Genomic DNA, 72,089 nt, shown 5'->3' on the forward strand with positions numbered 1-72,089 from the left:
ACAGCTATTTAATAGACCACCAGTTACACACACACACACACACACACACACACACACACACACACACACACACACACACACACACACACACACACACACACACACACACACACACACACACACACACACACACACACACACATTATAAAGCGTGCCAGACAGGAATGATAGATGGGTCCAATTTGAGCCAGTAGTGTCTTTATCCTGATGGAATGACTACAGCACAGCATTGCCTAAAGTGCCCAAAGTGAGACGACAGGGGAGTGTTTGTTTGTGTGTGTGTGTGTGTGTGTGTGTGTGTGTGTGTGTGTGTGTGTGTGTGTGTGTGTGTGTGTGTGTGTGTGTATGTGTGTGTGTGTGTGTGTGCATTGAGACGCAGAGGAGGGATACAGTAGAGTAGACAATACAGACACAGTTTACAAATAAACGCCTGGTGTACACAGTCACCTCTAGGTTACTAGTCTACCTCTAGTTTACTAGTCTACCTCTAGTTTACCAGTCTACCTCTAGTTTACTAGTCTACCTCTAGTTTACCAGTCTACCTCTAGTTTACCAGTCTACCTCTAGGTTACCAGTCTACCTCTAGTTTACTAGTCTACCTCTAGTTTACTAGTCTACCTCTAGGTTACTAGTCTACCTCTAGTTTACTAGTCTACCTCTAGTTTACCAGTCTACCTCTAGTTTACTAGTCTACCTCTAGTTTACCAGTCTACCTCTAGTTTACCAGTCTACCTCTAGGTTACCAGTCTACCTCTAGTTTACTAGTCTACCTCTAGTTTACTAGTCTACCTCTAGGTTACTAGTCTACCTCTAGGTTACTAGTCTACCTCTAGTTTACTAGTCTACCTCTAGGTTACTAGTCTACCTCTAGTTTACTAGTCTACCTCTAGGTTACTAGTCTACCTCTAGTTTACTAGTCTACCTCTAGTTTATTAGTCTACCTCTAGTTTACTAGTCTACCTCTAGGTTACCAGTCTACCTCTAGTTTACTAGTCTACCTCTAGTTTACCAGTCTACCTCTAGTTTACTAGTCTCTAGTTTACCAGTCTACCTCTAGTTTACCAGTCTACCTCTAGTTTACCAGTCTACCTCTAGGTTACTAGTCTACCTTGTTTACTAGTCTACCTCTAGTTTACTAGTCTCTAGTTTACCAGTCTACCTCTAGTTTACCAGTCTACCTCTAGTTTACCAGTCTACCTCTAGGTTACTAGTCTACCTTGTTTACTAGTCTACCTCTAGTTTACTAGTCTACCTCTAGGTTACCAGTCTACCTCTAGTTTACTAGTCTAACTCTTGTCTACTAGTCTACCTCTTGTTTTACACACAGCCCAGTGGTACCAGCAGTTTACTTTGTGGAAATAGCTTTGGAAAACTCTGTAGTTCAGAGCATTTGTATGCACATCAAACAACATCCAAAGAGTAGGTTCTAATATTGTGTGAAGGCTTAGAATATTCACTAGCTGGCAGCTGCAGAGGTGAGTTTAATCAATGTGAACACCTTGCTTATACATGAATACTCTCACATGAATATGCTAATGAACCAGTCAAGGCATTGACCATCTCACAATTACACACAGTAGCACCTTGACTTCGCTCAGACACACACACACACACACACACACACGCACGCACGCACCTGGAGGTATTCTGATCTGCAGTGGGGATGTACTCACATAAGGGATAAATTCACTCCCTGTGTCGATGAGTGTTCACATCACATCACATCGCATTACATCACATCGTCACTACTAACACAGTCTGTTGTCTGTTGAAGGAATTGTCAATCCTATACTGCTGTTCTTGTGGCTCTGTTCCAAACGGAACACTATTCCCTTTTTTCTGCACTACTTTTAACCAGATCCAATAGGGAATGGGGTGACATTTGGGATGTAACCGCAGTAAAAGCTTTGGAGCTTGAATACCGGAACCCCTGAACGGCCACATTGGTTTAATTCTGACTGACTCGTAGCTTTGCCCAGAGAGCCTCAGATCCCATACAAACCTTCTCTGCAGGACTCCCACATGCTGCCTCATAGGGACATCCATGGGCTGTAGCAAAGTGGAACTCTGACGTCTTGATCCACTAACACCACCTGTTATGTTAGAAATGATTTGGTTTAGTTATGGTCATTACATCCTATTTTTCCACTAGTAATAACCCTCATTTCACCGTCCTTTTATTTTCCCTTTTGTACTTTAACTATTTCCACATCATTTCAACACTGTATATAGACATAATATCACATTTGAAATGTCTTTATTCTTTTGCCACTTTTATGAGTGTAATATTTACTGTTCATTTTTTATTGTTTATTTCACTTTTGTTTATTATCTATTTCACTTGCTTTGCCAAGGTAAACAAGGTTTCCCATGCCAATAAAGCCCTTAAATTAACTTAAATTGAATTGATTTGAGAGAGAGAAAGGGAGAGGGAGAGGGAGAGAGCGAGGGAGAGAGAGAGGGAGAGAGAGGGAGAGAAGGAGAGGGAGAGAGAGAGGGAGAGAGAGAGGGAGAGAGAGAGGGAGAGAGCGAGGGAGAGGGAGCGAGGGAGAGGGAGCGAGGGAGAGAGGGAGAGAGAGAGGGAGAGAGAGAGGGAGAGAGATAGAGAGCGGGAGAGGGAGAGGGAGAGAGAGAGAGAGAGAGAGAATAATCACACTGGAGAGAAATGCTCTCAGTATTTTCACTAGAGCAGTGTCATCTATTTTGTGGGGTGTTTCCTATCCAGTACCCCCCAACACACACACACACACACACGCACACACACACACACACACACACACACACACACTCCTGCCCCCCTCTCTGAACAACAGTCAAGACACTACTCTTGACTCACAGCAGGACTAATGAGCTGCATGAGCTTCATCTGTGCTGCTGTAATTGAAAAATGCATAGCCTAGTACTGAACTATTAGATTTGTAGCTGTTGCCGTGGAAACAGACATGTGTTATGTGTCCCTAAATGTGCAGCTAGGCACGGTTAGGATACGCGCATACATCATACATCATACCACTGCTTTCTCGCCACAATAGCATTTACTCAAAGATACATGGAGCAGGATAGTGATACACGGAACAGGATAGTGATACACGGAACAGGATAGTGATACACGGAACAGGATAGTGATACACGGAACAGGATAGTGATACACGGAACAGGATAGTGATACACGGAACAGGATAGTGATACATGGAACAGGATAGTGATACATGGAACAGGATAGTGATACATGGAGCAGGATAGTGATACACGGAACAGGTGAGCATCAGTGAGCATCGCACTTGGAACACCCAGAACAGTGAGCATCACACCTGATCCCTGAATTAAAATATCATCCCCTAATCTGGCATCAAATTATAATCTGTAATCAAATTATTGCAAGGTATAGTATTATTCAGAAAACCTGGCTTGATCGACCAGCTCTATTTATCTCTTCCCCCCGAATCACACAAACAGGCATATGAACCCTGTGTGCTCCCTCCACACACACACACACACACACACACACACACACACACACACACACACACACACACACACACACACACACACACACACACACACACACACACACACACACACACACACACACACACACACACACACACACACACACACACACACACACACACACACACACTGCTGCAGATAGCCTAGCGGTTAGAGCGTTGGGGCTTAGCCCCGAAAGGTTGTTAGTTCTAATCCTCGAGCCTACTGGGCGAAAACAAATCTGTCAATCTGACCTTGAGCAAGGCACTTAACCTTAATTGCTCCAAGGTCGCCGTCAATAATGGCTGATCCCTGTCCGTGGCCCCCCTCTCCGAAGGTGTCTCAGGGAGAGTGGGATATGCAAAAGAGTACATTTCCATTTCACACAACAAACTTCTACAGGTTTACAAGACCTTCGACACACACATCCAATCCATAGCAAGAATAATGCATTTCACACATCCAAATGACTAATCTCCATGAATTATGGCGCTTCATTATACAGCCCCCGCACGCACAGAGAGAGTGACACTCTGACTGAACCAATATGTTGGTTGACTCTGGCGTATAATTCCCTGAGGATCAATATGAGTTGATAGCAGCTGAAGAATGATGGATTAAGAGGAATTATACCATGATGAAGAGTAATTACAACATACCGTTCTGACTAGTGAAGAGGAATTATTAAAACGTTTCTCGTTTAGCAGACTGTCTTATCCAGAACGATTACAGTTTAAGCGCTTCGCTCAAGGGTACATCGACAGATTTCTAATCTATTCGGCTCAGGGATTCAAACCAACATCCTTTCAGTTACTGGCCCAATGCTCTTATCCACTAGGCTATTTAATCTATTCGGCTAAGGGATTCAAACCAACATCCTTTCAGTTACTGGCCCAATGCTCTTATCTACTAGGCTACCAACAAGAGCTGCTAAATAGTGTATTCATTATCACACCAGTGATACATGATTCTCAACAGGATAAAGTTTTCTGATGCTTTATGAGTTAATGCATGTAAACACTACACATCTAGTTCAGGTAGGCCTCTGCGCCTCAGCAAACAACACAAAGTGCTCAAGGTAAACAGTAAACAGGCAGATAATAATAACAATAATACTAATAATACAGTTAAATACTGTGCATCCAGAAAGTATTCAGAGCCCTTGACTTTTTCCACATTTTGTTACGTTACAGCTTTATTCTAAAATGTATTAATTTAATGTTTTGCCACATCAATCTACTCACAATACCCCATAATGAAAAAGCAAAAACAGGTTTTCAGAATTTTTGCAAATGTATTAAAAATAAAAAACGGAAATACCTTATTTACATAAATATTCAGACCCTTTGCTATGAGACTCGAAATTGAGCTCAGGTGCATCCTGTTTCCATTGATCATCCTTGAGATGTTTCTACAACTTGATTGGAGTCCACCTGTGGTAAATTCAATTGATTGGACATGATTTGTGAAGGCACACACCTGTCTATATAAGGTCCCACAGTTGACAGCACATGTCAGAGCAAAAACCAAGACATGAGGTATAAGGAATTGTCCGTAGAGCTCCAAGATAGGATTGTGATCTGGGAAAGGGTACCAAAAAATGTCTGCAGCATTGAAGGATCTGCAGCGCTGTCAGGTCAGAGTTAATTAATCTGTAGTGCTGTCAGGTCAGAGTTAATTCATCTGAAGCGCTGTCAGGTCAGAGTTAATTAATCTGAAGCGCTGTCAGGTCAGAGTTAATTCATCTGAAGCGCTGTCAGGTCAGAGTTAATTAATCTGAAGCGCTGTCAGGTCAGAGTTAATTAATCTGAAGCACTGTCAGGTCAGAGTTAATTAATCTGAAGCGCTGTCAGGTCAGAGTTAATTAATCTGAAGCACTGTCAGGTCAGAGTTAATTAATCTGAAGCGCTGTCAGGTCAGAGTTAATTAATCTGCAGTGCTGTCAGGTCAGAGTGTCCATCTGGCCTGCACACCATCATAACCTTTGTCTCTGTGTTTTCTACCATCTTGTTGTTTTCGTTGCTAAACAACAAGGAAATGACAGTGATCAGAGGGGTGTACTACAGCGTAGGATCAAGGAGTAAAGCCAAATAACTTTGATAAACAACCAGAAATATAGATTTTTCTCGTTCATTAAGAACGTTCAATGTAGGTATGTGTTTTCAGACCAGGGATGGGCAACTGGCGGACCCTGTTTTTTAGGCCCGCAGATCCGTTTCCAAAGACTAGGATGGGTCGGGGTCATAACTTACAGTTGAGAGTTAGAACAGTACAATACACAAGGTGCAATTTCCTCTTGTTATGTCAGTCACTGACAGTCCCTCAATTAGTCATGTCAGCTGACATTTTTTAGATCAGTGAGTTAGTCTTGCAGACAGCTATCTAAACCTGTAGTAATCATGGTCGAATTACCAACCCAGGGGATCCCCATTGATTTTGTTAGTCACTCTCAGTAAGGTATCATATTAAAAACAGCAAACATTTCTCTTCACCCTATGGCAAACTGTGTAGAATTGCAGGAAATTAGCTGTAAAATGGAGAGAGAGAGAGAGAGAGAGAGAGAGAGAGAGAGAGAGAGAGAGAGAGAGAGAGAGAGAGAGAAGCAGATTCACAGCTGCTAAATAGGAAAAGTCCAACAGAGCACACCACTGCACAGTACCGTAATTTCCGGACTATTAAGCGCACCTGAATATAAGCCGCACCCACTGAATTTTTTTACAATTATTATTTTGAACATAAATAAGCCGCACATGTCTATAAGCCGCAGGTGCCTACCGGTAACTTTACACAGGCTTTAACGAAACACGGCTTGTAACAAAAATAAATAGGCTTTAATGAAACACGGCTTGTAACAAAAAATAAAAAATTAGCAGTAAGCTTTAGTTGTCTTTTTGCACTGAGTCAATTCCTCACGCTGCTATTTCCAACGTCTTATCATCGACTCATTAAGACCAAGCTCCCGTGCAGCAGCTCTATTTCCTTTTCCAACAGCCAGATCAATCGCCTTCAACTTGAAAGCTGCATCATATGCATTTCTCCGTGTCTTTGCCATGATGAGGGTGACAAAATGACTACCGTAATCAGAATGATGGGAAGTTTGAGAGCGCTCAATTTAATCTAAACAGTAAACAAAAAAGTTGTTTGACCTTAACCCATTCGGCAATTTCATTGGTCTAATGAAAGCTTCATGCCGCCAAAAAACTGAGCACGTCACAGAATGTGTTTTTTTGTAGAAAAAAAAATTGAAAGCGGGAAAAATCCATATATTAGCCGCGTCATTGTTTAAGCCGCGAGGTTCAAAGCCTGGGAAAAAAGTTGCGGCTTATAGTCCGGAATTTACGGTAACCAGCCAATCAATTGTACCATCTCCCTCCTCTGATCAGCCAGCCAAGTGTACCATCACCCTCCTCTGATCAGCCAATCAAGTGTACGATCTCCCTCCTCTGATCAGCCAACCAAGTGTACCATCTCCCTCCTCTGATCAGCCAATCAAGTGTACCATCTCCCTCCTCTGATCAGCCAATCAAGTGTACCATCTCCCTCCTCTGATCAGCCAATCAAGTGTACCATCTCCCTCCTCTGATCAGCCAATCAAGTGTACCATCACCCTCCTCTGATCAGCCAATCAAGTGTACCATCTCCCTCCTCTGATCAGCCAATCAAGTGTACCATCACCCTCCTCTGATCAGCCAACCAAGTGTACACATCATCACCCTCTTCATTCACACTAAAGCAAATTGAGCTTCATGGACTGTGAGCTGTTTCTGTCACATTATGTGGCATTTGACTGAGTACCAAATGCAACCCTATTACCTACGTGGTGCACTACTTTTGACTAGAGCCCATAGGGTTCCCATAGGCTACCATAGGGCTCCAATATGGTTATCATGGGGCTTCCATAGGGTTATCATAGGGTTATCATGGGGCTCCCATAGGGTTATCGTGGGGCTCCCATAGGGTTATCGTGGGGCTCCCATAGGGTTATTATGGGGCTCCCATATGGTTATCATGGGGCTCCCATATGGTTATCATGGGGCTCCCATAGGGTTATCATGGGGCTCCCATAGGGTTATCATGGGGCTCCCATAGGGTTATCATGGGGCTCCCATAGGGTTATCATGGGTCTCCCATAGGGTTATCATGGGGCTCCCATATGGTTATCATAGGACTCCCGTAAGGATCTCATAAGGCTCACATAGGGCTTTCATAGGGTTATCATAGGGCTATCATAGGGCTATCATAGGGCTCCCATAGGGCTATCATAGGGTTATCATAGGGCTATCCTATGGCTCTGTTCAAAAGTGGTGCAATAAGAAATAGGGTGCCATTTGTGATGCTGCCTGTGTTTGTTGTGTCTGTTCTGTTTGTTGTGTCTGTTCTGTTTGTTGTGTCTGTTCTGTTTGTTGTGTCTGTTCTGTTTGTTGTGTCTGTTCTGTTTGTTGTGTCTGTTCTGTTTGTTGTTGTTCTAAAAAATCTAAACAAAAAAAATAAAAACGTGCTGATGAATGCTCCTTGTAACTAAGCAACATGTCAAGCCTCTTGTCTTGTTATTTGACCCATAGAGATACAACAATATGGTGGCATAGCCTACTATAATTAGTGTCCTATTTAGTTCAGTGGCTGAACCTCTGTGAAATAATGAATCAGTCAAAGCAGGATGTGAACCTGTTCTCCAATAACGGGAACAGTTGGCTGTTGAAAATACTGATTTTCCACGTACCCCAAATCAATCAATTATTCACTGCAGCACCATACAAAATCAGGACAGCATCAATATTTCAAGGCCTGGTTTATCTTTAACATATCTCGTTTTCAAGGCCCGGTTTCCCGATAGTAATGGAACTAAGGCTTAGCAGTGTTTAAACGATGCATATTTCCTACAAAAGCCGAAGATGTAACATGGGATTCCCAAAACAACACGCAGAAAATGCGTCGTTGGAGCATTTTGTCGATACTGATAGGATCGAAAAAAAGGAAGCGCTGCTCTCGGGTTCCACTTTCTCAATTAAAATCTTACTTTAACATTATAATTATTTCACAATACTGACGACGAATCAGCTCTTACAGAGATATTATCACCTACGGCTGCAAATATTGAGGCGGCGTATTCTAACGCTTTCCCAATAAAAATGCACTAAATCACCGATGTGACACATCATTGCGAGCATGTTAGGCTACACATCATGAGATATGTTGTGACAAATTACAGGCAGTAGCCCACAAGTAGCAAAAATATAATTCCATTTATTGAACATTAAATATTTCAATATTATTGAAATAGGCCTATAGCGTACTGTATTCATATTTTAATACAGTCATTTCGATTTTCATATGAAGCATGATATATGTCGCTTGTTTGTATCAATTGCAAAGCCATTAGCAGTCAACTTTGTTCTGAAGTTATCAGTGGTCAGAGAGAGACGATAACTCATGTGATTCTATGTTTAGCGGAGATCTTCTGTGTATAAGGTGACGCGGAAGGGCAAAAAAAAAAGCCTCTAACGACGGACGCACTTAGCTGTTTTACGAGTGGTGTGAGGCATGTAGATGACGAGCAAGTGCGACGTTAATAACGATGGTTATGAGAAAGAGCTCAGAGATTTATCGATGCTCCTACCAAGGTTCTAGCTAGGAACGCCCTTCACACTGTGTCCTGTATTAAAGTAAATTAGAAGTAATTTTGCAAGCCAATAACTGGAAGTCTATGGATATCTGCTAGCATGCAATTCAACATCGCAATTAGGATATGTCTAAAAATACTTGAATCCGTTATAGAACCCATTGCCCTATATGGTTGTGAGGTGTTGGGTCCGCTCACTAACCAAGAATTCACAAAATGGGACAAACACTAAATTGAGACTCTGCATGCAGAATTCTGCAAAACCATCCCCAGTGTACAACGTAAAACACCAAATAATTAATGGAGAGCAGAATTAGGATGATGCTCACTAACTATCCAAATCCAGAAAGGAGCCTTTCAATTCTACAACCACCTAAAAGGAAGCGATTCCCAAACTTTCATAACTAAGCCATCACCTACAGAGAGATTAACCTAGTGAAGAGTCCCCTAAGCAAGCTGGTCCTGGGGCTCTGTTCACAAACACAAACACACCCCACAGAGCCCCAGGACAGCAACACAATTAGACCCAACCAAATCATGAGAAAACAAAAAGATAATTACTTGACACATTGGAAAGAATTAACAAAAATACATAGCAAACTAGAATGCTATTTGGCCCTAAACAGAGAGTACACAGTGGCAGAAAACCTGACCACTGTGACTAACCCAAACTTAAGGAAAGCTTTGACTATGTACATGTAACCGATGTGAAATGGCTAGTTAGTTAGCGGTGGTGCGCGCTAATAGCGTTTCAATCAGTGACGTCACTCGCTCTGAGACCTGAAGTGGTTGTTCCCCTTGCGTTGCAAGGGCCGCAGCTTTTGTGGCGCGATGGGTAACGATGCTTCGTGGGTGTCAGTTGTTGATGTGTGCAAGGGTCCCTGGTTCGAGCCCAGGTTGGGGCGAAGAGAGGGACAGAACCTACACTGTTACATACAGACTCAGTGAGCGTAGCCTTGCTATTGAGAAAGGTCACCGTAGGCAGACCTGGCTCTCAAGGGAAGACAGGCTATGTGCACACTGCCCACAAAATGAGGTGGAAACTGAGCTGCACTACCTAACCTCTTGCCAAATGTATGACCATATTAGAGACACATATTTCCCTCAGATTACACAAACCCACAAAGAATTTGAAAATAAATATATAATTTTGACAAACTCCCATATCTATTTAGTGACATACCACAGTGTGACATCACAGCAGCAAGATGTGTGACCTGTTACCACAAGAAAAGGGCAACCAGTGAAGAACAAACACCATTGTAAATACAACCCATATTTATGTTTATTTATTTTCCCTTTTGTACTTTAACTATTTGCACGTCATTACAACACTGTATATAGACATAATATGACATTTGAGTGTAATAATTACTGTACATTTTTTATTGTTTATTTCACTTTTGTTTATTATCTATTTCCCTTGCTTTGGCAATGTTAACATATGTTTCCATGCCAATAAATCCCCTTTAATTGAATTGAGAGAGAGAGAGAGTGCGAGAGAGAGAGAGAGAGAGCGAGAGAGAGAGCGAGAGAGAGAGAGAGAGAGAGAGAGAGAGAGTGTGAGTGAGTGAGTGAGTGAGTGAGTGAGTGAGTGAGTGAGTGAGTGAGTGAATGAGTGAGTGAGTGAGTGAGTGAGGGGTTGTCGATAGGGGAAGAGGCTATTGTTGTGTTCTCTGTTGCCATGGAACATCCATGGACCGTTTTAACACCATGATGAAACAATTTCCTTTCTTATATTACCATCTAGTGGACGATTGGAGTTAGTGGACATATTTATCATAACATTAGGGAAAGGGAAAGGGAATACCTAGTCAGTTGCACAACTGAATGCATTCAACCCGAAAAGTGTCTAATGCATTTAACCCAACCCGATGGAGTGAAAGTTTCATTACGGAACTTATTTCCCTCCTGAGAGGTTCCTCCTGTATTGTTCTCTTATTATTTCTAAAGATTTATTCTAAACTCAGAAACAACAAAAAATATTCCCTTTTTCAGGACCCTGTCTTTCAAAGATAATTCGTAAAAATCCAAATAACTTCACAGATCTTCATTGTAAAGGGTTTAAACACTGTTTCCAATGCTTGTTCAATGAACCATAAACAATTATTGAATATGCACTTGTGGAACGGTCGTTAAGACACTAACAGCTTACAGACGGTAGGCAATTAAGGTCACAGTTATGAAAACTTAGGACACTAAAGAGGCCTTTCTACTGACTCTGAAAAACACCAAAAGAAAGATGCCAAGGGTCCCTGCTCATCTGCGTGAACGTGCCTTAGGCATGCTGCAAGGAGGCATGAGGACTGCAGATGTGGCCAGGGCAATAAATTGCAATATCCGTACTGTGAGACGCCTAAGACAGCGCTACAGGGAGACAGGACGGAAAGCTGATCGTCCTCACAGTGGCAGACTACATGTAACAACACCTGCACAGGATCGGTACATCCGGATATCACACCTGCGGGACAGGTACAGGATGGCAACAACAACTGCCCGAGTTACACCAGGAATTCACAATCCCTCCATCAGTGATCAGACTGTCCGCAATAGGCTGAGAGAGACTGGACTGATGGCTTGTAGGCCTGTTGTAAGGCAGGTCCTCACCAGACATCACCGGCAACAATGTCGCCTATGGGCACAAACCCACCATCGCTGGACCAGACAGGACTAGCAAAAAGTGCTCTTCACTGACGAGTCGCGGTTTCGTCTCACCAGGGGTGATGGTTGGATTTGCGTTTATCATCGAAGGAATGAGTGTTACACCGAGGCCTGTACTCTGGAGCGGGATCGATTTGGAGGTGGAGGGTTTGGGGTGATGTGTCACAGCATCATCGGACTGAGCTTGTTGTCATTGCAGGCAATCTCAACGCTGTGCGTTACAGGGAAGACATCCTCCACCCTCATGTGGTACCCTTCCTGCAGGCTCATCCTGACATGACCCTCCAGCATGACAATGCCACCAGGCATACTGCTCGTTCTATGCGTGATTTCCTGCAAAACAGGAATGTCAATGTTCTGCCATGGCCAGCGAAGAGCCCGGATCTCAATCCCATTGAGCACGTCTGGGACCTGTTGGATCGGAGGGTGAGGGCTAGGGCCATTCCCCCCAGAAATGTCCGGAAACTTGCAGGTGCCTTTGTGGAAGAGTGGGGTAACATCTCACAGCAAGAACTGGCAAATCTGGTGCAGTCCATGAGGAGGAGATGCACTGCAGTACTTAATTAATGCAGCTGGTGGCCACACCAGATACTGACTGTTACTTTTGATTTTTAACCCCTCTTTGTTCAGGGACACATTATTACATTTCTGTTAGTCACATGTCTGTGGAACTTGTTCAGTTTAAGTCTCAGTTGTTGAATCGTGTTATGTTCATACAAATATCTAAACATGTTAAGCTGAAAATAAACGCAGTTCACAGTGAGAGGACGTTTCTTTTTTTGCTGAGTTTAGATGTTAGTTGGTGGTGTGTAATAGTGGTATATAGGTGGTGGTGTGTAATAGTGGTATATAGGTGGTGGCGTGTAATAGTGGTATATAGGTGGTGGTGTGTAATAGTGGTATATAGGTGGTGGTGTGTATTAGTGGTATATAGGTGGTGGTGTGTAATAGTGGTATATAGGTGGTGGTGTGTAATAGTGGTATATAGGTGGTGGTGTGTAATAGTGGTATAGGTGGTGGTGTGTAATAGTGGTATATAGGTGGTGGTGTGTAATAGTGGTATATAGGTGGTGGTGTGTAATAGTGGTATATAGGTGGTGGTGTGTAATAGAGGTATATAGATGTTAGTTGGTGGTGTGTAATAGTGGTATATAGGTGGTGGTGTGTAATAGAGGTATATAGGTGGTGGTGTGTAATAGTGGTATAGATGGTGGTGGTGTGTAATAGTGGTATATAGGTGGTGGTGTGTAATAGTGGTATATAGGTGGTGGTGTGTAATAGTGGTGTATAGATGGTGGTGGTGTGTAATAGTGGTATATAAATGGTGGTGTGTAATAGTGGTATATAGGTGGTGGTGTGTAATAGTGGTATATAGATGTTAGGTGGTGGTGTGTAATAGTGGTATATAGGTGGTGGTGTGTAATAGTGGTATATAGATGGTGGTGTGTAATAGTGGTATAGATGGTGGTGTGTAATAGTGGTATATAGGTGGTGGTGTGTAATAGTGGTATATAGTTGGTGGTGTGTAATAGTGGTATATAGATGGTGGTGTGTAATAGTGGTATATAGTTGGTGGTGTGTAATAGTGGTATATAGATGGTGGTGTGTAATAGTGGTATATAGGTGGTGGTGTGTAATAGTGGTATATAGGTGGTGGTGTGTAATAGAGGTATATAGATGTTAGTTGGTGGTGTGTAATAGTGGTATATAGATGGTGGTGTGTAATAGAGGTATATAGGTGGTGGTGTGTAATAGTGGTATATAGGTGGTGGTGTGTAATAGTGGTATATAGGTGGTGGTGTGTAATAGTAATAGTGGTATATAGGTGGTGGTGTGTAATAGTGGTATATAGGTGGTGGTGTGTAATAGTGGTATATAGGTGGTGGTGTGTAATAGTGGTATATAGGTGGTGGTGTGTAATAGTGGTATATAGGTGGTGGTATGTAATAGTGGTATATAGATGTTAGTTGGTGGTGTGTAATAGTAATAGTGGTATATAGGTGGTGGTGTGTAATAGTGGTATATAGGTGGTGGTGTGTAATAGTGGTGTATAGATGGTGGTGGTGTGTAATAGTGGTATATAGGTGGTGGTGTGTAATAGTGGTATATAGGTGGTGGTGTGTAATAGTGGTATATAGATGTTAGGTGTTGGTGTGTACTAGTGGTATATAGGTGGTGGTGTGTAATAGTGGTATATAGATGGTGGTGTGTAATAGTGGTATAGATGGTGGTGTGTAATAGTGGTATATAGGTGGTGGTGTGTAATAGTGGTATATAGTTGGTGGTGTGTAATAGTGGTATATAGATGGTGGTGTGTAATAGTGGTATATAGTTGGTGGTGTGTAATAGTGGTATATAGATGGTGGTGTGTAATAGTGGTATATAGGTGGTGGTGTGTAATAGTGGTATATAGGTGGTGGTGTGTAATAGAGGTATATAGATGTTAGTTGGTGGTGTGTAATAGTGGTATATAGATGGTGGTGTGTAATAGAGGTATATAGGTGGTGGTGTGTAATAGTGGTATATAGGTGGTGGTGTGTAATAGTGGTATATAGGTGGTGGTGTGTAATAGTAATAGTGGTATATAGGTGGGGGTGTGTAATACTGGTATATAGATGGTGGTGTGTAATAGTGGTATATAGGCGGTGGTGTGTAATAGTGGTATATAGTTGGTGGTGTGTAATAGTGGTATATAGGTGGTGGTGGTGTGTAATAGTGGTATATAGGTGGTGGTGTGTAATAGTGGTATATAGGTGTGGTGTGTGGTGTAATAGTGGTATATAGGTGGTGGTGTGTAATAGTGGTATATAGGTGGTGGTGTGTAATAGTGGTATATAGGTGGTGGTGTGTAATAGTGGTATATAGGTGGTGGTATGTAATAGTGGTATATAGATGTTAGTTGGTGGTGTGTAATAGTAATAGTGGTATATAGGTGGTGGTATGTAATAGTGGTATATAGGTGGTGGTATGTAATAGTGGTATATAGATGGTGGTGGTGTGTAATAGTGGTATATAGGTGGTGGTGTGTAATAGTGGTATATAGATGTTAGTTGGTGGTGTGTAATAGTGGTATATAGATGTTAGGTGTGTAATAGTGGAATATAGGTGGTGGTGTGTAATAGTGGTATATAGGTGGTGGTGTGTAATAGTGGTATATAGATGTTAGGTGGTGGTGTGTAATAGTGGTATATAGATGGTGGTGTGTAATAGTGGTATAGATGGTGGTGGTGTGTAATAGTGGTATATAGTTGGTGGTGTGTAATAGTGGTATATAGTTGGTGGTGTGTAATAGTGGTATATAGGTGGTGGTGTGTAATAGTGGTATATAGGTGGTGGTGTGTAATAGTGGTATATAGGTGGTGGTGTGTAATAGTGGTATATAGATGGTGGTGTGTAATAGTGGTATATAGGTGGTGGTGTGTAATAGTGGTATATAGGTGGTGGTGTGTAATAGAGGTATATAGATGTTAGTTGGTGGTGTGTAATAGTGGTATATAGATGGTGGTGTGTAATAGAGGTATATAGGTGGTGGTGTGTAATAGTGGTATATAGGTGGTGGTGTGTAATAGTGGTATATAGGTGGTGGTGTGTAATAGTAATAGTGGTATATAGGTGGGGGTGTGTAATAGTGGTATATAGATGGTGGTGTGTAATAGTGGTATATAGGCGGTGGTGTGTAATAGTGGTATATAGTTGGTGGTGTGTAATAGTGGTATATAGGTGGTGGTGGTGTGTAATAGTGGTATATAGGTGGTGGTGTGTAATAGTGGTATATAGGTGGTGGTGTGTAATAGTGGTATATAGGTGGTGGTGTGTAATAGTGGTATATAGGTGGTGGTGTGTAATAGTGGTATATAGGTGGTGGTGTGTAATAGTGGTATAGAGGTGGTGGTATGTAATAGTGGTATATAGATGTTAGTTGGTGGTGTGTAATAGTAATAGTGGTATATAGGTGGTGGTATGTAATAGTGGTATATAGGTGGTGGTATGTAATAGTGGTATATAGATGGTGGTGGTGTGTAATAGTGGTATATAGGTGGTGGTGTGTAATAGTGGTATATAGATGTTAGTTGGTGGTGTGTAATAGTGGTATATAGATGTTAGGTGTGTAATAGTGGAATATAGGTGGTGGTGTGTAATAGTGGTATATAGGTGGTGGTGTGTAATAGTGGTATATAGATGTTAGGTGGTGGTGTGTAATAGTGGTATATAGATGGTGGTGTGTAATAGTGGTATAGATGGTGGTGGTGTGTAATAGTGGTATATAGTTGGTGGTGTGTAATAGTGGTATATAGTTGGTGGTGGTGTGTAATAGTGGTATATAGGTGGTGGTGGTGTAATAGGGTATACAGGGTGGTGGTGTGTAATAGTGGTATATAGGTTGGTGGTGTGTAATAGTGGTATATAGGTGGTGGTGTGTAATAGTGGTATATAGGTGGTGGTGTGTAATAGTGGTATATAGGTGGTGGTGTGTAATAGTGGTATATAGGTGGTGGTGTGTAATAGTGGTATATAGTTGGTGGTGTGTATTAGTGGTATATAGGTGGTGGTGTGTAATAGTGGTATATAGGTGGTGGTGTGTAATAGTGGTATATAGGTGGTGGTGTGTAATAGTGGTATATAGGTGGGTGGTGTGTAATAGTGGTATATAGTTGGTGGTGTGTATTAGTGGTATATAGGTGGTGGTGTGTAATAGTGGTATATAGGTGGTGGTGTGTAATAGTGGTATATAGGTGGTGGTGTGTAATAGTGGTGTATAGATGGTGGTGGTGTGTAATAGTGGTATATAGGTGGTGGTGTGTAATTGTGGTATATAGGTGGTGGTGTGTAATAGTGGTATATAGATGGTGGTGGTGTGTAATAGTGGTATATAGGTGGTGGTGTGTAATAGTGGTATATAGGTGGTGGTGTGTAATAGTGGTATATAGGTGGTGGTGTGTATTAGTGGTATATAGATGTTAGTTGGTGGTGTGTAATAGTAATAGTGGTATATAGATGGTGGTGTGTAATAGTAATAGTGGTATATAGGTGGTGGTGTGTAATAGTGGTATATAGGTGGTGGTGTGTAATAGTGGTATATAGATGGTGGTGTGTAATAGTGGTATATAGATGGTGGTGTGTATTAGTGGTATATAGATGGTGGTATGTAATAGTGGTATATAGATGGTGGTATGTAATAGTGGTATATAGGTGGTGGTGTGTAATAGTGGTATATAGGTGGTGGTGGTGTGTAATAGTGGTATATAGTTGGTGGTGTGTAATAGTGGTATATAGATGGTGGTGTGTAATAGTGGTATATAGGTGGTGGTGTGTAATAGTGGTGTATAGGTGGTGGTGTGTAATAGTGGTATATAGGTGGTGGTGTGTAATAGTGGTATATAGTTGGTGGTGGTGTGTAATAGTGGTACATAGGTGGTGGTGGTGTGTAATAGTGGTGTATATAGGTGGTGGTGTGTAATAGTGGTATATAGATGGTGGTGTGTCATAGTGGTATATAGGTGGTGGTGTGTAATAGTGGTATATAGATGGCGGTGTGTAATAGTGGTATATAGGTGGTGGTGTGTAATAGTGGTATATAGGTGGTGGTGTGTCATAGTGGTATATAGGTGGTGGTGTGTAATAGTGGTATAGATGGTGGTGGTGTGTAATAGTGGTATATAGGTGGTGGTGTGTAATAGTGGTATATAGATGGTGGTGTGTCATAGTGGTATATAGGTGGTGGTGTGTAATAGTGGTATATAGGTGGTGGTGTGTAATAGTGGTATATAGGTGGTGGTGTGTAATAGTGGTATATAGGTGGTGGTGTGTAATAGTGGTATATAGATAGATGGTGGTGTGTCATAGTGGTATATAGGTGGTGGTGTGTAATAGTGGTATATAGATGGCGGTGTGTAATAGTGGTATATAGGTGGTGGTGTGTAATAGTGGTGTATAGGTGGTAGTGTGTAATAGTGGTATATAGGTGGTGGTGTGTAATAGTGGTATATAGGTGGTGGTGTGTAATAGTGGTGTATAGGTGGTGGTGTGTAATAGTGGTGTATATAGGTGGTGGTGTGTAATAGTGGTATATAGGTGGTGGTGTGTAATAGTGGTATATAGGTGGTGGTGTGTAATAGTGGTGTATAGGTGGTGGTGTGTAATAGTGGTGTATATAGGTGGTGGTGTGTAATAGTGGTATAGAGGTGGTGGTGTGTAATAGTGGTGTATAGGTGGTGGTGTGTAATAGTGGTGTATAGGTGGTGGTGTGTAATAGTGGTGTATATAGGTGGTGGTGTGTAATAGTGGTATATAGGTGGTGGTGTGTAATAGTGGTATATAGATGGTGGTGGTGTGTAATAGTGGTATATAGATGGTGGTGTGTAATAGTGGTGTATAGATGGTGGTGGTGTGTAATAGTGGTATATAGATGGTGGTGTGTAATAGTGGTGTATATAGGTGGTGGTGTGTAATAGTGGTATATAGGTGGTGGTGTGTAATGGTGGTGTATATAGGTGGTGGTGTGTAATAGTGGTATATAGGTGGGGGTGTGTAATAGTGGTGTATAGATGGTGGTGGTGTGTAATAGTGGTATATAGATGGTGGTGTGTAATAGTGGTGTATAGATGGTGGTGGTGTGTAATAGTGGTATATAGATGGTGGTGTGTAATAGTGGTATATAGGTGGTGGTGTGTAATAGTGGTATATAGATGGTGGTGGTGTGTAATAGTGGTGTATAGATGGTGGTGGTGTGTAATAGTGGTGTATAGGTGGTGGTGTGTAATAGTGGTATATAGATGGTGGTGGTGTGTAATAGTGGTATATAGGTGGTGGTGGTGTGTAATAGTGGTGTATAGGTGGTGGTGTGTAATAGTGGTATATAGGTGGTGGTGTGTAATAGTGGTATATAGATGGTGGTGGTGTGTAATAGTGGTATATAGGTGGTGGTGGTGTGTAATAGTGGTGTATAGGTGGTGGTGTGTAATAGTGGTATATAGATGTTAGTTGGTGGTGCAATTATTTCCTTTCCCCCTTCGTGGTTAGAGCATTGGGCCAGTAACCGAAAGGTTGCTGGATCGAATTCCAGAGCTGACAAGGTAAAGATCTGCCGTTCTGCCCCTGAGCAAGGCAGTTAACCCACTGTTCCCCGGTCACCAAAGACGTGGATGTCGATTATGGCAGCCACCCCCCCCCCCCGCACCTCTCTGATCCAGAGGGGTTGGGTTAAATGCGGAAGACACATTTCAGTTGAAGGCACTCAGTTTGTACAACTGACTAGGTATCCCCCCCTTTCCCTTTTTTTAAATTTTTGTATCACAAAATGTAACGTGATTGAATACAAGCAAACGCACAGTAGGTGGCGACATGCACAAACAAAATATGCAAATGCCTTGATACCAAAAAAGAACAAGAAGAAGAACCTTACCGCTCTTTTTGTTTTTTTCTAAAGGGGCGCACGGCGTGCGTCACGTTGCGTGGGACAGTCAGGAACACATTCACAACAATGTGGCAGAATCTTTGGAATTGGAACTAACAGTCCTGTGAGTCCAAGTGTTTACACTCCCGTGTTGCTAAATATAATAGAAATGCAACACACATGGCAGAATGCAGTGTTTCAGTAGCTTGCTATATAGCTAACGTTAGTTTGTCTTGATTTAGCTATTGTAGCTACCAGTAGCCCATTCGACACCTTGGTAGTTAATTGAATGCACAGGTTAGCTGTTGACTAACTAATGTATTCGTTTCTTTTGGCTGTTTTGCTTGATTTGTCCTTGTCTTGTTAACTAACTAGCTAGCTAACGTACGTAGCTGAAGTGATACCGTTTTTGTCTCGTTCTTTGTGCAACACTGTGTTACGTTCGCTGGTTAATCAACCTCAAAAATGGCTTAATATCAAAATGAGTTAGCTCTCAGTTTGTTTATCTAAATGAACAAAACAAAAAAGAGCCCTTATGCCGTGACATTGTGAAATCGCAATGCCGTGACCCGGATTCGAACCGGGGTTGCTGCGGCCACAACGCAGAGTACTAACCACTATACGATCACGGCGAGCTACCAGGGCGGTGTGTTAGGAGGGGATTTTGAAGCTACTCAAACGTGCACATATTGCCACGCAGTGATGTGTACACGCTAGTTAAGCGGGGTTTTTTTCTTCTTCAATAGCTCGTTCACGGATGTTTAGGAACCGGTATAATTTGCTCGTTTTTTGTTAATTAGCCGGTTCAAATCAATCAATGGGATTTTGAAAGATTAGGATGAACAGTTTCGGTGTCCGCAGTATGTATGTATGAGATGGGATGTATAATCATTATGACAGCAACGTTTTTTGTCGATACTATATATATAGTATATCTAAAGAATACGTGGATATAATAGTATATATAACGTTACAGCAATAGTGCAATAGGATGGCCTTGACTAGAACACAGTGTATATTCATATGAAACGGGTACAACAATATGTCAACATTACATTGACCAGGGCTGCAGTCTCTACGGTGCAGGGTTGAGTAACCGGCTAGTGACAGTGACTAAGTTTAGCTAAACAAACATTTTGTTTTTAACTAGACCTATAGTTATCGAGGAGGGGGAAAAAAATAACCCATTTGCCGTGACATTGTGTATCGCAATGCCGTGACCCGGATTCGAACCGGGGTTGCTGCGGCCACAACGCAGAGTACTAACCACTATACGATCACGGCGAGCTACCAGGGCTATGCGCTCAGGAGGAAGAATTAGGTTTTTAACTGAAGCCTGCAGTGACGTGGACAAGCGCAGCCATTTCATTTGCTTTGGCTGTGCAGGTAATCACGTTGTTGGTTGTCCAAGCCGGTGTAATATTTCACTCAATGTAATTGATTTGGTTTTGAAAAATATTTTCTGCTACTATGCAAACAGTATAGTTTATTGACATAGCTAACGTTAGCTAGTACTAGCAAAAATATATATTTACATTTTATTTTTTAGTTTAATCTCTCTTTTATCATACTGAGTCAGACTGAGAACAATATCTATTTTACAGATGAGCCCTAAATTACAGAAATACACACATCAAAATACAAAATGCAACGCAACCAGAAAGAAAAACATGGTCATAAATAAACATATTCATCAGTAATATAAGGTCCTCAATCAGCTTTCTGAATTGCCCCACCAAAACATCCAATTGAAGAACCATTAACAACTAAAAGCAGTTTTACTTAACTCAATAGAGACGGAAGGAATTTCCAATGAGCCATCCCTGAGACCAGGGTGTGGTCTTACATGCAGCCTGGTCTAGGCCCATTGAAGAAAGCCTCTGAATTACCGCTGAGGGATCAACACTATCGAAGTCTTTTGTCAGGTCAATTAGAGGGCAGAACAATGTTGCCTTTATCCATACAATTAACACACAATTTACACATTTCATAGCAACCCTAGCGAATATATGTATGTATATATGTATCTATATATATATATATACATATATTCGCTAGTGTTGCTATGAAATATATAAATTGTGTGTTAATTGTATGGATAAAGGCAATGTGTATTTTATTTATTTATTTATTACACCTTTATTTAACCAGGTAGGCTAGTTCACCTTTATTTAACCAGGTAGGCCAGTTGAGAACAAGTTCTCATTTGCAACTGCGACCTGGCCACGATAAAGCGTAGCAATTCGACACATACAACAACACAGAGTTACACATGGAATAAACAAAACATACAGTCAATAATACAGTAGAACAAAATAAAACAAAAAGTCTATATACAGTGAGTGCAAATGAGGTAAGTTAAGGCAATAAATAGGCCATGGTGGCGAAGTAATTACAATATAGCAATTAAACACTGGAATGGTAGATGTGCAGAAGATGAATGTGCAAGTAGAGATACTGGGGTGCAAAGGAGCAAGATAAATAAATACAGTATGGGGATGAGGTAGGTAGATAGATGGGCTGTTTACAGATGGGCTATGTACAGGTGCAGTGATCTGTGAGCTGCTCTGACAGCTGGTGCTTAAAGCTAGTGAGGGAGATATGAGTCTCCAGCTTCAGAGATTTTTGCAGTTCGTTCCAGTCATTGGCAGCAGAGAACTGGAAGGAAAGACGACCAAAGGAGGAATATGTATATTTATATATATATATATATATATATATATATATATATATATATATATATATATATATATATATATATACACATCTATCTATCTATCTATCTATCTATCTATCTATCTATCTATCGATAGATATGTGTGTGTGTATATACCAATGTTAGTTGTATGCCAAATAGCTGTTTTATAGTAGTTTGAATGGTTAACCGTGGCTTTTCCTCAGGAGGATACTCCAGAGCTGTGATAATGAATGGAAAACTCATCCCTCATACTCCACTGGCTGTGGACTTCTGGCAGGTCAGGAAGTGTCCGCATGTCCGCCTGTTCTTCCTGTCCCATATGCACAGTGACCATACTGTGAGCCTGACCTCGACCTGGGCAAACAGACCAATCTACTGTTCACCGGTTACTGCCACGCTGCTCAAACTCAAACTACAGGTGTGAAACACAAAGTAGCAATTATGTTCTACATTAAAAACAAAGCAACATTAGGAATGTAGATATTGGATAATTGTTTAAACTATTCTTGCTTGCCTATTACCAATTCTTGAGCTAGCTATTGAAATATGAATGACTGTATACACCATAGCATCAGTGGAGGCTAGTGAAGTGAGGACGGCTCATAGTAATAGCTGGAATGGAGCGATGGGATGGAGCTATGGGACGGAGCGATGGGACGGAGCGATGGGACGGAGCGATGGAACGGAGCGATGGAGACCATGTATTTGGTGTATTTGACCCCATTCCACCTATTTCGCTCCAGCCATTACTATGAGCCCGTCCTCCTAAATTAAGGTGCCACCAACCTCCTGTGCGTAGCATCTACTTTTTATTTGCAAAAGTGTTGATTAGCTTTTAGGTGTTCTATACTTCGGTTTGTGATAAGGCCTTCTCTCCTCTTCCCTGTGTTCAGGTCAGAGAGAGATGGATCCATCCTCTGGAGTTGGGGGAACCCAACATATTGCCTCTGGATGATATAGGCAAGGAGAGGTTGACCGTCACTCTCATGGATGCTAACCACTGTCCAGGGTCGGTCATGTTCCTGTTCCAAGGATACTTTGGCACCATACTCTACACTGGTGACTATACACACCATACTCTACACTGGTGACTATACACACCATACTCTACACTGGTGACTATCCTACACAGCATACTCTGGCACTGTACTTCACAGTCTCTCTCTCTAACTAGTCAACTTTGGCATTTAGCCAGCAAAATGAAGCAACACATGTTAACTCGAAATGACACAACAACAAGGTTCCAGTTTAACAAAGTTTACTATACTGTATGAACACACTACAAGGTAGCCATTACACTCACGGCTAGGTCCATCAACGAACTAACTTCCTGTGCAGGCGCACTCTTGACTGAGTGATAGCCCTGTAATAACAGAAATATAGGGATACTTAAAACATGAACTTAACAATCTCCCCCTTTTCTTTAAAGACAAATTAAACATCAACAACATAATTAAATGTCCAAGTATCAGTCCATGGAGCAATGGACTTCTGGAGAGACATAATCCAAATTCCAGAAAATGATGTAATGGCTTTTGAAGCTTCTGATAGGCTAATTGACATAATTTTTGTCATTTGGAGGTTTACCTGTGGATGTATTTCAAGACCTACCTTCAAACTTAGTGCCTCTTTGCTTGACATCATGGGAAAATCAAAATAAATCAGGCAAGACCTCAGAAAAAAAGTTGTTGACCTCCACAGGTCTGGTTCATCCTTGGGAGCAATTTCCAAACGCCTGAAGGTACCACATTCATCTGTACAAACAATAGTACGCAAGTATAAACACCATGGGACCACGCAGCCGTCATACCGCTCAGGAAGGAGAGGTGTTCTGCCTCCTAGAGATAAATGTACATTGGTGCGAAAAGTTCAAATCAATCCCAGAACAACAGCAAAGGACCTTGTGAAGATGCTGGAGGAAACAGGTACAAAAGTATCTATATCCACAGTAAAACAAGTCTTATATCAACATAACCTGAAAGGCCAGTCAGCAAGGAAGAAGCCACTGCTCCTAAACCGCCATAAAAAAAAGCCAGACTACAGTTTGCAACTGCACATGGGGACAAAGATCATACTTTTTGGAGAAATGTCCTCTGGTCTGATGAAACAAAAATAGAACTGTTTGGCCATAATGACCATATTTATGTTTAGAGGAAAAAGGGGGGAGGCTTGCAAGCCAAAGAATACCATCCCAACCATGAAGCGTGGGGGTGGCAGCATCATGTTGTGGTGGTGCTTTGCTGCAGGAGGGACTGGTGCACTTCACAAAATAGATGGCATCATGAGGGAGGAAAATTACGTGGATATATTGAAGCAACATCTCAAGACATCAGTCAGGAAGTTAAAGCTTGGTCGCAAATGGGTCTTCCAAATGGACAATGACCCCAAGCATACTTCCAAAGTTGTGGCAAAATGGCTTAAGGTCAACAAAGTCAAGGTATTGGAGTGGCCATCACAAAGCCCTGACCTCAAGCCTATAGAAAATGTGTGGGCAGAACTGAAAAAGCGTGTGCGAGCAAGGAGGCCTACAAACCTGACTCAGTTACACCAGCTCTGTCAGGAGGAATGGGCCAACATTCACCCAACTTATTGTGGGAAGCTTGTGGAAGGCTACCTGAAACATTTGACCCAAGTTAAACAATTTAAAGACAATGCTACCAAATACTAATTGAGTGTATGTAAACTTCTGACCCACTGGGAATGTGATGAAACAAATAAAATCTGAAATAAATCATTCTCTCTACTATTATTCTGACATTTCACATTCTTTAAATAAAGTGCTGACTCTAACTGACCTAAAACAGGGAATCTTTACTAGGATTAAATGTCAGGAATTGTGAAAAAACTAAGTTTGAATGTATTTGGCTAAGGTATGTAAACTTCTGACTTCAACTGTATATAAATATTTACCATAGGCTACAGTAGCAACTAAGTAACATTTCCAGAGGCACACTGACTCACCTAATGATGAAGATGAAGCCATAGGCTACTCACAGGGATGGCTACTCACAGGGATGGCTACTCACAGGGATGGCTACTCACAGGGATGGCTACTCACAGGGATGGCTACTCACAGGGATGGCTACTCACAGGGATGGCTACTCACAGGGATGGCTACTCACAGGGATGGCTACTCACAGGGATGGCTGATGCGCTCCTCTCAAGATGAGCTACATTGAAAAACAGTGTTGCTTTTAGCTCCAAATTGGGACTTGTTGAGAAAATATGTTTCTATTGGTTCTACAGACAGATTATCGGCAGTAGGCATTTGCTTTCCAAACTGTACGTTTTCCCCGTGATTATATTTTGAAATCTGCAAAAGGCAAACCGACAGCTGCAACCAAACATAGACATATAATCCAATAGATGGTAGTTCCCATTTAAGTCAGGACTGGCATTCATTACTAGTGTACCCATGATGTTAACATTCAAATTGTATGAGTAAGAGGTTACAAACCCCTTCTAAGGATTATATGTCTATGGCCACAACTCAACAAGCTGTAGCCCATATTTGATCCACATGCTGCCCAAACTGTGGCGTTCCCTACTGTAGATATACCTGTAACTGCCAAAATGAAGGAAACACTTTAGTAAACCAGGAATACAAAGTATATGTTATGGTGTGGGGTGCATGTTCCTGGCATGGTTTAGGTCCACTTGTAAAATCTATGCCAAGGAGCATTGAAGATGTTCTGGCACTTTATCTTGGTGTTTCCTTCATTTTGGCAGATACCTGTATGTGCTTGTGATAAAACTTAACAATTAGTGATTTTTAAAATAAATTAACTATCCTCTGTGCCTAAATTACACTCTCTGGTGTATTTTGAACATTGACAGTAGGCTCCTGTGGTTGGATAAAAAAAAAGTATTATGATTTTAAAAAACAAACATTTTATATAAATGTTTTGCGTCTTGGGCCGAGCTCCTGACTCACATAATTGACCAGTCACCTTTAATTATTATGCATTTTTATTTTATTTTTTATTAATCAGTTACCCAATCAAGGCAGGGCCCCCCCAGTTACCCACGTGGGCCCCCTACCTCCTCTTCTCCCCCATCTGATGATTAGCAGAGTGGCAGGAGGCAGTAGCAGGCTGTCCACACTCATTGAGAGCGGGTTCCTGAGTCCTCCTGTAGTTGGCGGTTGCAGTGAAAAACTCTTAAATATATTGTGTACAATATATACACTACACTGCTGCTATAACAGCCTCCACTCTTTTAGGAAGGCTTTCCACTAGATTTTGGAACATTGCTGCAGGGACTTGTTTCCATTCAGCCACAGTGAGGTCGGGCACTGATGTTGGGCGATTAGGCCTGGCTCGCAGTCGGTGTTCCAATTCATCTCAAAGGTGTTTGATGGGGTTGAGGTCAGGGCTCTGTGCAGGCCAGTCAAGTTCTTCCACACCGATCTCGACAAACCATTTCTGTTTGGCCCTCGCTTTGTACACGGGGGCATTGTCATCCTGAAACAGGAGAGGGCCTTTCCCAAACTGTTGCCAGAAAGTTGGAAGCACAGAATCATCTAGAATGTCATTGTATGCTATAGCGTTAAGATTTCCCTTCAATGGAACTAAGGGGAATAGTTCTTATGCTGACGTTTCTTCCAGGGGTAGTTCGGAACTCGGTAGTGAGTGTTGCAACCGAGTACAGACAATTTTTACGCGTTTTGTGCTTCAGCACTTGGCTGTCCTGTTCTGTGAGCTTGTGTGGTCTACCATTTCATGGCTGAGCTGTTGTTGCTCCTAGACGTTTCCAATTTACAATAACCACACTTACAGTTGACCAGGGCAGCAATAGCAGGGCATACATTTGACAAACTGACTTGTTGGAAAGCTGGCATCCTACGATGGTGGCACGTTAAAAGTGACTGAGTTCTTCAGTATAGACATTCTACTGCCAATGTGTGTCTATGGAGATAGCATGGCTGTGTGCTCGATTTTTATAGACCTGACAGCAACGGGTGTGGCTGAAATAGCCAATTCCACTCATTTTTGAAGGGGTGTCCACATACTTTTGTGTATATATAGTGTATGTAGTATCTGTGGCTGAAATGTAATAAAATATATATGTTGTTTTCTCACCTTAATTCTAAAGAGTATGTACCTTCTCTGTCTTTCCAGGAGATTTTCGCTACACCCCGTCCATGCTGCGTGAGCCGTGTCTGAGGACCAACACCACTATAGATGTCCTGTATCTGGACAACACTAACTGTGACCCCACACGCACCCTGCCCTCCAGACAACGAGCCACTCAGCAGATCAAAGAGATCATCCGTAGCCAGCCCAAGCACAATGTTGTGATTGGTGAGACAGAGGCTTTTAACTGTTAAGCTACTCATTTTTGTGTAGGTTGTCTGTGAACTGTAGTGGTGTGTGTGTGTGGGGGGGGGGTATGATACTGCTTGTCTTGCCTTGCTACAAGTCCTGGTAGCTCGTCATTTCTCGTATAGTGGTTAGTGCGCTGCGTTGTGGTCGCCGAAACTCTGAAATTGTTAGCTGGCTATAATCAAAACTGTAACCAAAAATACTGATAACTATTCATCTGTCCTTTAACTTGAACTGGCAGTGACCACATGCTTGAGTATGTCCTTATATTTCCCATCAGTCCTGGTAGCTCGCGGTGATCGTGTAGTGGTTAGTACTCTGCGTTGTGGCGCAGCAACCCCGGTTCGAATCCGGGTCACAGCATTGCCTAGTTAAATAAAGGTAAAACCTTTTTTTTTAATTGCGATGCAACAATGAGTAGTAGCTAACTAATTAACAAACTATCTGATTCTCTGTAGTGTGTGTGTGTGTTTTTCACATGCGTAAATGGTTTTTAAAAGCTTCAATGAGTTAGAAAACAAAATTTAAATCCAGTTTCTTCGTGGCCATGGGTGTCAGTTGGGTATGGCAGGGGGCATAGCCCGGCTCAAGAACAAACATGTAAAAGTAGGCTACAAAAAAGTTTCACACTTTCACATTGATGTCGTCATAGTTGGCCTGTCCAATAGGCTAGGGGAAGATTCGCCTAATGTAAATTGATTTTAAATTTACCAACTGTCTGTTTTGCGAACAGTGATCGGGTTATATTATTAGCCTAAATTCTAACTATGCAATCTACTCATCACATTAAGAATGGCATGCTATCTTACGTTATTCTAGAAATGCTATGATAGGTGCATTCCCTAAACTTGAAACTCGCGCTCCACCTACGCATGTCGGCATTTGAAGTCGGCCATGTTGTGATTTGATCATGTGTATTATGAGTCTATTTCATGTTGCACTGAATGTGCCGTTCCACAAGTAAATGAGACAGTATGCGATGAGGTTGAGTAGTGGTCGACGTTGTATATGTCGTTCCACAAGTAAATGAGACAGTATGTGATGAGGTTGACTAGTGGTCGACGTTGTATATGTCGTTCCACAAGTAAATGAGACAGTATATGATGAGGTTGAGTAGTGGTCGACGTTGTAATATTGCAGTGATAATGAATGGTTGGGGTAATTTTTGTTTGTTTTTGCTGTTCTCCAAAAAGTATTTCAGAGTTTTAAAATTGTGTAGAAATGCAGTAAATGAGCCTCAACTTACAAAAAAGTCCCCACTTTGCCATATCCTGTTTATCTGAACTGACCCCCCCATACTCTAGGTTTATCTGAACTGACCCCCCCCATACTCTAGGTTTATCTGAACTGACCCCCCCCTCATACTCTAGGTTTAGCTGAACTGACCCCCCATACTCTAGGTTTATCTGAACTGACCCCCCCCCCATACTCTAGGTTTATCTGAACTGACCCCCCCCTCATACTCTAGGTTTATCTGAACTGACCCCCCCCATACCCTAGGTTTATCTGAACTGCCCCCCCCCCCTCATACTCTAGGTTTATCTGAACTGACCACCCCATACCCTAGGTTTATCTGAACTGACCCCCCATACCCTAGGTTTATCTGAACTGACCCCCCCATACCCTAGGTTTATCTGAACTGACCCCCCCATACCCTAGGTTTATCTGAACTGACCCCCCCCCCCTCATACCCTAGGTTTATCTAAACTGACCCCCCCGTACTCTAGGTTTATCTAAACTGACCCCCCCATACTCTAGGTTTATCTGAACTGACCCCCCCATACTCTAGGCTTATCTGAACTGACCCCCCCATACCCTATGTTTATCTGAACTGACCCCCCATATCCTAGGTTTATCTGAACTGACCCCCCCCCATACTCTAGGTTTATCTGAACTGACCCCACTCCTGGTGGTATAGAGATGCAGTATATCATGTTTATTTATATAGATATATAAATATCTATATGTTTGTGTATGTTGTATGTGTATGTTGTAATTGTATTTCTGTGTGTTGTCTGCAGGCCTCTACACTCTGGGTAAGGAGTCTCTATTGGTACAGCTGGCCATGGAGTTTAAGACCTGGGTCGAAGTGTCCATCGAGAGACTAAAGACTCTCAGAGCCCTGGAGCTACCAGATGTCTTCACCACTGAGCCAGGAGCGGGTCGGATCAGGGCCGTGGACCAGTCAGAGATCCGCTCCACCAACCTCCTCCGTTGGAACAGGGAACACCCCACCTTGGCCATCCTGCCCACCAGCAGACCCCTGGTCTCCTTCCACCCTAACGTCCACGTGGTGCCTTACTCTGACCACTCCTCCTACCAGGTAGGGATAAGTTCAACATTGACCACTCCTCTTACCAGTAAAATAATAAGTAACTCTTTCACATTATAACATTTATCAATACTGTACATTTTTCGGTTTGACAACTTTTGAAAAAAGTTCTGTAGTTTTTGTATAACCTAGTTAAGGAGTCCCGACTAGTCCAGCTGGCCATGGAGTTTAACTTCTCTAGGGTAGGGGGCAGTATTTTGATGTCCGGATGAAAGGCGTGCCCAAATTAAACTGCCTGCTACTCAGGCTCAGAAGGTAGGATATGCATATTATTAGTAGATTTGGATAGAAAACACTCTGAAAACTGTTTGAATGATGTCTGTGAGTATAACAGAACTCATATGGCAGGCAAAACACTGAGAAAAATCCAACCAGGAAGTTGAAAATCTGAGGCTTGTAGTTTTTTCAATTGATTCCTTATTCAAACTACAGTGACTTAGGGTTCATTTTGCACTTCCTAAGGCTTCCACTAGATGTCAACAGTCTTTAGAACGTTGTTTCATGCTTCTACTGTGAATTTTAAGCGAACAAGAGGGCCTGGAGTCAGATGAGTGAGGAAATGACATGAGCTCAGAGGCGCGCACTCACGTGAGTGTGAGCTGTGTTCCTTTTCTTTTCTGACGACATTGGAATTGTCCGGTTGGAATATTACTGAAGATTTATGTTAAAAACATCCTAAAGATTGATGCTATACATCGTTTGACATATTTCTACGAACGTAAATATAACTTTTTTTTACTTTTCGTCGTGACATTTCGGCGCGCTTCCTGCATTTGGAGTAGTGGACTGAACGCGCAGAGTAGATGGACTTTATCGAACAAAACAAACATTTATTGTGGACCTGGGAATCCTGGGAGTGCATTCTTATTGACCACTGTTCCTAGGTTTATTTGAACAGTGAGAGACAGAATAACAACAAAAATATCCAGAAAAACGCAAGTAAAAAATGTTACAAATTGATTTGCATTTTAATGAGGGAAATAAGTATTTGACCCCCTCTCAATCAGAAAGATTTCTGGCTCCCAGGTGTCTTTTATACAGGTAACGAGCTGAGATTAGGAGCACACTCTTAAAGGGAGTGCTCCTAACCGCAGCTTGTTACCTGTAAAAAAAGACACCTGTCCACAGAAGCAATCAATCAATCAGATTCCAAACTCTCCACCATGGCCAAGACCAAAGAGCTCTCCAAGGATGTCAGGGACAAGATTGTAGACCTACACAAGGCTGGAATGGGCTACAAGACCATCGCCAAGCAGCTTGGTGAGGTGACAACATTTGGTGCGATTATTCGCAACTGTCAATATCCCTCGGCCTGGGGCTCCATGCAAGATCTCACCTCGTGGAGTTGCAATGATCATGAGAACAGTGAGGAATCAGCACAGAACTACACGGGAGGATCTTGTCAATGATCTCAAGGCAGCTGGGACCATAGTCACCAAGAAAACAATTGGTAACACACTACGCCGTGAAGGACTGAAATCCTGCAGCGCCCGCAAGGTCCCCCTGCTCAAGATTACATGCCCGTCTGAAGTTTGCCAATGAACATCTGAATGACTCAGAGGACAACTGGTGAAAGTGTTGTGGTCAGATGAGACCAAAATGGAGCTCTTTGGCATCAACTCAACTCGCCGTGTTTGGAGGAGAAGGAATGCTGCCTATGACCCCAAGAACACCATCTCCACCGTCAAACATGGAGGTGGAAACATTATGCTTTGGGGGTGTTTTTCTGCTAGGGGGACAGGACAACTTCACCGCATCAAAGGGACGATGGACGGGGCCATGTACCATCAAATCTTGGGTGAGAACCTCCTTCCCTCAGCCAGGGCATTGAAAATGGGTCGTGGATGGGTATTCCAGCATGACAATGGCCCAAAACACACGGCCAAGGCAACAAAGGAGTGGCTCAAGAAGAAGCACATTAAGGTCCTGGAGTGGCCTAGCCAGTCTCCAGACCTTAATCGCATAGAAAATCTGTGGAGGGAGCTGAAGGTTCGAGTTGATAAACGTCAGCCTCGAAACCTTAATGACTTGGAGAAGATCTGCAAAGAGGAGTGGGACAAAATCCCTCCTGAGATGTGTGCAAACCTGGTGGCCAACTACAAGAAACATCTGACCTCTGTGATTGCCAACAAGGGTTTTGCCACCAAGTACTAAGTCATGTTTTGCAGAGGGGTCAAATACTTATTTCCCTCATTAAAATGCAAATCATTTTATAAAATTTTTGACGTGTTTTTCTGGATTTTTTATTGTTATTCTGTCTCTCACTGTTCAAATAAACCTACCATTAAAATTCTAGACTGATCATTTCTTTATCAGTGGGCAAACGTACAAAATCAGCAGGGGATCAAATACTTTTTTCCCTCACTGTAGGTTCGTCTAGTGGCCAGCTATATAAACTTGTAGTGAGCATGGTTGAATTACCGACCTGGGTGGGGCCCATTTGATCATCTGTTATCATATTAAAACTGCAAATATTTGCCTCCACCCTATGGCAAAATGTGTAGAATTGCATAAAATTTGTTATAAAATTGCTAAATCTTCTCTGTGCCGCATTGAAAATGTGTAGAATTGCAGTAAATTAACTTTAAAGCAGATTTTCTCAGTCTTCGCTGTCACGAGGAGTTCTGTGTTGTTGCGGCTCCCCACCCCAATCAAAGTTGTCCATCCCTGGATTACACAGTCACGTTTCAATTCATTCAAAAATAACCCTTATGCTATGACATTGCAATGCTTTGACCCAGATTCAACTAGGGTTTCTGAGGCCACAATGCAGAGTATTAACCACTATATGATCACAACAAGCTACCAGGATTGTACACTTGTGGGAGATATTAGGTTTAATAGCTCAAGCCTGCAGTGGTTTAACCTTTGTATGGCTCTGCATGCAAGGAGCGTTCCAAGACCATTTTAAGATATTAAACTGGTTCTGTCTTGATATCCCATCGAGAAACTACAGTACAGACACCCTTGATTTAATTGAAATGTATATATGTAACTCATCCCTCCTTCCTACCAGGAACTGGAGGACTTTGTCTCGGCCCTGCAACCCACCTCCCTGGTCCCCATCGTGGGCAGGCTAACCTCTGGCATCCCCTCCTTCTCTGCCCTGCTGCCTAGGAGAAAACACCACGAAGTCCTGGTTCCCGAGTCAGTCCGGCACTACATGAAGGGCCGGCCTGAGTTGCCGGTTCAAGACCCTGGTCAGTCCAGCTTCCCGGGTTACAGTAACCTGCTGCGGAGGCCTATCCGACCCCCTCCACCCAGAGGGGTGGTGTTTGAGTCCCCCCCTAAGGCCCCCTCCAGAGACTCCATGCCTGGGTCGGTGGTGGACGAAGCCTGGGAGACAGGGTCCATGGAGCATCCTCATCAGGAGGAAGAGATGGATGCAGATAAAGATGGAGAAGATTCAGACTGTATACTGATGGATCTGAGTAAAGACCATAGCCCTACCAAAGACATAGGGCCCAGATCCAGCCCGAGCCTGACCAGAGACCCCAACCCCAGCCTGACCAGAGACCCCAACCCCAGCCTGACCAGAGACCCCAACCCCAGCCTGACCAGAGACCCTAACCCCAGCCTGACCAGAGACCCCAGCCTCAGCAGAGACCCCAGCCTCAGTAGAGACAGAGCCCCATGGAGCCTGAATCTGGTCCACAGGGTCTCAGAGAACCTGGATTTGGAGGAGAGTGTCCCTTTCAGTCAATTCACTCAGAGTAACTTCACAATCATGGAGGTCCTGAGAAACACTGCAATTTCACTGAGGCCCAGAACTGTGAGAGAGGAGACCCATCCTCAGTATTTGCCTCGTGACAATGACAATATGGCTGCCATAAACTGTAACTTAAACGCAGCATCAGTTAACATAACCAGTTCCCACAATGGACACCCAGACCAGGAGATAGAACGTCTTCCATTACCTCTTCTAAGCCTGAGCACCTGTTCAGGTGACAGTACCTGTGTGAACACTAGTGACCCCACTGAAACACATACACAACCTGAACCTACAGAAGACTGTGAGATGTCTCTTCTGCTGTCCCTCCCTTTCTCTGAGGAGGACGTGTCCGTCTCTGGCTGCTATAGGAACACTCTTCTTGACCGGAGCTTTTTGGAAAAGTTCAGCCTCTCTCCTTCACATTTAGAGTAGGGTTAAGTTGCCCAAGCCTAGACACTGATCTCAGGTCAGTTTTGCAATTTCCCCCACTAATGGCTAAGGGTATGATTGGGAGAGGGGAAACTGATACTAGATCTGTACCTAGGGGAAACTGATCCTATATCTGCACCTGGGGGAAACTGATACTAGATCTGTACCTAGGGGAAACTGATCCTGTAGCTAGGGGAAACTGATCCTATATCTGTACCTAGGGGGAAACTGATCCTATATCTGTACCTAGGGGAAACTGATCCTATATCTGTACCTAGGGGGAAACTGATCCTATATCTGTACCTAGGGGGAAACTGATACTATAGCTGTACCTAGGGGGAAACTGATCCTATATCTGTACCTAGGGGAAACTGATCCTATATCTGTACCTAGGGGGAAATTGATCCTAGATCTGTACCTAGGGGAAACTGATGCTAGATCTGTACCTAGGGGGAAACTGATACTAGATCTGTACCTAGGGGGAAACTGATCCTAGAGCTGTACCTAGGGGAAACTGATCCTATATCTGTACCTGGGGGGAAACTGATCCTAGATCTGTACCTAGGGGGAAACTGATCCTAGATCTGTACCTAGGGGGAAACTGATCCTAGAGCTGTACCTAGGGGGAAACTGATCCTAGAGCTGTACCTAGGGGAAACTGATCCTAGAGCTGTACCTAGGGGGAAAGTGATCCTAGATCTGTACCTAGGGGAAACTGATCCTAGATCTGTACCTAGGGGGAAACTGATCCTAGATCTGTACCTAGGGGGAAACTGATCCTAGATCTGTACCTAGGGGAAACTGATCCTAGATCTGTACCTAGGGGGAAACTGATCCTAGATCTGTACCTAGGGGGAAACTGATCCTAGATCTGTACCTAGGGGGAGCCTTCCAGTGAGGGAATAGCAGTCTTCAGTTCCACTCTGCTGGGGAGAGGTACCTTAGCTGCTAATGCCAGACAGAGACAGAGGACAATGTGAATACTAACGTATCAACATTCTTTCCTCCACATTCCTTAAGAAGACTTGTACTGTTTTTTTGTTTTTTTTTGTTTTTTGCTATGTCAGATGGAGATTTTCCATTTAAGTTTGTTTTTGGGGTTCAGGACTAGGCTTAATCTGTGTCTGGGGAAACTGGCCCGTTATGTTGACTTTAAGTGAAGTGCATATTTCACTGTGTCATTTAATTTCTGACATGATTGGTGTTTATACAGGTGCAGTATTTACTCAGCTCTCACCTACTCTATGTTATGGCTAGGTTGTAGGTTGCATGGATTCATTTCATTTCCTGTAATGTGCCACAGTGATTGAACCATGTTTTAAGGATTCCTTTCCTGTAATGTGCCACAGTGATTGAACCATGTTTTAAGGATTCATTTCCTGTAATGTGCCACAGTGATTGAACCATGTTTTAAATGTGACTCATTAGTGAAAGACTACATCCTGTAGCCCATGTGTTCTATGTATTTTAACGCTTCTCACAGTATGTATGTATGTATGTATGTATGTATGTATGTATGTATGTATGTATGTATGTATGTATGTATGTATGTATACCCAAACATTAGGAACACCTTCCCCCGACTGGTGTCAAGCTCCCTGCCATCCAGGACCTATATGTCAGACAGAGGAATGCCCGAAAAACTGCCAAGGACTCCAGCCACCAAAGGCCATAGACTGTTCACTCTGGTACTGTCCGGCAAATGGTCCTGGTGCATCGGCTCCCATACCAACAGGCGCTGAGACAGCTTCTACCCACAAGCCATTAAACTGTTAAATAGTTCATTAAATGGTTACCCGGACTATCTGTACTGACTCTATGCACACTCACAAGACTATACACTGAGTGTACAAAACATTAGGATCACCTTCCTAATATTGAGTTGCACCGCCCTTTGCCCTCAGAACAGCCTCAATTTGTCGGGGCGTGAACTCTACAAGGTGTTGTAAGCGTTCCACAGGGATGCTGGCCCATGTTGACTCCAATGCTTCCCACAGTTGTGTCAAGTTGGTTGGATGTCCTTTGGGTGGTGGACCATTCTTGATACACACGGAAACTGTTGAGCATGAAAATCCCAGAAGCATTGCAGTTCTTGACACAAACAGGTGTGCCTGGCACCTACTACAATACCCCGCTCAAAGGCATTTAAATGTTTTGTCTTGCCCATTCACCCTCTGAACGGCACACATACACAATCCATGTCTCAATTGTCTCAAGGCTTAGACATTTTACATTTTCATTTTAGTCATTTAGCAGACGCTCTTATCCAGAGCGACTTACAGTAGTAAATGCATACATTTCATACATTTTTCCCCCGTACTGGTCCCCCGTGGGAATCGAACCCACAACCCTGGCGTTGCAAACACCATGTCTCTACCAACTGCTCCTTCTTTATTCTCCTCCCCCTTCATCTACACTGATTGACGTGGATTTAACAGGTGACATCAATAAGGGATCATAGCTTTCACCTGGATTCACCTGGTCAGTCTATGTCATGGAAAGAGGTGGGGTTCTTAATGTTTTGTATACTCAGTGTATATTACCATAGTTTACTGTTTGATTAAAATGTGTTACCTTTCTCACAGTCACTGTTCATTTAAAAAAAAGTATTGTTACCATGGAATTGAAATATGTCAAATAAAGTTTAAAATGTTGATGTTGGCATTTAATTGCTGTTTGTGGCTGCTGTACAAAGTTACTCAGTCAAACACTGTAGTTTCCAGTGCTGATGGAAAGCTTCTCCCAGTAGCTTGTAATTGCAACATTTGGCCAGAAGGAGGCAGTAGATTGCCGATAGATTTAATATGTTCTGGTGTTTCCTATAGAGGAGCTCAAACATTGACTCTAGTGAATTGAAAATGAATAGGGTTCAGATGGAGTTTCCATGGGTGAATATATAAAGAATTTAAAGAGAATAGATTATATAGATATCAATCAATAACATAATCTAAATTCTAGTTCATACCTACTACCTACAGTATTTTTTAAAAGTATTTTTGGATTTCACCTTAATTTAACTAGGTATGTCAGTTGAGAACAAGTTCTCATTTACAACTGCGACCTGACCAAGATAAAGCAAAGCAGTGTGAAAAAAACAACACCACAGAGTTACAGAAATAAACAAACCTACCTCAGTTACACATAAACAAACCTTCTACCTCAGTTACACATAAACAAACCTACCTCAGTTACACATAAACAAACCTTCTACCTCAGTTACACATAAACAAACCTTCTACCTCAGTTACACATAAACAAACCTACCTCAGTTACACATAAACAAACCTTCTACCTCACTTACACATAAACAAACTTTCTACCTCAGTTACACAAGTATAACCTACCTCAGTTACACATAAACAAACCTTCTACCTCAGTTACACAAGTATAACCTACCTCAGTTACAAGAGCTGATGATAATCTCATCTGAGATGTGACAATAGTGGTGATGGATGTATAGGGTTATGAGACAGGGGTGGGGTTCCACCTCCATCCATATACCGATGCAAACCGGGGATCAAAATCACTTGTCTTTTTCTTTCAACTAATCTCTGTATCTGTATGTAATGTACCTGAAAGGAAACAAATACTATTTGAACCCAGGTCTGTTACACTACAGAGCTGTGGCTCTTATTTCATCCACAGCAGGTTTACCATATAGGCGGGAATCGAGTGCTAAACTATTTGGGATGCAGGCTATGCTTCTCTGTGCCCTTTCCATTGCCCCAGGGCGCCACACAGAGAGAAGCTCATCCTCCAACCGCTAATGGAACATGTGACCTTTGACTTTTACACTGTCAGCTGCACTGAGCAAAAGGGGCTGGGCTGGTAGAGGAGCCAGGAAGAGGTGGACTGGAGAATTAGAACCAGATTCAGAGAGACCGGAAAATATTAGGTATTCTGTGTGTCTCTATAGATTTTAAATGTATGATCATTATTTATTACGCGATATGTTTATTATGCTATATAAATGGTTGAGATGCTGACAAATGTTCTCCAATTGGCAGGAGGAGGCGTACTGGAGAGCAGGCACCAGAAAGGTGCCAGGGAGAAACAGGTATCTGCTCTATATCTCTCTGTGGACGTATTGGGGGAAATTATGATTCATTTATTATGGAATATTTATATTTTGGTCCTTTTAGGCACTGAGCAAGAGGACCTGGTTAGGAGGAGGAGGTGAACTGAGGAAGTGAGACCAGAGAGACCAGGAAGGAACAGTTATACTGTATGTTTCCATGGATATGTAAGGAAAACTCAGAATTTATTGTCTGATATGATATGATAGTCTTACCAAGCCGCTCTATACGTACTATATACTTTAGTTGACTTTCTGTTGGAATCTGTATGAATCATATCATTGAGAACAACAGATGGTCCTAGGCTCTCGGGAAGACTGTACCAAATACTGTGTATAGTGTCTTCCATTCATTCTGTTATCTGTGGGATTCAACTGTCAGAGAACTGACAAACTGAGGCTGGCTGAGGCCGTCTTCCTTCTGCCTTCCCAATCCCAGTTCCACTAATCCAGACAGCTTCACATCTCTACTGTATTGATTCTATACAGTCTACAGTCTTTTCAATTTTCCTTTCGTTCTGTGGGATTCAAATGTTATCAGGGAAATGACCAACTGAAGCTAGTTTGTCTTCCTCCTGCCTTCCTTCTCTCTTCCTCCTGCCTTCCTTCTCTCTTCCTCCTGCCTTCCTCCTCCTACCTTCCTCTTCTCTTCCTCCTGCCTTCCTCCTCCCTTCCTCCTGCCTTCCTCCTCCTGCCTTCCTTCTCTCTTCCTCCTGCCTTCCTTCTCTCTTCCTCCTGCCTTCCTTCTCTCTTCCTCCAACCTTCCTCCTCTCTTCCTCCTGCCTTCCTTCTCTCTTCCTCCTGCCTTCCTTCTCTCATCCTCCTGCCTTCCTTCTCTCTTCCTCCTGCCTTCCTTCTCTCTTCCTCCTGCCTTCCTCTTCTCTTCCTCCTGCCTTCCTCCTCCCTTCCTCCTGCCTTCCTCCTCCTGCCTTCCTTCTCTCTTCCTCCTGCCTTCCTTCTCTCTTCCTCCTGCCTTCCTTCTCTCTTCCTCCAACCTTCCTCCTCTCTTCCTCCTGCCTTCCTCCTCTCTTCCTCCTGCCTTCCTTCTCTCTACCTCCTGCCTTCTCCTACCTTCCTCCTCTCTTCCTCCTGCCTTCCTTCTCTCATCCTCCTGCCTTCCTCCTCCAACCTTCCTCCTCTCTTCCTCCTGCCTTCCTTCTCTCTTCCTCCTGCCTTCCTTCTCTCTTCCTCCTGCCTTCCTTCTTTCTTCCTCCTGCCTTCCTTCTCTCTACCTCCTGCCTTCCTCCTGCCTGCCTCCTCCTACCTTCCTTCTCTCTTCCTCCTGCCTTCCTTCTCTCTTCCTCCTGCCTTCCTTCTCTCTTCCTCCTGCCTTCCTTCTCTCTTCCTCCTGCCTTCCTCCTCCTACCTTCCTCCTCTCTTCCTCCTGCCTTCCTTCTCTCTTCCTCCTGCCTTCCTTCTACCTTCCTCCTGCCTTCCAAGCTCCATCTAGACAGCGTCATGCAGTGACATCACAGTATTGTCAGAACGTTGTCAGAGAGATGTTTAATTCCAGTAGAAGCCTATTTAGGAGCCTCTGAGAGGTCTCTCTTTGTCTCTGTTGTCTCCATACTGGATGAATGACTGGGCTGGCTCCACCACACTGGGGAACAGGGACAGGGTACACAGACTCTGCATGCATAACTGAGGGAGGATGTTGAGACAGGGACAGGATTAACAATCAGCCAGGGACTCAAATGGCCCTATAGGCCCTAGTCAAAAGTAGTGCACTATATAGGGATGATGTTTTAGGAAGCAGACATTGACTCTGAGGGATGAGACTGAGGGACGGGACTGAGGGATGCCTGTGGGATGAGACTGTGGGATGGGACTGTGGGATGGGACCGAGGGATGGGACTGTGGGATGGGTCTGAGAAATGCCTGAGGGATGAGTCTGAGGGATGAGTCTGAGGGATGAGACTGAGGGATGGGACTGAGGGAGGACACTGAGGGATGGGACTGAGGGATGACACTGAGGGATGAGACTGAGGGATGAGACAGGGATGAGAATGAGGGATGAAGATGAGGGATGAGAGTGAGGGATGAGAATGAGGGATGAGGATGAGGGATGAGACTGAGGGATGAGATTGAGGAATGAGACTGAGGGATGAGGATGAGGGATGAGAATGAGGGATGAGACTGAGGGATGAGAATGAGGGATGAGACTGAGGGATGAGACTGAGGGATGAGAATGAGGCAGGACTAACAACCAGCCAGGGGTTCGATGACTCCATTCCTCCAGAACCCGATGCTGATCACGTCTCCTCAGTCCTCACGACCAGATGGTTGACTGGAGTCCAAACTTCACATGATTCCACAAATGTTATTTCTCACATAATACAATATTGTGATAAAGCTGACTAATCTGTGTAAGGTAAAAGTCCATGTAGGAAAGTTAAAACAAGGTAAATCATGTGTTTTCCTGTAAATGTAGCAGCATCTGTGTTGTCACCTCTGGAGGTGTCAGTCATTGTTGTCCATCCAAACAACAGGTTCACACACTACCTTCATCCTATGCCAGGTTTAAACAGAAAACAGAAAACCGCCGACCAAGCCTTACTCAGTCCTGCTTAGTGTAGCCACTGGTGTATTAGGCTTTAGATCATGTGCCAAAGCCATAGGCTAAGTGGCTGTTAGTTCTCTAATTGACAGAATAGAATAGGCCCGAACCAATGACTGTATAAATAGAGGTCCAGACACTGGGCTGTCTCCCAAATGACACCCTATCCCTTATATAGTGCACTGCTTCCCTATGGGCTCTGGTAAAAAGTAGTGCACTAAATAGGGAATAGTATTCCAGACTGTTATTCTTTTTGTGTTGGGCCCAGTGGAGGTCTCCCATCAGTCACATTGATCCTTGCTTCTTGTTAGGGAACAGAATGATACTCCACTTGACATTCAGTTCAGTCAGCCATCCCCTATCAGTATGATGAGGTGTTATAACATGGGGCTAGCTGTCTAGCTCTGCCAGTATGATGAGGTGTTTTAACATGGGGCTAGCTGTCTAGCTCTGCCAGTATGATGAGGTGTTTTAACATGGGGCTAGCTGTCTAGCTCTGTCCGTATGATGAGGTGTTTTAACATGGGGCTAGCTGTCTAGCTCTGCCAGTATGATGAGGTGTTTTAACATGGGGCTAGCTGTCTAGCTCTGCCAGTATGATGAGGTGTTTTAACATGGGGCTAGCTGTCTAGCTCTGCCAGTATGATGAGGTGTTATAACATGGGGCTAGCTGCCAGCTCTGTCCGTATGATGAGGTGTTTTAACATGGGGCTAGCTGTCTAGCTCTGCCAGTATGATGAGGTGTTTTAACATGGGGCTAGCTGTCTAGCTCTGTCAGTATGATGAGGTGTTTTAACATGGGACTAGCTGCCAGCTCTGTCCGTATGATGAGGTGTTTTAACATGGGGCTAGTGCCTAGCTCTGTCAGTATGATGCAGTGTTTTAACATGGGGCTAGCTGTCTAGTTCTATCAGTATGATGAGGTGTTTTAACATGGGGCTAGCTGTCTAGCTCTGCCAGTATGATGAGGTGTTTTAACATGGGGCTAGCTGTCTAGCTCTGTCAGTATGATGAGGTGTTTTAACATGGGGCTTGCTGTCTAGCTCTGTCAGTATGATGAGGTGTTTTAACATGGGGCTAGCTGTCTAGCTCTGCCAGTATGATGAGGTGTTTTAACATGGGGCTAGCTGTCTAGCTCTGTCAGTATGATGAGGTGTTTTAACATGGGGCTAGCTGTCTAGCTCTGCCAGTATGATGAGGTGTTTTAACATGGGGCTAGCTGTCTAGCTCTGCCAGTATGATGAGGTGTTTTAACATGGGGCTAGCTGTCTAGCTCTGTCAGTATGATGAGGTGTTTTAACATGGGGCTAGCTGCCTAGTTATATCAGTATGATGAGGTGTTTTAACATGGGCTAGCTGCGTAGCTCTGCCAGTATGATGAGGTGTTTTAACATGGGACTGGCTGCCTAGTGCCTAGCTCTGTCACATTATAATCCACACACTCTAACCCTTATATATCCCAGGCCATTATTTCTCCTGTATAGTCGACCACCTGAGCCAAAGATCAATACAGACACTGTAATGAGCTTAACGCCTCTGCTTTAAACCAATAACCTTCAAGTTATTGGTATCTTTATTTATTATCTGTGTTTACTCCAGTTGCATTAACTTTAACGATTAATATAATAAGGACTGTGTGTTTGATTACCAAAGGCCTGGGTGAGTCCCAAAGGGCACCCTAGTTTTTTAAACGGTGGACTACTGGTCAACAGTAAGGTACTAAACGTAGTGCACTACATAGGGAATACAGTGGCATTTGGGATGCAGCCTCAGTAGTGGGTATAGCAGGCATTGGGTTTGGCTGACCAATCAGAAATAGGTAGGCAGACACTGGTATCTCATTAAAACCCCTGTGGTGTGGAGAGATTGTCTCTTCTTAGATCAATGGTCTTCTCTCTCTCTCTCTCTCCTACTATCCACCCCAGTCTTTATCTTCTCTAACCCCTGACCCCCAGAACAGGGATTTATCTCCATCATTACGGCATTACAGCTTCAAAGTCAGTCAGCATGCGGTGTGTGTGTGTGTGTGTGTGTGCGCATGTGTGTGTTTGCCCTGAGATCAATTTACTTTCATCCCATTTCTGTCTCTGTCAGGCTGTTCCTGTCTTCCAGTGAGGGAAGAGGTTTCCATTTGGGAAGCAGACCCGGACAGCAGGCACTTTCAGACTTTCCTTATTCTGGATCCAAAAAGAAAGTTGATCAGTTTTCCCTATGCAGAAACACCTAGTTGGGCCAGAAGCATCAATCACTGCAGGAGAGGGGATGAGTGGTTGAATAGTTTATTTGTCTGGGTTTGTGGGGTTTGTGTGGCAGTGTAGAGTTCGTAACCTACATTATTTGATATTTGGCAGTGAGATAGAATACGAAGGCGATTCCACAGTTTAGTCAGGGTCTAGTTTATAAGAAACACACATTTTTTTCAGTTTTTCAACACAACATCTTTTCAAACTTTTTCCATTGCATGCCCTAATGAAAATGACTGTGTTTTCTCATTCCATATGGAGAGGTGTCCTGTGAAGCGAACATGTCATGAACCATGCTTCTCCAAAAGAGGGCAGTGTGACATTGAAATGTAATGGATAGCGAGCTAGATTATTAGAAGGCCACGAAGAAGATGGATTTAGAATGTATTGCAGACATCTTAGCTCACTGAAAGAAACACTTAGCAAAGAGGTAGAATATCTATATTCATCCATAGTTGTAGTAAAAACAATTACTTCATTGGTTATTACAGTGTAACTATTAATTGACTATGTCATTTCTTAGTAAATGCCTGGTTATTTCTGTACCATGAAATGAAGTGCTACCACTCTCTCTCCTATTGATGGTGTAGTGAAGGTGTATGTTGTCTGACTGGCTGGCTGGCTGAGTCTTCTCTCTGTTGTCTGACTGGCTGGCTGAGTCTTCTCTCTGTTGTCTGACTGACTGGCTGGCTAAGTCTTCTCTCTGTTGTCTGACTGACTGGCTGGCTGAGTCTTCTCTCTGTTGTCTGACTGGCTGGCTGAGTCTTCTCTCTGTTGTCTGACTGGCTGGCTGAGTCTTCTCTCTGTTGTCTGACTGGCTGGTTGGCTGAGTCTTCTCTCTGTTGTCTGACTGACTGGCTGGCTGAGTCTTCTCTCTGTTGTCTGACTGGCTGGCTGAGTCTTCTCTCTGTTGTCTGACTGACTGGCTGGCTAAGTCTTCTCTCTGTTGTCTGACTGGCTGGTTGGCTGAGTCTTCCCTCTGTTGTCTGACTGGCTGGCTGGCTGAGTCTTCTCTCTGTTGTCTGACTGGCTGGCTGAGTCTTCTCTCTGTTGTCTGACTGACTGGCTGGCTAAGTCTTCTCTCTGTTGTCTGACTGACTGGCTGGCTGAGTCTTCTCTCTGTTGTCTGACTGGCTGGCTGAGTCTTCTCTCTGTTGTCTGACTGACTGGCTGGCTGAGTCTTCTCTCTGTTGTCTGACTGGCTGGTTGGCTGAGTCTTCTCTCTGTTGTCTGATTGGCTGGCTGAGTCTTCTCTCTGTTGTCTGACTGGCTGGCTGAGTCTTCTCTCTGTTGTCTGACTGACTGGCTGGCTAAGTCTTCTCTCTGTTGTCTGACTGGCTGGTTGGCTGAGTCTTCCCTCTGTTGTCTGACTGGCTGGCTGGCTGAGTCTTCTCTCTGTTGTCTGACTGGCTGGCTGAGTCTTCTCTCTGTTGTCTGAGTGGCTAGCTGAGTCTTCTCTCTGTTGTCTGACTGACTGGTTGGCTGAGTCTTCCCTCTGTTGTCTGACTGACTGGCTGGCTGAGTCTTCTCTCTGTTGTCTGAGTGGCTAGCTGAGTCTTCTCTCTGTTGTCTGATTGGCTGGCTGAGTCTTCTCTCTGTTGTCTGATTGGCTGGCTGAGTCTTCTCTCTGTTGTCTGATTGGCTGGCTGAGTCTTCTCTCTGTTGTCTGATTGGCTGGCTGAGTCTTCTCTCTGTTGTCTGACTGACTGGCTGGCTGAGTCTTCTCTCTGTTGTCTGAGTGGCTAGCTGAGTCTTCTCTCTGTTGTCTGACTGGCTGGTTGGCTGAGTCTTCCCTCTGTTGTCTGACTGGCTGGCTGGCTGAGTCTTCTCTCTGTTGTCTGACTGGCTGGCTGAGTCTTCTCTCTGTTGTCTGACTGACTGGCTGGCTAAGTCTTCTCTCTGTTGTCTGACTGACTGGCTGGCTGAGTCTTCTCTCTGTTGTCTGACTGGCTGGCTGAGTCTTCTCTCTGTTGTCTGACTGACTGGCTGGCTGAGTCTTCTCTCTGTTGTCTGACTGGCTGGTTGGCTGAGTCTTCTCTCTGTTGTCTGACTGACTGGCTGGCTGAGTCTTCTCTCTGTTGTCTGACTGGCTGGCTGAGTCTTCTCTCTGTTGTCTGACTGACTGGCTGGCTAAGTCTTCTCGCTGTTGTCTGACTGGCTGGTTGGCTGAGTCTTCCCTCTGTTGTCTGACTGGCTGGCTGGCTGAGTCTTCTCTCTGTTGTCTGACTGGCTGGCTGAGTCTTCTCTCTGTTGTCTGAGTGGCTAGCTGAGTCTTCTCTCTGTTGTCTGACTGACTGGTTGGCTGAGTCTTCCCTCTGTTGTCTGACTGACTGGCTGGCTGAGTCTTCTCTCTGTTGTCTGAGTGGCTAGCTGAGTCTTCTCTCTGTTGTCTGATTGGCTGGCTGAGTCTTCTCTCTGTTGTCTGATTGGCTGGCTGAGTCTTCTCTCTGTTGTCTGATTGGCTGGCTGAGTCTTCTCTCTGTTGTCTGACTGACTGGCTGGCTGAGTCTTCTCTCTGTTGTCTGAGTGGCTAGCTGAGTCTTCTCTCTGTTGTCTGAGTGGCTAGCTGAGTCTTCTCTCTGTTGTCTGATTGGCTAGCTGAGTCTTCTCTCTGTTGTCTGATTGGCTGGCTGAGTCTTCTCTCTGTTGTCTGAGTAGCTGGCTGAGTCTTCTCTCTGTTGTCTGATTGGCTGGCTGAGTCTTCTCTCTGTTGTCTGATTGGCTGGCTGAGTCTTCTCTCTGTTGTCTGAGTAGCTGGCTGAATCTTCTCTCTGTTGTCTGAGTGGCTAGCTGAGTCTTCTCTCTGTTGTCTGATTGGCTAGCTGAGTCTTCTCTCTGTTGTCTGAGTAGCTGGCTGAGTCTTCTCTCTGTTGTCTGATTGGCTAGCTGAGTCTTCTCTCTGTTGTCTGAGTAGCTGGCTGAGTCTTCTCTCTGTTGTCTGAGTGGCTAGCTGAGTCTTCTCTCTGTTGTCTGAGTGGCTAGCTGAGTCTTCCCTCTGTTGTCTGAGTGGCTAGCTGAGTCTTCTCTCTGTTGTCTGAGTGGCTAGCTGAGTCTTCCCTCTGTTGTCTGAGTGGCTAGCTGAGTCTTCTCTCTGTTGTCTGATTGGCTGGCTGAGTCTTCTCTCTGTTGTCTGATTGGCTGGCTGAGTCTTCTCTCTGTTGTCTGACTGGCTGGCTGAGTCTTCTCTCTGTTGTCTGATTGGCTGGCTGAGTCTTCTCTCTGTTGTCTGAGTGACTTTCTGGGCAGAGAGTCCAGTCTGTGATGTGCTCTCTCTCTCTCTCTCTCTCTCTCTCTCTAGTTGCTCCTAGTAACCCTAGTTAACCCAAAGGGCACTTGCGCAGCGGTCTAAGGCACTGTATCTCAGTGCAAGAGGCGTCACTACAGTCCCTGGTTCGAATCCAGGCTGTATCACATCCGGATGTGATTGGGAGCCCCAAAGGGTGGCGCACAATTGACCCAGCGTCGTCCGTGTTTGACAGAGGGTAGGCCATCATGGTAAAATAACAATTTGTTCTTAACTGACTTGCCTAGTTAAAATAAAGGTTAAATTAAAAATAAATTAAAAAAAGAGCATCTAGTAAAATGTAAATGTCTCTGCCTCTAGACACTGAAGCCTTCTAAAACAGGAGCTTCATGTCAGGGCTGCTAGGGAGCTAGCTGTCCCGTAGCATGTTAAGTTAAGCCCCGGTCCTCCAAGGTTGTGATTGCATCCTTGTGATCTAAGGTTTGATGACTTGAGATTTACATCTCATTAAAGGCATAGAGGTAAACCGAAACTGTGTGCCATTCAGTTACCTCACAGGCACAAATCCCTCTAATTATGAGGGTTCTGCACTTTTGACATGCCATTACTGTACTTTGTCCATCATCGGTTCTGCATGTACAGTAAAAGTGTATCATGACGATACTGTAGATACACTTATGGTTCTTTTATTAATCCCATTTGGACACTTTTTACAGTAAACTGTCTCCCGTGAACAATATTAGTGTGAGATATGTCTGCTCTGCGGCTGCCTGTGTGTCTGTACGGTAGATTGTTATTGCAAAGGTGTGTGGTTTTTGTTGTGTATCCTCGTCATGCAGAGGTTGGATGGTCCCCTGACAGACAAGTTATACTACAATAGGAATCTGTTAATTGGATGATGAAAGGAATATTCCTAGTCAGCCTATTCTACACACCCCCCCACCTCACTGTTGTTCACACCTATTGTAAGTCCATTGGTTCACTCCTTTGTTTAAGCCATCATACACACGCATGCACTCGTATGAACACAGACACACACACACACACACACACACACACACATGTATGCACACTTCACAAACACAGGCATGCATGCAGTGCACACACACGTACAGATGTAGCAACTTAATTTGAGCCAGATTGCTACAGGAGAAAATAATGCTGCAGCAACTGGAAATGTGAATTATTATGCAGATTATAATTAACTGACATTTTTGTAGGAGTTGACACATTTTTGAAATCGAAATTTCTAAGTGGAAATTACAAACTTCAGAAGCTTTTTTAAACATTATCCTGTAACAGGGTGATCAAATTTAGATCCTACATCTACACACACACACACACACACACACACACACACACACACACACACACACACACACACAGTTATTGTTATTATCTGTCTGTCTGTCTGTCTGTCAGTGTTATTGTCCGTCTGTCAGTGTTATTGTCTGTCAGTGTTAGTGTCTTTCAGTGTTAGTGTCTGTCAGTGTTAGTGTCTTTCAGTGTTAGTGTCTGTCAGTGTTAGTGTCTGTCAGTGTTAGGGTCTTTCAGTGTTAGTGTTTGTCAGTGTTAGTTTCTGTCTGTCTGTGTTAGTGTCTGTCAGTGTTATTGTCTGTCTGTGTTAGGGTCTTTCAGTGTTAGTGTTTGTCAGTGTTAGTTTCTGTCTGTCTGTGTTAGTGTCTGTCAGTGTTATTGTCTGTCTGTCAGTGTCAGTGTTAGTGTCTGTCAGTGTTAGTGTATGTCTGTGTTAGTGTCTGTCAGTGTTAGTGTCTGTCAGTGTTAGTGTCTGTCTGTCTGTGTTAGTGTCTGTCTGTCAGTGTTAGTGTCTGTCAGTGTTAGTGTCTGTCTGTCAGTGTTAGTGTCTGTCTGTCAGTGTTAGTGTCTGTCTGTGTTAGTGTCTGTCAGTGTTAGTGTCTGTCTGTCAGTGTTAGTGTCTGTCTGTGTTAGTGTCTGTCAGTGTTAATGTCTGTCAGTGTTAGTGTCTGTCAGTATTTGTTTATGTCAGTGTTAGTGTCTGTCAGTGTTAGTGTCTGTCAGTGTTAGTGTCTGTCTGTCTGTGTTAGTGTCTGTCTGTCTGTGTTAGTGTCTGTCTGTCTGTGTTAGTGTCTGTCTGTGTTAGTGTCTGTCAGTGTTAGTGTCTGTCTGTCTGTGTTAGTGTCTGTCTGTCAGTGTTAGTGTCTGTCTGTCAGTGTTAGTGTCTGTCTGTCTGTGTTAGTGTCTGTCAGTGTTAGTGTCTGTCAGTGTTAGTGTCTGTCTGTCTGTGTTAGTGTCTGTTTGTGTTAGTGTCTGTCTGTCAGTGTTAGTGTCTGTCAGTGTTATTGCCTGTCAGTGTTAGTGTCTGTCAGTGTTAGTGTCTGTCAGTGTTAGTGTCTGTCTGTATGTGTTAGTGTCTGTATGTGTTAGTGTCTGTCTGTCAGTGTTAGTGTCTGTCTGTCAGTGTTAGTGTCTTTCTGTGTTAGTGTCTGTCTGTGTTAGTGTCTGTCAGTGTTAGTGTCTGTCAGTGTTAGTGTCTGTCTGTGTTAGTGTCTGTCTGTCTGTGTTAGTGTCTGTCTGTCAGTGTTAGTGTCTGTCAGTGTTAGTGTCTGTCTGTATGTGTTAGTGTCTGTATGTGTTAGTGTCTGTCTGTCAGTGTTAGTGTCTGTCTGTCAGTGTTAGTGTCTTTCTGTGTTAGTGTCTGTCTGTGTTAGTGTCTGTCAGTGTTAGTGTCTGTCTGTCTGTGTTAGTGTCTGTCAGTGATGTCAAATGTCAAAAACATGTCATGAATATGCAGACATGGGTGGATGAGGTGTCTCCATTAGCGAGCAGCACCATACACTGACTGTACAAAACATTAGGAAAACCTGCTCTTTCCATGACAGACTGACCAGGTGAATCCAGGTGAAAGCTATGATCCCTTATTGATGTCACTTGTTAAATCCACTTCAATCAGTGTAGATGAAGGGGAGGAGACAGGTTAAAGAAGGATTTTTAAGCCTTGAGACAATTGAGACATGGATTGTGTATGTGTGCCATTCAGAGGGTGAACAGGAAAGACAAAAGTGCCTTTGAACGGGGTATGGTAGTAGGTGCCAGGGGCACCGGTTTGAGTGTGTCAAGAACTGCAATGCTTCTGGATTTTTCACTCTCAACAGTTTCCGTGTGTATCAAGAGTCGTCCACCCCCCAAAGGACATCCAGCCAACTTGACACAACTGTGGGAAGCATTGGAGTCAACATGGGCCAGCATCCCTGTGGAACACTTACAACACCTTGTAGAGTTCACGCCCCGACAAATTGAGGCTGTTCTGAGGGCAAAGGGCGGTGCAACTCAATATTAGGAAGGTGATCCTAATGTTTTGTACACTCAGTGTATAGTCTTGTGAGTGTGCAAGAGTCAGTACAGATAGTCCGGGTAACCATTTAATGAACTATTTAGCAGTTTAATGGCTTGGGAGTAGAAGTCTCAGCGCCTGTTGGTATGGGAGCCGATGCACCAGTACAGTTTGCCGGCCGGTACCAGAATGAACAGTCTATGGCCTTTGGTGGCTGGAATCTTTGGCAGTTTTTCAGGCCTTCCTTCCATAGATGTCCTGTATGGCAGGGAGCTCAACACCAGTGATGTACTGGGCTGTCCACACCCCCATCTGTAGCTTTGCTTTACGGTCGAAGGTGATGCATTTGCAATACAAAGCAGTGATGCAGCCAGTCATGCTCTCGATGGTGCAGCTGTAGAACTTTGAGGATCTCAGGGCCAATGCCAATGTAACATGTGGGATATGAACTCTGGTCTCCCACAGGAGCAACCAGCGTCTCAGCCTCCTTAAACGTAACCCTAACCATTCTGAATGAATGCCTAAACTTAAGTTTTAGATTCACTTTTGCAGAATTTGACTGACCACATGGCGTAATTAAAACGTCAAGCCATGGCTTAATTCTGTTGTTGCAGTTACGCCACGTTTTATTTGGAGATTGAGTTGGCCACAACACACAGTGTATATCTCCATTGCCATCAGCGGCTGGCTGTTATTCCTGGTGTGGTAATGAGGAAAGCCATAATGACATGCTGTGTGGAGTGGAGCTATAGCTCTCAGTGTGAGGAGAACTGGAGGGTATGATGATGGGTACTGTGCTGGTGGGAGGCTTCAGCTGCTGTGTTGAATAGGCCCCCACCTCACGGGCAAAACATTTTTGTGGCCCCCCTTTTGACGGTGGAGAGAGATTTTTTATTTTTTTTAGTTCCTCTTTTGTTAGTTGCCATGAGGCATAGAGAAAATGTTAAACCAAGTTTTCTGCAATTATACACATTTTGACATGGGGCGGAGAGAAGATTTTTCAATTTTAATTTCCTGCAATTGTACACATTTTGCTATAAGGTGGAGAGACATTTTTGCAGTTTTATAGCAAATTTTGTCATGACTTATGCCATGTTAATGTGATATCGTCTGAGTCGATATCCACGTAATAATAAGGAATTCCCCTCGACCACGCCCACAAATTTGGGGAAAACAAACATTCTTTCCAATGAACCTCCCATTGTAAAAGGGACAACTTCGTCGTCCATTTTTGATTATACAGATATAACAAAACATGTCGACAAGCTGCTGTGTTGTTCAATGTAACCAGGTGAGAAATCCAGACCTACGTTTGGCAATAAATCCCACGAAGGGAAATATTGGCTGCGAGAAGAGCTCTGTGGCTTCAGGCTATTCAACGTGGGAAATGTTGGGGACCCGGTGTCCAAGTAGACTACACGTAGCTATGTATGTGGACCCGGTGTCCAAGTAGACTACATGTAGCTATGTGTGTGGACCCAGTGTCCAAGTAGACTACACGTAGCTATGTGTGTGGACCCGGTGTCCAAGTAGACTACATGTAGCTATGTGTGTGGACCCGGTGTCCAAGTAGACTACATGTAGCTATGTGTGTGGACCCGGTGTCCAAGTAGACTACATGTAGCTATGTGTGGGGACCCGGTGTCCAAGTAGACTACATGTAGCTATGTGTGTGGACCCGGTGTCCAAGTAGACTACACGTAGCTATGTGTGTGGACCCGGTGTCCAAGTAGACTACATGTAGCTATGTATGTGGACCCGGTGTCCAAGTAGACTACATGTAGCTATGTATGTGGACCCGGTGTCCAAGTAGACTACATGTAGCTATGTGTGTGGACCCGGTGTCCAAGTAGACTACATGTAGCTATGTGTGTGGATCACCTTTAATCACAGATAAGACATTTAACTTGTTCAGTACTTGTAGTTGTATAGTCTGTTAGTAACTCCACTCACTACTTGTAGTTGTGAGTGTGCATAGAGTTTGTTTGTTTGTGTTTTTGGTCTTGGCTAGCTTAATGTTCCGGTAGGTAGCTAGCTAGCAGTCACTCACGTGGCTGCTAGGACCGTAATGAAAATGGGCATAAGGGAAGCGCTATTTTGTTTTTCTATGTAGTGAGAACACCCGGGGGCAGCCAATGTTGAAAAGTAATCTTTAGACATTTTGTAATTGATTAAAGAAAGCCGATAACAATAATATAGCGTTTGAAGAATATTAAGTATTTGTTGTGATCCAATGGAGTAAGCTAGGTAACTGCAGGTTATTTTCCCCACAGGCGGGCAGGGCCACGACATTCTATCAAATACCGACTGGGACTATCTGAGTAAGAGTGACTTACAAAATCAATGGGGGCCCCCTGGAGGGCCCCCTAGAGATCAGGGCCCCTGGGCACGTGCCCTGCGTGCCCAGTCGGTAATTCGACCATGATTGCTACAACGTTTGATAACTGGCTAACTGGTCAGTGACTGACATACTGTATCAAGAGAGAAACTGCTGATGCACAACCAACATTTGAAATTGCACCTTGTATATTCTATTATTTTAAGTTGAGACCCTGACTGAGTTCTTAAAAAACTAGTGGCTGCGGGGCTCTAAGCTGTCACTTATGTCGCTTAGTGGCTAGGGCCGGCCGTGAGGAGAGAGCAAGAGAAAGAGATGGGAGAGCGAGAGTTTTTGGTTTCTTTTCACTTTTGTTTATTGTTTATTTCACTTGCTTTGGCAATGTAAACATATGTTTCCCATGCCAATAAAGCCCCTTTTGATTTGAATTTAATTGAGACAGAGAGAGAAAGAAAGAGAGAGGTGAGAGATGGGATTAATATCGGTGAATAGCACTTAAGTGGTTGGACTCACATTATTAATCAACCTGTCATATATATGTACAGTCCAACTGGAAGACCAGGAGTTCACAGGATTGGATAACAGTATTCTCGAAGTCTTGTCTGTTTTGGTCCATCACCTAAAGTAGAAACTACCTAACCCAGGAGCCGTTACACAGCATGTTGACAATATCCTGGTAAGTCTATGATTATGATTACGGCTACCTATATGATTGTCTTCCTTTGCAGCTGAGCCTTGTTTTCAAACCATTCACCAACACATGAATCTTCCATGTTGAAGCTGATGGATTTGTCCTCTGTGAGCTGTAGGTTGGCTATCCCTCCTTCCTTGCCATCTGCATCACGCATACTGCAACAGGAGCTTCAATCTTCAATGTAATCATTTGCATGAATATAGCTTTGGGAGATACTGTAATGAAAGTCCCTTTCCTCTCTCCTTCCTGTCTTTCTCCCGTGATGAAACCAATCCTAGCTTCTGATCCAGTTATCAGAACGAGTGAGAGAAAGAGAATATGCATTCCAAATAACACCCTATTCCATATCCACCAACATTTTCAAACGTTTTTTAAAACACGGAAGCCAAACGCGGAAACTATTGATACAACTTCCTCTGTGCTCGTACACGATCATAATTCATATGCGTGCCACTAGAAATCCCTGCATTAGCATGTTTCTGTTAGCTGATACAGCATGATAATAAGACACCACCATGTTACTAAAGCTGGTTCTATCTGTGATATTACTGTCCTGCTAATGTGCCTGGACCTTGTAGAAGAAAAAAACCCTGAACTGATCCAAATGGCTGCCCAATCAGGCAGGCTAGATGCCGTTATTTAGAAATGATTGGAGGACCAAGACGCAACAGGGAAGTGTATACTCATCTTCTCTTTTAATATCGAAGAAGGAGAAACAAATGAAACACGTATACAATTAACGGAAACGACACTAACAGTTCTGTCAGGTGGTGAAAAGCACAAAACAGAATACAACTACCCACAATCCACAATACAAACAAACCCCTAATTATAGGACCTTCAATCAGAAGCAACGAGGAGCCGCTGCTTCCAATTGAAGGTCAAGAACAAAACTGCACATAGAAACAGAGTGACTAGTGTCACAGTTGACTTGGACTGGTGTAAGGCGGAATCAGATGCAGGAGACAGGTGCTGGAGTTGAGTGTCCTTTTAATAATTTGACACACAAAAAACAAAACCCCGAGGCACAGGGCGCTACAGACAGACTGCCTGGGAAAAACGCATTCCCGATATGGCGAACAAACTATAAATATTAGCGGCACAAAAAGGCACGGGGCGCAGCCCGGTAAATTCTCTCCCCCTTTAACTGTCAGATAACAAACCCGTAATAAAAACACGGACCACCGTCCTGAGTGGACAATCAACAATCCCGCACAAAATCCCAACTGAAAACACACCTTAAATAAATCCCCACTAATGACAACACAAAACAGGTGCGGAACAGACAGACAAAACTAAACGACAGAAACAACGATCGATGGCAGCTAATAGGCCGGCGACGACGACCACCGAGCGCCGCCCGACCGAGGAGGGGCGCCACTTTCGTTGGATCCTGTGACAACTAGAATAAACATAGAAAATGCCCTAACATAGAACATATACCAAACCTCTAGACCACTCTAATCAAACACGCCTTGTCTATACACATAGACTAACAATCCCCGAAACATATAAACAAAATACCCCCTGCCACGTCCTGACCATACTAAACACTAACAAATAACACCTTTACAGGTCAGAACGTGACTTCACTGTAGTTTTCAGCCTAGAGTTTTGTACTCAAAAACAATAACATTCTTTATTACGTTGTGTTGTTGTAGCCTACGTAGGATAAATATACTGTCCCTAAAAACGGAAGAAAAACAAATAGGGTAGCTTTTCCAACTTCATACCCAGAGATTGGGAGGGAGCGCACATAGTATTGGCTACCATTGATCAACTTTTTTTTCTTTCACTGTGTACATTGATGGGATATATTCACAGCCTAACATTGAGCTTATGAATTATGGGTTAATATGCATACGCTTCTAACATAGACATACTTGAGATGTAGCCTATAGCCTGTCTTCATTGTTCTGTAGTGTAATTACACACCTGGCCTCTCCGCTGCCACAGCTATTCCCTTTTAAATCTTGTGGAGTCCCAGGAAAAGCCAGACTACAAAAGCTTGTTGGACATTTGTTACGACATATTTACTTTAGCCTACTAATAGCCTATAGGATGATAGATGCGCGCCTGCTCTTGCTTGCTGAATGTAAAATATGCTACAGCATTAACGAGTGGAGAGGAAAGGAGAAGCCCATATTTTCTTATAGTAGGCCTATCTTAACATTAGCAGGCCTACACCATATTTTGGCCTGCTAATGTACCTTTCTGGACCTTCTAAACTGTCCAGAATAGACCCAAACTGATCCAAATGGTTGTTGCTTAACCAAGCCTAGACTACAGTAGACCTATGCAGTCATTTCATGAAACAAACCAGGACGTGTGAGCTGTTATTCAAATTAGCCTAGGCCTATACATCACTGCAGTTTACAGCCTATGGACAATACTTGTGTATTCACTTGATCACAATAATAAATGCCTCATTGCACTGTGTTGTTGTAGCCCAGGTAGATTAATGTTCTTGTCTATAAACGTAGGCCTAGGACCAATCAATAGTGGAGCTTTGCGTGCCCGGGGACCACAGAGCGCAGCCTGGAGGAATGCACCACAGAACTGCCATTTCATCATTTGTTAATACATTTTTCTTGCACTTTGACAGGTAAATATTTCGCCTATAGTCCTAATACTTAGCTAATGAATGGCCTAATATCTAGCTAACGTTGAACTTCTTACTTCGTCTACACATCACTAGCCTCTCTCTTCCAGCTGTTTCCCTGCGTATTCAGGCTATCACTCTAAAACGAAACGGTTCCTGGAGTTTCCTTTAGGGGTTCTTCAAATTGAAACTGTGGGGGAACCCCTATAAGTTATTTGAAGAACCCTTTAAAATGGTTCTTCAAAGAACTGATGTTAATGGATCCTCGAAGAACCCTTTGAATAACTTTTTGGGGTTCATTTTTGAATTACTCCCCCTGCCCCTTTTATTATTAATAGTAATACGCATAACAATAACAACAATAACACAATATTTCAGTTGTCAGTGTTTGTTATGATTTTAGTGGCAAAGCAGAATTAAAACATCGAAAGATAAGGAAAACTCCCACCCGATCCCCAAGTCTAATGGGTATATTCTCTGGCGTGTGGAGGTTAATGTGTTGTTCTCCGTATCCATAGCCAGAATGATTTTGCAGTGCATGGTGATTAAACAGGTTTCCTGTAATATTCATCGGAGGTGTAGGGAGGATGAAGACTGAATCCCCCAAAAATTGTAATTATACAGATGATTAACAAAGGAGGATCCTACATATTCTCACCTCTTTGTTGATTTCATATCCATTGAATTGTAAATGTTCTGTGTAAGAAAGGTTTACCTATCTTTCCGATTTGGTCCTGCCGTACATACCTACACGTACGCTACGGTCACAAGACGCAGGTCTCCTTACTGTCCCTAGAATTTCTAAGCAAACAGCTGGAGGCAGGGCTTTCTCCTATAGAGCTCCATTTTTATGGAATGGTCTGCCTACCCATGTGAGAGACGCAGACTCAGTCTCAACCTTTAAGTCTTTACTGAAGACTTATCTCTTCAGTAGGTCCTATGATTGAGTGTAGTCTGGCCCAGGAGTGTGAAGGTGAACGGAAAGGCTCTGGAGCAACGACACCCTTGCTGTCTCTGCCTAGCCGGTTGCCCTCTCTCCACTGGGATTCTCTGCCTCTAACCCTATTACAGGGGCCGAGTCACTGGCTTTCTGGTGCTCTTCCATGCCATCCCTAGGATGGGTGCGTCACTTGAGTGGGTTGAGTCACTGACGTGGTCTTCCTGTCTGGGTTGGCGCCCCCTCTTGGGTTGTGCTGTGGCGGAGATCTTTGTGGGCTATATTCGGCCTTGTCTCAGGATGGTAAGTTGGTGGTTGAAGATATCCCTCTAGGGGTGTGGGGGCTGTGCTTTGGCAAAGTGGGTGGGGTTATATCCTGCCTGTTTGGCCCTATCCGGGGGTATCATCGGATGGGGCCACAGTGTCTCCTGACCCCTCCTGTCTCAGCCTCCAGTATTTATGCTGCAGTAGTTTATATGTCGGGGGGCTAGGGTCAGTCTGTTATATCTGGAGTATTTCTCCAGTGTCCTGTGTGAATTTAAGTATGCTCTATCTAATTCTCTCTTTCTCTCTTTCTTTCTTTCTCTCTCTCGGAGGACCTGAGCCCTAGGACCATGCTTCAGGACTACCTGGCATGATGACTCCTTGCTGTCCCCAGTCCACCTGGCCTTGCTGCTGCTCCAGTTTCAACTGTTCTGCCTGCGGCTATGGAACCCTGACCTGTTCACCGGACGTGCTACCTGTCCCAGACCTGCTGTTTTCAACTCTCTAGAGACAGCAGGAGCGGTAGAGATACTCTCAATGATCGGCTATGAAAACCCAACTGACATTTACTCCTGAGGTGCTGACCTGTCTCACCCTCGACAACTACTGTGATTATTATTATTTGACCATGCTGGTCATTTATGAACATTTGAACATCTTGGCCATGTTCTGTTATAATCTCCACCCCGGCACAGCCAGAAGAGGACTGGCCACCCCTCATAGCCTGGTTCCTCTCTAGGTTTATTCCTAGGTTTTGGCCTTTCTAGGGAGTTTTTCCTAGCCACCGGGCTTCTACACCTGCATTGCTTGCTGTTTGGGGTTTTAGGCTGGGTTTCTGTACAGCACTTTGTGACATCAGCTGATGTAAGAAGGGCTATATAAATACATTTGATTTGATTTGATTTTGCACAAATATGAAAAGATAGATGCTATCATCATCAAACAATCTAAATGTAGATAATACAAGGGGAAAACATTACCTTAAATTGAGGCGATCTTTACATTTTTCAGTTAAGTGCCTGCACCTGCTGTCCTTTCAAATTCAAATCCAAATGTTTCAGTTGGACAGTTAGGTTCCTGCAAGAACCCCCACCAGCTAAGGAGGTTCCACGATGAACCACCCCTCCGATGGGGTTCTTGGAAGAGCCTTTTTGCGGCCCATTTTCAGTGGCAAGAACCCTAAGGTTCTTCGAAAGAACTTTGAGGATCTTAGGAGAACCCTTGTTGAACCCCTATTTTTTCTGAGTATATAGGCTACTCAAACCTCTCCACAATAGGCCATTCCTCTTCTCGTGAAATCCCATGCAAGAAAAGCTATAGGCTACAGTACAAAAGCTATAGGAAATGTATTTACATCATTTTAATACTATGCCTAACAGTATATTCGAGGAGAGAAGCAGGCTTGCTCTTGCTAATTACTTAATGTGAAACAGGTCTACGGCATAGGAAATGCATGTTGGGGAATGTTGAGGAGAGAGAGAGAGAGAGAGTGCATTGGTGCGATCACTGTAGGCCGGTTATAACATTGTTGCACTGATGCATTGCGAATAGTTGCACAGGACATACAGAAATGCGCACAGTGAAAAAAGAAGAACAAAAAGAATTGACAACCATTAGAAAAATGGAAATCACTTGCAAACCGTTTGAGCAATGACAAAATGCTTTAAAAGATGCACAGCTTAAATGGCGTTTGTTGTTGAATTGCGACGTTTAAATACGAGCTGCTCTATTATTTTTCAATCGGCCTACATGTACATTGAAGTATTATTTGCAGTTGTCACCATGACAACGAACACACCCTGAAAGCACTGAATGGTCTGAACCAGTATCTGTGCGTTAAAAGACCTCATGAATGATCTTGTGTTACCACTTTATCATTATAGGTAGCGTGCAGTAGAATGTGTTGATCGACGACAAACAATTTTACATTTTAGTCATTTAGCAGACGCTCTTATCCAGAGCGACTTATAGGAGCAATTAGGGTTAACAACAGAACTAGCCTACTAGTAGGTCTAGCTAGCGTTATTATCACAACAGAACTAGTCTACTAGTAGGTCTAGCTAGCGTTATTATCACAACATAACTAGTCTACTAGTAGGTCTAGCTAACGTTATTATCACAACAGAACTAGTCTACTAGTAGGTCTAGCTAACATTATTATCACAACAGAACTAGCCTACTAGTAGGTCTAGCTAACGTTATTATCACAACAGAACTAGCCTACTAGTAGGTTCTAGCTAACGTTATTATCACAACAGAACTAGCCTACTAGTAGGTTCTAGCTAACGTCAGAATGAAATAAAATAAAAAACACTTACACTTATACTTATTGACTTGACTTGTATACTCTATAAATTGACTCTTTCAAATAACTGACTCTGGAAAGTTTGCCACCAGCACGCTGCAGTAGGGAAGTAAAGCGGAAGTCGAATCCATCACCGCTATTGTTTGGCTGTGCCCATAGCAACGTTCGAAAATGAGGTGAAAACAGTACAACAAAGGGAAGAGGGTGCCATTTGGGACGCAAGCAGAGATGACTGAGCTATCTGACTCTGTCTTCTCTTCCCGGACAGCAAGGTCTATAGGGCATACATGCAGTTACAGACAGCTCTTGCACGTGTGTGTGTGTGTGTGTGTGTGTGTGTGTGTGTGTGTGTGTGTGTGTGTGTGTGTGTATGTGTGTGTGTGTGTGTGTGTGTGTGTGTGTGTGTGTGTGTGTGTGTGTGTGTGTGTGTGTGTGTGTGTGTGTGTGTGTAGTGTAACCGTGTATATCCTGGAGCATTGTCAGATCAGAACCTTTGCACCTGTCACGCCCTGACCTTAGAGAGACTTTTTTATTCTCTATTTTGTTAGGTCAGGGTGATAGCGTTATTATCACAACAGAACTAGTCTACTAGTAGGTCTAGCTAACGTTATCATCACAACAGAACTAGTCTACTAGTAGGTCTAGCTAACGTTATCATCACAACAGAACTAGTCTACTAGTAGGTCTAGCTAGCGTTATTATCACAACAACTAGCCTACTAGTAGGTCTAGCTAACGTTATTATCACAACAGAACTAGTCTACTAGTAACGTCAGCGAATGTTATTATCACAACAGAACTAGTCTACTAGTAGGTCAAGCTAACATTATCACAACAGAACTAGCCTGATAGTAGGTCTAGCTAATGTTATTATCACAACAGAACTAGCCTACTAGTAACGTCAGCGAATGTTATTATCACAACAGAACTAGCCTACTAGTAACGTCAGCGAACGTTATTATCACAACAGAACTAGCCTACTAGTAGGTCTAGCTAACATTATCACAACAACTAGGCTACTAGTAGGTTCTAGCTAGCGTTATTATCACAACAGAACTAGCCTACTAGTAGGTCTAGCTAGCGTTATTATCACAACAGAACTAGCCTACTAGTAGGTCTAGCTAACATTATCACAACAGAACTAGCCTACTAGTAGGTCTAGCTAACGTTATTATCACAACAGAACTAGCCTACTAGTAGGTTCTAGCTAGCGTTATTATCACAACAGAACTAGCCTACTAGTAGGTCTAGCTAACGTTATTATCACAACAGAACTAGTCTACTAGTAACGTCAGCGAATGTTATTATCACAACAGAACTAGTCTACTAGTAGGTCAAGCTAACATTATCACAACAGAACTAGCCTGATAGTAGGTCTAGCTAATGTTATTATCACAACAGAACTAGCCTACTAGTAACGTCAGCGAATGTTATTATCACAACAGAACTAGCCTACTAGTAACGTCAGCGAACGTTATTATCACAACAGAACTAGCCTACTAGTAGGTCTAGCTAACATTATCACAACAACTAGGCTACTAGTAGGTTCTAGCTAGCGTTATTATCACAACAGAACTAGCCTACTAGTAGGTCTAGCTAGCGTTATTATCACAACAGAACTAGCCTACTAGTAGGTCTAGCTAACATTATCACAACAGAACTAGCCTACTAGTAGGTCTAGCTAACGTTATTATCACAACAGAACTAGCCTACTAGTAGGTTCTAGCTAGCGTTATTATCACAACAGAACTAGACTACTAGTAGGTCTAGCTAACGTTATTATCACAACAGAACTAGCCTACTAGTAGGTTCTAGCTAGCGTTATTATCACAACAGAACTAGCCTACTAGTAGGTCTAGCTAACGTTATTATCACAACAGAACTAGCCTACTAGTAGGTTCTAGCTAGCGTTATTATCACAACAGAACTAGCCTACTAGTAGGTTCTAGCTAGCGTTATTATCACAACAGAGCTAGCCTACTAGTAGGTTCTAGCTAGCGTTATTATCACAACAGAACTAGTCTACTAGTAGGTCTAGCTAACGTTATTATCACAACAGAACTAGCCTACTAGTAGGTCTAGCTAACGTTATTATCACAACAGAGCTAGCCTACTAGTAGGTTCTAGCTAACGTCAGCGAACTTGAATGAAATAAATAAAAAAAATACACTTACACTTATACTTATTTACTTGACTTGTATACTCTATAAATTGAATAGGGTGCCATTTGGGACGTGCTCTTATGTTAGCCAGCACCGTACCGCCCTGCACCCCACTGCTGGCTTTCTTCTGACGCTAAGCAGGGTTGGTCCTGTTCACGTAACAGCACCTCCCAAAATCTTCAACTCAATAATTTAACCATGGATGTATCTCTGTGGGATATAATAGGATTTAAAACTAGGTCAGCGTCACAAATGTCTCCCTAGTCCCAATACAGTACACGGTCAAAAGTAGTGCACTATAAAGAGAATAGGGTGCCATTTGTGACACACACCTAGTTCTTGTTTCTGTTCCCTCATAAATCATTTTACTTTCCTCCCAGATGAGAAACGCTTTTTAGCTTCAGTCTATGTGGTTAGAGTCAACAATACACAATACGTTGGGTTGGTTAGCATCCTGAGGTGAAATGATTAGCTAGCTGTGTTATAGCCGTTAAACGCACTGCAACAGAGAATTAAAGGCTGTGCCTCAAATATCACTCTGTACCATAACTGTGGGCCCTGGTCAAAAGTAGTGCACTATATAGGGAATAGGGTGCCATTTGGGACGTGCTCTTATGTTAGCCAGCACCGTACCGCCCTGCACCCCACTGCTGGCTTTCTTCTGAAGCTAAGCAGGGTTGGTCCTGTTCAGTCCCTGGATGAGAGACCAGATGTTGCTGGAAGTGGTGTTGAAGGGCCAGTAAGAAGCACTCTTTCCTCTGATCCCAAAAAGTAATATCCCAATGCCCCAGGGCAATGATTGGGGATGTTTCTCTGTGTCGTCTTTCGGATGGGATGTTAAACATGTGTCCTGACTCTCTGTGGTCACTAAAGATCCCATGGTACTTATTGTAGGGGTGTTAACCCTGGTGTCATGGCTAAATTCCTCATACCATCATGGTCACCTAATCATCTTACAAATGGCTCATTCCTCTCCCCTGTAACTATTCCCCAGGTCGTTGCTGTAAATGAGAATGTGTTCTCAGTCAACTTACCTGGTAGAATAAGGGATACATTTAAATGCACTCTTAGAAAAAAAGGGTTCTTCGGCTGTCCCCATACGAGAACACTTTTGGGGTCCAGGTAGAACCCTCTGTAAAAAGGGTAGAACCAAAAGGCAACCAAAAATGGTTCTTCAAAGGGTTCTCCTATGGGAACAGCCGAAGAACCCTTTAAGGTTGTAGATAGCATTTTTTTTAAAGAGTGTATTGTTGACTGCTTGGATTGTGTGGAGGAGAAAAGTATATTACATTTGAGGGAGATTTTACTTTCCTGCCCCCATGTAATTCAACTATTTTCATGGTTTTGTAAACTGCAAATTATTATTGACTACAGTGGTGAACACAGGGGGTGTAATTTCAACATGATTAAGTTATTATCATGAACATATTAGCTTCTTTTGACGGCAATTATGTTTTTTGAAATGATAAAAAAAAATCGACTTCCCCGTGATGACAGAGAAACGAAGGCGTGGTATTATCCTCTTTGTGTGTGAGTTGTTTTGACATTCTGTTGTCTAGGAGACACCAGAAGGCTTTTGAAGATAGTGGCAATTTTGGAAAACAGAGCTACTTTTCATGCATCCCCTTTTCTCTGAAAATGGCACGTGTCAAAGTAAGCATTTCACAGTAAGGTCTACACCTGTTGTATTCGACGCATGTGACAAAACATTTTTGATTTGATTTGATGTGTCAAAGTTAGACAGTCAGAGAGAGAAAATAGTGCTCACTGTCTGAGTGACTTATGTGAATTTCCCTGTTGTGACTTTAGTTTAGGAGCTGGTCTGCACCCACGGGGCATAGACGTCAGTTCAACTTCTAGTTTTGATTTACATTTGGTTGAGTTGTCAGCTAACTTGAATTCAAATGTGAAATCAACAAAACATGTCACCATTTAGGTTAAAAGTTGTGTGAAAAAATACTAAATGCCCTTCCGTTGAAGACTTTTAAAAAATCCAATCAGTTTTCCTCATTGATTCAACGTCATCACATAGATTTTGGGGGGGTTGAAATGACGTGGGGAAAAAACATTTATTCAACCGGTTTTTGTCCAGTGGGAACTTACACTTGGTCTAATGGACCAATCTCTAGTGGTAAAGATGTTATCTTTAGGCTCTGCTCAGATCCGTTTCCCGGACACACATTAAGTCTGGTCCTAGACTAAAGAGCATGTCTAATGGCGATTTTTTAATTTGAGTGATCTTTAGTCCAGGACTAGACTTAATCTGTGTCCAGGAAACCCGATCCAATAACTTTTAATGTGCAGTGGAAGGTGATTTGCAGATGAGTGATTCCCCATAGAGATACAATATTCAGTGGATGTCCCAATGTCTCCCCAGAGGCTGGCTTGGTCCAAATTATAGCCATTCAACCTGTTGAATAATGAATTAGATGTAGTGACCTTGGTACTACCTTAGTGCTTTAGCCCAAGGGGTAAGGAGATATGTTGTAGGTGATATTGATGATTGTAGTAGTTACGCATTGATTATAGGTGTAGAAATTGATGGGGTGGCAATATGACCTTGCCATTGGCTCCTTGGCTGGGACAAAGCTGTTAGAAAAAATCCTCTCTCTTTGGCTCCTCAAAATGTCAGAAAGAAGGCAGGAGAATATTGTAAAGGGGATTGTGCTGCTGAGATAGAAATAATAGTGTGCTTCCCAAATTACAGTATAACACGTTACTTTGACAAGGACCCATAGAGTTCTGGTTCAAAGTATATTCCTATATAGGGAATAGGGTGTCATTTTGGAGAATATTGGTGGAGGAGATCAGAGAACAAGACTCCATTGGGAGTCTCCAATTGTTAGTTTATCATTTTGGCTCTTGGACATGAGAAACATTTCTTATCAGACAGATAGACTCATTCAGAGGGGAACCAATCAAAGGGGCGTAGGACCAATCTTCACTGTAATTAACAGTGATTGCAATTTGAGATGTCAAAATGTTTCAACAGACATCAGACTCTGCAATCACAGCAGTTATAGTTTATATTCTGCTGTATTTTTACCCAAATACAGTGTAAACATATGTTTCCCATGCCAATAAAGCCCTTGAATTGAATAGAGAGAGCGAGAGCACGAGAGGGAGGGAGAGCATGAGAGGGAGGGAGGGCACGAGAGGGAGAGAGAGCACGAGAGGGAGAGAGCACGAGAGGGAGAGGGAGCACGAGAGGGAGGGAGAGCACGAGAGGGAGAGAGAGCACGAGAGGGAGAGAGAGCACGAGAGGGAGAGAGAGCACGAGAGGGAGGGAGAGCACGAGAGGGAGGGAGAGCACGAGAGGGAGGGAGAGCACGAGAGGGAGAGAGAGCACGAGAGGGAGAGGGAGCACGAGAGGGAGGGAGAGCACGAGAGGGAGAGGAGGGAGGGAGAGCACGAGAGGGAGGGAGAGCACGAGAGGGAGAGAGAGCACGAGAGGGAGAGGGAGCACGAGAGGGAGGGAGAGCACGAGAGGGAGAGAGAGCACGAGAGGGAGAGAGAGCACGAGAGGGAGAGAGAGCACGAGAGGGAGAGAGGGAGAGAGCACGAGAGGGAGGGAGAGCACGAGAGGGAGGGAGAGCACGAGAGGGAGAGAGAGCACGAGAGGGAGAGAGAGCACGAGTGAGAGAGAGCACAAGGGAGAGAGAGCACGAGAGGGAGAGAGATCACGAGAGGGAGAGAGCACGAGGGAGAGAGAGCACAAAAGCGATCGAGAGGGAGAGAGCATGAAAGCGAGAGAGTGCACGAGAGGGCGAGAGCACGAGAGGGAGAGAGAATGAGTGCGAGAGAGAGAGAACGAGAGCGAGCGAGAGAGAACGAGAGCGAGAGAGAGAACAAGCTAAACTTCAAGAATAAGAATGAGAAGAGGTCATGACCCTCTGTGTCCTTTATCTTTGTCATTTAATGAGCAGCACAATTGGTTTCAGCTGACAAAGAAGTAGAATTAGTCTGACCATTCAATGACTTGAATATAATTCATCAATTAAATGTCATAGACAATGAAAATTAATAGACACTTGGTCCTGGAATTAAAGCGGTTGCATGCCCTCTTCAGCTAGAATGGATGATCTGTAAATAATAAGGACCTGTGAATCAGTGAAGGCTGGTGGGAGGAGCTATAGGAAGACCTGCTCATTGTAATAGCTGGAATGGAACAAATGGAACGGTATCATATACATCACAGATATGGAAACCACATTTGACTCCATTCCACGGATTTCATTCTGGCCATTACAATGATCCTATATAGGTCCTCCCACCAGCCTCCACTGCTGTGAACCTATGGTGCTACGCCAGTCTAAAAATAAAGTTTGTGAGCCTAGCAAACCGGGAACATTCCCAGAACATTAGATTCCCATTAAGTTCTAGTTAGGGATTTATCTAACATTTATAGTTTATATTCTGCTGTATTTAAACCACCGATACAGTGTAAATACATGTTTATCTAACATCTATAGTTTATATTCTGCTGTATTTTTACCCCGATACAGTGTAAATACATGTTTATCTAACATTTATAGTTTATATTCTGCTGTATTTAAACCACCGATACAGTGTAAATACATGTTTATCTAACATCTATAGTTTATATTCTGCTGTATTTAAACCACCGATACAGTGTAAATACATGTTTATCTAACATCTATAGTTTATATTCTGCTGTATTTTTACCCCGATACAGTGTAAATACATGTTTATCTAACATCTATAGTTTATATTCTGCTGTATTTTTACCCCGATACAGTGTAAATACATGTTTATCTAACATCTATAGTTTATATTCTGCTGTATTTTTACCCCGATACAGTGTAAATACATGTTTATCTAACATTTATAGTTTATATTCTGCTGTATTTTTACCCCGATACAGTGTAAATACATGTTTATCTAACATCTATAGTTTATATTCTGCTGTATTTTTACCCCGATACAGTGTAAATACATGTTTATCTAACATTTATAGTTTATATTCTGCTGTATTTTTACCCCGATACAGTGTAAATATATGTTTATCTAACATCTATAGTTTATATTCTGCTGTATTTTTACCCCGATACAGTGTAAATACATGTTTATCTAACATCTATAGTTTATATTCTGCTGTATTTTTACCCCGATACAGTGTAAATACATGTTTATCTAACATCTATAGTTTATATTCTGCTGTATTTTTACCCCGATACAGTGTAAATACATGTTTATCTAACATCTATAGTTTATATTCTGCTGTATTTTTACCCCGATACAGTGTAAATACATGTTTATCTAACATTTATAGTTTATATTCTGCTGTATTTTTACCCCGATACAGTGTAAATACATGTTTATCTAACATCTATAGTTTATATTCTGCTGTATTTTTACCCTGATACAGTGTAAATACATGTTTATCTAACATTTATAGTTTATATTCTGCTGTATTTTTACCCCGATACAGTGTAAATACATGTTTATCTAACATTTATAGTTTATATTCTGCTGTATTTTTACCCCGATACAGTGTAAATACATGTTTATCTAACATCTATAGTTTATATTCTGCTGTATTTTTACCCCGATACAGTGTAAATACATGTTTATCTAACATTTATAGTTTATATTCTGCTGTATTTTTACCCCGATACAGTGTAAATACATGTTTATCTAACATTTATAGTTTATATTCTGCTGTATTTTTACCCCGATACAGTGTAAATATATGTTTATCTAACATCTATAGTTTATATTCTGCTGTATTTTTACCCCGATACAGTGTAAATACATGTTTATCTAACATTTATAGTTTATATTCTGCTGTATTTTTACCCCGATACAGTGTAAATATATGTTTATCTAACATCTATAGTTTATATTCTGCTGTATTTTTACCCCGATACAGTGTAAATATATGTTTATCTAACATCTATAGTTTATATTCTGCTGTATTTTTACCCCGATACAGTGTAAATACATGTTTATCTAACATTGGGAAGACATCCTCTCTTTTAGGAGAGTATATATGAATGTTCAGAACTGCAGCCAGATAATTAACCCTCTGTGCCGATAGGGGATAGCTGTGGCCTTCGTGTTTTTTCCCCAGTCAAATATGGTCAATCAGGATACAGAACACAATTTCTGATTTATTAAAATGTTCCCAACCTCTTCGTATGCTATATGCTTGTAACACTGACAAGGTCACAGCTGTCCCCTGGTGGCGCACAGGGTTAATAATCTGGCAAAATAACCAAATGTTGCAAATTCAAACCCCACATGTGCAGATTGTCAACATGTAAAAACAAATATATGGTTGTTTTTGTAGGATTAAATGCTGTGCAAATGTTCTGTGAAATAAAATAAAAATGACATGTCTCTCTGTATCAACAGTGCTCAGATGTAAATTGCCATTACATCTGGAGAGGAACAAAATGGGGATGTATTTCAATCTGCTTTAATGAAAAACACATTTGCATGCTGAGAATGTTGTGGTAAAACTTAAATAAAACATTTTCTAAATGTTGTTGAAATGTCCAGAGGACATCAAAATCAATGGAATATTACCAAAAAACAAATACGCTATGAATGTCATAAAAATGTAATTCTTACAACATTAAGGGGATGTCTTGTGCAACATAACTTAAACATTGTATGAATGTCATCACAACTGAGCATTTTTTTTATATTTTGGGAACCTATCTCTTGTAATGTACCCACACTGTTCCCCATAACCTAATTACATGTTCTGGGAACCTTTAAAGAGCTCAGAAAGGCTGTTTTGTTAACATTCTTGCAACATCAAAGGAATGTTTTGTGCACCTGATACAAATATTATCATAATATCAGTATTAACTGTACAGTTTTAGTGTCCTTGGAACCTACCTGTTGTCATATCCCCACTATGATCCCACAACCTAAAGAAACATTATGTGAACCTTTTAAAGAACAGACTAAATGTGTCCTTGGAATGTTCTTGTAAGAGCAGGTGAATGTTTTTTGCACCCAAAAAATAAACATTGTAGAATCATCTGGACAGTTTCAGTGTTTTGAGAACATACAGAGCCTTCAGAAAGTAGTTATACCCCTCGACTTATTCCACATTGTGTTATGTTACAGCCTGAATTCAAAATGGATTAAATATATTTTTTGACTCACCCATCTACACACAATATAATGACAGAATAATACATGTTTTTAGAAATGTTTGCAAATGTATTTAAGATGAAATACAGAAATATCTCATTTATATATATTCATACCCCTTAGTCAATATATGTTAGAATCACATTTGGCAGCGATTACAACTGTAAGTCTTTCAGGATACAATATTTGATTTTACAATATTTGCACACTATTCTTTAAAAAAGGTCTTCAAGCTCTGTGTTACGGGTTTTGTTTTTTCCATTTTGTTTTGACGTTGGACTTATAGCTCGATAGCATGTAGGGTGCACCGATTGGTGTCACCTCGTTAGTCAGTGTGTTACACCTGTGCAGGTTGCCATCTTGTTAGTGGGTAGGTGTTTCACCTGTGCTGAACCGGGTGCTATTTCAGAGTGGCTCTTCCAGTGCTCCAGTTACCTTGAGAGATGTGGAGGGTCAACACCTTTAGTTAGCTCGCCCGATTTGAGTTCTAGAAAAACATTCCTTTATCTGGTTTTGTTTTTGCTCCACCGTTTTGGTTTGCTTCCTGTCTATAAGTTTGGTGTGGTTTTTTAAAATGTTGTTTTCCTCTTCTTTGGCAAATTTAGTTTGTGCTCATGTTGGGTGTCTTTTAGGTCCCAGTTGTTGTTGCTAGGCAACTTTCAGTGGACACCTCCATGAATGTCTTTCAGAACCCCTCCTAAAACCACACCTGTTTTGTTTTGGTTTTTGTCAGTGACTCTTTGTTAGTTCCTGCTTCTGTTTTGAGTGACATTTTTAGATTTTCTTGCTGGGGAACATAACAAAATGGGGGCTTGTCTGGGATCTTGTTTCCCATGAATATGCTAGTCACTCTAGTCACCTACTCTGAAGCTTTGCTGTTCCCTGATATTAGAGTTTCTGTCACTATCATCCACCCAAAGGGGTTATAAGATTGGGGGAATCATTTTGAAAGTTGCACAAACACACAGGCTAATAAAATAAAGCCTTGGACTTCAAGTTGGATGAATTTGTGGAAAAACACTACATGGGAAATGTTAGATAAATGTTCAAAGGTGAATCTGCTCATCATTGCAAAGCATTACGACATCAAGGTGGTATCTGGTGATCCAAAAGCAGTAGTCAAAAGAGTTTATCGGTACTGCTTTGCTGGAGGAACAAATCCTTTCGGAGTAGGGTGGTTGATGAAAACAATGCTACGAGTAGTGGTGTGAGTCCTGTAGATGTGCAACTGAGGGAGACAGAACTAAAGGCACAACATAAATTAGAGAGTTAGAGCACAGGGAAAGACCAGAGGAGCGTGCTGCCAAACATCAAGAATGTCAGATTAAGAGAGATCTGGAAGTACTCCGAATTCAGTCACGCCATCTTGAACCCTCAACAGAGTTTGATCTTGGTCGCAACAGCCGACCTGTACCGCCTTTATACAAAAAAAAGGTGGGTGATTATTTTACTCTGTTTGAGCAGATTACCACCACTAAAATGGCCACGGGACATTTAGTCACTGCTCCTCCAAAGTGTTCTGGTGGGAAAAGCTCAAAGTCTACGCTGCTTTATCTGTTGATCAGGGTTCAGATTATGACACACTGTTAAAGCTGCTATCCTTGGGTGAGTTGGTCCCAGAGGCACATAGACAACAGGTCCGTAAATTACAAAGCCATGTTGAGTTCGCAAGGGAACAAGCATTTCTTTTTGATCGGTGGTGTGGTTCTCAAGAGGTCAAGAAACTGGAGGATTTGAAGACACTCATACTTCTTGAGCAGTTAAAAAATTGCCTTCATGAAATGGTTTCTATCTACATTTATGAGCACAAGGATCTCACTCTTGAGGAAGCTGCAGTTTTTGTAGATGAGTTTGTGTTGAAACATAAAAGTACCTTCACAATCAAAGCACCCAATAGTTATCCCTATGCAGGAAGCAATCCAGAGAGTTCCCCTCCTACTGTGAGATTTCAGTCCTTTTCTACAGTGCCCAAAGATAAAGATCATCAGAAAACTTGTTTTTCGCATCTGCTAGTTTGTCATTACAATACACATTGTCTCTCAGTGTTCTAAGTTGAAATAGAAAAATGAGAGAGAGAAAAAGCTGTTTCTTCTGGTGGGAGCCCTCCAGCCCATTAAGTCTCTGGTTGGGACTGGTGTATCTCCTAAACAAGATTTTGGATCAGATGTGTATGAACCCTGTGTTTCAGACGGGTTCGTGTCTCTGCACAGTGGCGATGGTGTTCAGCAGTCGGTAAAGATACTGAAAGACACTGGGGCAGCCCAGTCCTTCATTTTGGAGGGTGTTTTGCCTTTGTCTGACACTCAAGTTGGTTGTTGATCATTGTTAGACAGCCATTTTCAAGTCTTGCCATTGATTTTCAAGCGGATTTCAGTCAAAACTGTAACTAGGCCAAAATACAATGTCATCTTGGTAAGCAACTCCAGTGTATATTTGGACGTATGTTTTAGGTTATTGTGCTACTAGAAGGTGAATATGTCTCCCAGTGTCTGTTGGAAAGCAGACTGAGCCAGGTTTTCCTCTAGGATTTTGCCTGTGCTTAGCTCTATTTCATTTATTTTTATCTTAAAAAACTTCCTAGACCTTGCCAGTGACAAGCATACTCATAACATGATGCAGCCACCACCATGCTTGAAAATATGAAGTGTGGTACTCAGTGATGTGTTGGATTTGCCCAAACATAATGACACATTTTTTGCAGTTTTACTTTAGTACCTTATTGCAAAAAGACTTGCATGTTTTGGAATATTTTGAATACGTATTGACCCAAGACATTTCAGATATTCATTTTTAATTAATTTGTAAAAGTTTCTAAAAACACACTTTGACATTATGGGGTATTGTGTGTAGGCCAGGGTCACAAAATCTCAATGTAATCCATTTTAAATTCAGGCTGTAACAAAACAAAATGTGGAAAAAGTCAATGAGTGTGAATACTTTCTGAAGGCTCTGCATCTTTTAAAGAACATATTAAATGTTTTCTGGGAATGTTCTTGTAACATCAGGTGATTTTTTTTCACCCTAAAAGAAACATTGTAAAATCATCCACACAACTGGACAGTTTTGGTGTTTGGGGAAAATATATTTTGTCACCAAACACAACATCATGAAACATTCTTGGAACCATTAAAGAACAGATTAAATGTGTTCTGGGAACTTTCTTGCAACATCAGGCAAATGTTTTATACAATCATTGTATAATCATCTCCACAAATGGTTTGTTTTTTGTGTTATGAAAACATTTTTCCGCGACCTAACAAATGCTCGGTGAACTTCACAGAACCAATTTTGGTTTGCTGGGGGCTCTGTTCTTTAATCATCAGTGCTTCTTCTCATGATGATGTCTCCGAATGGAGAGGGCTTGTAACACACACAAACACATGTACATGCACACACACACACACATACAGAACACACAAACACGCATGCAAACACATACACACACATACCCTGCTTCACTTAACAAGGAGGGCTCACCATCTTGCATCAACCTGAACCAGATCATACCATTCCTGTGCTGTGCTCTCTCTCTGTCTCTGTCTCTCTCTCTCTGTCTCTGTCTCTCTCTCTGTCTGTCTCTGTCTGCCAAGTATTCATGCAGCACTGTATCTCTCTAAGGGAGACAGGCAGCGACACATACAGACCATCTCCTATCAGGGTTGGAGTGCTCAGAGTCCCAGGTCCTTTTAAACAGGAAGCCATGGTCTGTCTGTCTGTCTGTCTGTCTGTCTGTCTGTCTGTCTGTCTGTCTGTCTGTCTGTCTGTCTGTCTGTCTGTCTGTCTGTCTGTCTGTCTGTCTGTCTGTCTGTCTGTCTGTCTGTCTGTCTGTCTGCCTGCCTGCCTGCCTGCCTGTCTGTCTGTCTGTCTGTCTGTCTGTCTGTCTGTCTGTCTGTCTGTCTGTCTCTGTCTCTGTCTCTGTCTCTCTCATAATATACAGTTGAAGTCGGAAGTTTACATACACTTAGGTTGGAGTCATTAAAACTCGTTTTTCAACCACTCCACAAGTTTCTTGTTAACAAGCTATAGTTTTGGCAAGTCGGTCTACTTTGTGCATGACACAAGTCATTTTTCCAACAATTGTTTACAGACAGATTATTTCACTTATAATTCACTGTATCACAATTCCAGTGGGTCAGAAGTTTACATACACTAAGTTGACTGTGCCTTTAAACTTGGAACATTCCAGAAAATGATGTCATGGCTTTAGAAGCTTCTGATAGGCTCATTGACATCATTTGAGTCAATTGGAGGTGTACCTGTGGATGTATTTCAAGGCCTACCTTCAAACTCAGTGCCTCTTTGCTTGACAATCAAAATAAATCAGGCAAGACCTCAGAAACAAAATTGTAGACCTCCACAAGTCTGGTTCATCCTTGGGAGCAATTTCCAAACGCCCGAAGGTACCACATTCATCTGTACAAACAATAGTACGCAAGTATAAACACCATGGGACCACGCAACCATCATACCGCTCAGGAAGGAGACTCATTCTGTCTCCTAGAGATGAACGTACTTTGGTGCGAAAAGTGCAAATCAATCCCAGAACAACAGCAAAGGACCTTGTGAA

The 72,089-nt window shown here is 42.7% G+C and overlaps 1 protein-coding gene and 2 non-coding genes across 5 annotated transcripts; 1 reads left to right on the forward strand and 2 right to left on the reverse strand.

Moving 5' to 3' along the window:
• Window positions 1–19,197: 19,197 nt before the first annotated feature.
• On the forward strand, window positions 19,198–34,075 carry dclre1b (DNA cross-link repair 1B). 3 transcript variants are annotated; one of them, XM_029718428.1, is made up of 7 exons: window positions 19,199–19,287; window positions 19,406–19,460; window positions 22,065–22,279; window positions 22,755–22,920; window positions 26,982–27,164; window positions 29,207–29,508; window positions 32,534–34,075. In XM_029718428.1, the coding sequence occupies exons 3-7, from the start codon at window positions 22,088–22,090 to the stop codon at window positions 33,659–33,661; spliced, it is 1,971 nt and encodes a 656-aa protein (XP_029574288.1). In that variant the 5' UTR covers window positions 19,199–19,287; window positions 19,406–19,460; window positions 22,065–22,087; the 3' UTR covers window positions 33,662–34,075. The 3 variants fall into 3 exon arrangements, with proteins under 3 accessions (XP_029574287.1, XP_029574288.1, XP_029574290.1); XM_029718427.1 differs by lacking the exon at window positions 19,406–19,460 and having other exon boundaries at window positions 19,198–19,287; XM_029718430.1 differs by lacking the exon at window positions 19,406–19,460 and having other exon boundaries at window positions 19,212–19,287; window positions 22,755–22,948.
• Window positions 19,724–19,795, reverse strand: trnah-gug (transfer RNA histidin (anticodon GUG)). Its single transcript has one exon. It is a non-coding gene; the product is annotated as a tRNA-His (tRNA).
• Window positions 20,376–20,447, reverse strand: trnah-gug (transfer RNA histidin (anticodon GUG)). The gene has a single exon. It is a non-coding gene; the product is annotated as a tRNA-His (tRNA).
• Window positions 34,076–72,089: the final 38,014 nt, after the last annotated feature.

This window comes from Salmo trutta, chromosome 28 (genome assembly GCF_901001165.1).
Source record: "Salmo trutta chromosome 28, fSalTru1.1, whole genome shotgun sequence".
Taxonomy (NCBI): Eukaryota; Metazoa; Chordata; class Actinopteri; order Salmoniformes; family Salmonidae; genus Salmo; species Salmo trutta.

Bases quoted from the DNA above. Each gene is read 5' to 3' on its own strand.
- dclre1b (XM_029718427.1), top strand. From the start codon at position 22,088: ATGAATGGAAAACTCATCCCTCATACTCCACTGGCTGTGGACTTCTGG. The intron at 22,280-22,754 runs GTGTGAAACACA...CCCTGTGTTCAG, and splicing joins TGCTCAAACTCAAACTACAG to GTCAGAGAGAGATGGATCCA. The intron at 27,165-29,206 runs GTGAGACAGAGG...TGTTGTCTGCAG, and splicing joins CAAGCACAATGTTGTGATTG to GCCTCTACACTCTGGGTAAG.